The following is a 72089-nucleotide window of genomic DNA, read 5'->3' on the forward strand; positions in this document are numbered from 1 at the left end:
CACAACAAACACACAATAATAATAATAATAATAATAATAATAATAATAATAATAATTAAAAAATAATAATAATAAATAATAATTATAAAATATATTAAATATATATAAAAAACACACTGTACAAAAACACACTGTACATAGGGTGGTATTCACGTCTAGAGACGGGTTAATTTTTAATGCTACATTGCCAGCGCCCCTCGATCATCACGTTAGGGAAGATAAAAAAATCCCACATGCCAAATCGTTGCCTTCTGTTGCACCGCATGCGGTCCTGAACACTTTGTTGTTGTTGTGCGCCCCCCCCCCCCCCTTCTCTCTCTCTCTCTCCAAAGAAAACCAAAGTACCACTCAAGCACACACAAAACAAAACAATTATCACAAACACATTACCGGCTAATTCACCATCGCCACTTTTAAGACCTCCTCCGTCGCCGAGCGATGGAGAACCGAACTCATCTCAGGCGCCGCTGCCGATTGGCCGATAGCATCGCAGGGACGCGCAATCCCATCAACGTGTAACAGCCTCTAAAACACAGGCGTCAAACATAAGGCCCGGGGGCCGAATCCGGCCCGCCACATCATTTTATGTGGCCCCTGGAGAGAAAAAAATCCTATACTTTTATTTTGAAGGTTTCAAATTTAATGGGATTATGTTATAATATTAGAGAAATGTTCTCATGGACAATATTTCTACACTCAAATAAACAACAATCAAACGCAAAGACAGTTATTTAACTATATCTTCGGGAGTAGTTTATCCAGTTTTGGTTACGCTGGCCCTTTAAGAGGCGGCCATGATGCTGAAGTGGCCCACGGAGAAAATGAGTTTGACACCCCTGCTCAAAAAGATGAATGCTCTCTCACCTCGGGACGTCGAGTCGGCTTTCTGGAGGTCCGCCACAGACCGGCAGCCGGGGAGGAGGCCCGGCAGAGCATGCACCTCCTGCACCTCCTGCAGGGTTGAAGAATGACGTCATCCTGAAGTATTGTGTTTTAAGATGTCGGCTGTCATTGCTGTTGTTTTTTGACATTTGAGCATTTCGGTATTCTCTCACATGAAAAGCAAAGATGTAAAAAAAAACCTAAGTTTGATAAAAAGAATAAATGTTTATAGAAATGTTTATTCATTTAATCAAACTGCGTAAAATGAACATTTGAAGATAACACATTTCCTTCAGGACTTCCAAAACTTTTGGGATTTATATATTTTTAAGGACTTTTTCCCTGAAAAACATTAAATTAATGGAGAATGACATTAACAACAATACTGTGACACATTTAATATATTTCATCTGATGCTCCTCAACCCATTCGTGCACATTCCCCTGAAGACCAGGGCAGGTACCCCGTGGGACCACCTGGGCCCTCCAGAACCAGAGGAAGTCCAGGAAGGCCAGAAACCACTGAAAAGTGACCTAAAGGTAATCTTCGTGTCTACATGAGTAAATAACCTCAAATAACACAAATGAATGAGAGACAATAGTTTGATTAAAAGAATAAATATGTACAGAAATGTTTATTCTTTTAATCAAACTGCGTAAAATGAACATTTTAATATTAAAAATTTCCTCCATGACTTTTCCAAAACATTTGGGATTTACTTTTTTCAAGGACTTTTTCCAGGCCTGGAAATAGACCTTTTTTTATTCCATGACTTCTCCAGGTTTTCCATGAACCCTGTCGTCATTTATAATAGCAGATCATCAACTTCCATCCCTCTCCTCCTCTCCACAGCGGTTGTGTAGGTGCTGGGAGGCCATGTGGAGGTGGACTCTACCTCTTCAGGGTCAGGGGTACCTGCGCCTGCACGTGGCCCGCGTGGAGGCGGGTGATGTCGGTGGACACATTGCTGAGGTTGTAAAGGTCCACTTGGCTCAGCCGGTTGTTGTGAAGTATCCTCAGCTGGAGAGCCAAGTCGTTGTGACTGAGGAGAGAGAGAGGGAGCTCTAAAGAGGCTTTTCAGTGGCAAATACAGACAATACTTCATTTCCACGGCTAAAGAAATGCCTTAAAGAGACAGTACACAGGACGTACCCATCAATAAGAGGGAATCTGGACATCAGGTCGTGCACTCTGTCTCTCTCGGAGGATCCAGATGTGAGACAGGACCCATGACACTTTTCCTGGAAAAGATATTCTGAGAAATTTGGACGTGCCCAGACCTGGAAATAACCATTAAAAAAATTCCATGACTTTTCCAGGTTTTACATGACCGTAGGAACCCTGTCAAACATTCCAATTAAAGCAATTTTAAACCAACTGCATGTTCTCTTTCACACCATTATTCATATATGTGAGTATATAGTCTTTAATACTCTATACCAGGGGTGTCAAACTCATGTTTCAGCATCATGGCTGCCTCTTAAAGGGCCGGTGTACCTGAAGCACTGTTTACACTGAAGCTACAATCTGGTCCAGTGCGTCAAATGGTGACATTTATGTTTTAACTTCATATTCCCTTTCCAATAAAGATAATAATAATAACTACTCCCGAACATATTGTTAAATAAATTTCTTTGCATTTCATTATTGTTTATTCAAGTGTAGGAGTATCGTACGTAAGAACATTTCTCTAATTTCATCATATAAATTCATTTAATTCAAAACCTTCAAAATAAAATCAAAGCAATATATTATTAAATAACTCTATTTGCATTTGATTCTGGTTTATTCAAGTGTAGGAGTATAGTACGTAAGAACATTTCTCTAATTTTATCAAATAAATCAATTTAATTCGAAACTTTCAAAATAAAACGCAGAGCAATATATTATTAAATAACTCTATTTGCATTTGATTATGGTTTATTCGAGTGTAGGAGTATAGTACGTAAGAACATTGATCTAATTTCATCATATAAATCGATTTAATTTGAAACCTTCAAAATAAAAGTGCAGGATATTTTTCTGCCATTTCTTGAAGAAAAGGTGATCACGTGTCTTTCAAGCCGTCAGGGGCCACATAAAATGACCTGGCAGGGCCACATTCGGCCCACGGGCCTTGTGTTTGACACCTGTACAGTATTTTCTCCAACTCAACATCCTTCACCTTCATTGACTCAAAAGTTCAACTTAAAACTATAAGAGCACACGCACACGCACACACACACACGTTAAGTAAGTTTACAAAAATGCTTAAAACACCCAAAACACAAGTTGTAAACCCACTTTGTTGACCAACTGATTATATTTGAGCACGTGGTGTGTGTGTGGTGGGGGGGGTTACGATAAATACTTGTACACAACATAAACACAGTACCTTAGTGGCTCGGCAGTAATCCCCTATTGCAGAGAAGTGTAGAAGCACGTGGTGAGCGGAGGCTGCTGGGAGCCTCTGCGGCTGCCATGACGTCATTTCACCGACAGGTGGCGACCACAAATCCACCGGTCTCCGCGGTGCCTTCAGGCACCCCTCGTAAATCCTTCACACTCTCGCCTATTCCGAGATTGAAACCAACGTTAACTCCACTCACTGTATACAATATGTGGAACACGTGCAGTGACATATGCACACGCAGGAGGAGTAGAAATACATCTGGCATGAAATTACAAAAAAAGCTCAAGCCGTAAAAAAGAAACTTGACACTAGATTTGTGTTTCTTCCGCAATGACCTTGAACGCATCATTCGGTACAACAGCCTGTGGTCCAGGCTCGCGCTACTTTACTGAGGCTCAGAGCCGGAGAGCTCTCTGTTTATGCTCTGGTTCAACAAGGTGTGAAACAACAACAGGCAGGTAAGTAGCTCGTGGCTTTACAAACTCTTATTGGAACATGAGGATGCATTGTTTTTTACTTTAGGCATTTTGTATACAGTCTTTGATAGTTGATATTCTGCTTTGCTCACTGTGTGTTATGTAATAAGTTGTGTGGATGCAAACTTCACTATTTACAGTGTCGTGTTTTCTAAGTAGGACCTAAAATAAGCAGAAATAAGAAAAGCAGGGAGTTTAACTTTTACTTCAATAATTATTTAATACTTCCTAAATTAATGCAGGCGTGCCATGTGAAACATAAATATGCTAAGTATATTTAATCAAAGCATAATTGAGTAAACTTCAAATTTAAAAAGTAATTGAAAGTAATTATTTTGGAGCAATTAATTTTGTACTTCATATATTTTAGTTGTGATTAAATAGAAATTAAGCACAATTTGAAGTGTATTTTGTATAATAAATTGGAATAATTTTAAGTAGACTTAGTACACTGTGTGTGCTAATATGTATTATTATTTAGTTTTAAGTTTATTTGAAATATATTATAAGTATTTTACAAATATGTAAACATCACATTTTTTATATATTTACATTGTGTTCATAGTATATCAAAAGTATGTATCTGTGCATCATTCTAATACACATAAGCAATCATAATAATACAAATATGTAAAGAAATGTAGACATAATGTACTGAAATATAAGCATGAATACGATATACTAAAAAGGCAAGATATCAAAATATATTTTTTTTAAATGTGCTTTTTTAACACATTCCAACACAATACTATAATTAATATCTAAAAAATAATAGCATGAATAAGTTTACTTACTAATTACGAAAACAATTTGGTATATTTTAAATCAGTATTTATCAAATGTGCTTTAAATAGATTGTTTAGAGCTTATACCGTTTGAAAAAAATATGTTTGAAAACAAAGTTTAAAGAAGTACATTTCAGTAATTGCATAGAACAACACAAAGCATTTTTTTTCTTATTATATATTTCTTGAAAGTATACTGTATACTCCAGTAGAATTATTTTAAAGTTTATTCAAATTTAAATAGGTGAACGTGTGACTTTTGTATACTTTTGCAGAAAGTACATTTATTTGATATTATATTTGCAATGTACTATTGACATTTTAAATACATTAAAGTATATATATATATATTATATATATATGTACTTTTTTTATACTGTATATTTTTAGAAAGTACATTTCTTTGATAGTATATTGAAATATTGACATTTAAGAATTTTTTTTATACATTAAAGTATATATAATTTTCGCCCGGGTGTATATTGCAATAACTGTTCCCTTATATTCCCTCTTAATATCAGTATATTTTAACGAGAATAAAGTAAATATTTTTCCGCGCAGGTCATGCACTGAAGTGTTTGCCCTTCCTCAGAATATGCTTTCCAGGAAAAGTGTCACGGCTGCGTCGGCCGGATTCTGGATGAAGTCCTTTGGACCTCTGGTGGTTCTGTCCTCTCTGTTCTGTCTCACATCTGGATCCTCCGAGAGAGACAGAGTGCACGACCTGATGTCCAGATTCCCTCTTATTGACGGGTACGTCCTGTGTACTGTCTCTTTAAGGCATTTCTTTAGCCGTGGAAATGAAGTATTGTCTGTATTTGCCACTGAAAAGCCTCTTTAGAGCTCCCTCTCTCTCTCCTCAGTCACAACGACTTGGCTCTCCAGCTGAGGATACTTCACAACAACCGGCTGAGCCAAGTGGACCTTTACAACCTCAGCAAAGTGTCCACCGACATCACCCGCCTCCACGCGGGCCACGTGCAGGCGCAGGTACCCCTGACCCTGAAGAGGTAGAGTCCACCTCCACATGGCCTCCCAGCACCTACACAACTGCTGTGGAGAGGAGGAGAGGGATGGAAGTTGATGATCTGCTATTATAAATGACGACAGGGTTCATGGAAAACCTGGAGAAGTCATGGAATAACAAAAAAAAGGTTTATTTCCAGGGCTGGAAAAAGTCCTTCGAAAAAGTAAATCCCAAAAGTTTTGGAAAAGTCATGGAGGAAATTTTTAATATTAAAATGTTCATTTTACGCAGTTTGATTAAAAGAATAAACATTTCTGTACATATTTATTCTTTTAATCAAACTATTGTCTCTCATTCATTTGTGTTATTTTAGGTTATTTACTCATGTAGACACGAAGATTACCTTTGGGTCACTTTTCAGTGGTTTCTGGACTTCCTCTGGTTCTGGAGGGCCCAGGTGGTCCCACGGGGTACCAGCCCTGGTCTTCAGGGTTTGTCTAAAACCTGGAAAAGTAATGACATTTTTTTATTGTTTATTTCCAGGCATGGAAAAACGTCCTTGAAAAAGAAATCTAAATCCCAAAAGTTTTGGAAAAGTCATGGAGGAAATGTGTTAAATTCAAATGTTCATTTTACGCAGTTTAATTAAAAGAATAAACATTTCTGTAAACATGTATTCTTTTAATCAAGCTATTGTCCCAGTCGTCCCAGAGAGTCGTGGCGTGAATGAAATCGTCGGTAACGTGGACGCCTCTCTGTGCCCCCTCTGTCAGATGTTTGCGGTCTACGTGTTGTGTGGCGCCCAGCAGAAGGACGCCGTGAGGCTGACTCTGGAACAAATAGATGTGGTCCGGCGCATGTGCAGCGAGTACCAGGACTTTGAGCTGGTCACGTCTGCTCAGGGTACGGTACGACGTCTCAGAGGATCGTCACGATTCTCACTATCGTATGTCTGTGCATCCATTTGGAAAGCCTAAATATTGTGTAAACATTGCATGTATAATCTTATGTTTTTAGGTTGGTTTTATGATATCTGCCTCTTGGCTAATACATAATTTTTTTATAAATTTGCACTGACTGTCTCTTATCAAACTAGAATGGGCACTCGGTAGAGCGCATGCCTTCGCATATCATAAGATTGGGCATTGAATTATGAACATGTTGGCATTAGTTGCATGCCAATTGGATAGAAATTGACCGTGCTATGGTAAAAAGAAGATTTTGACCTATCCATGACCTTGACCTTTCACCCGATTGATCCCAAAATCTAATCAAATGGTCTCCGGGTAATAACCAATCATCCCACCAAATGTCATGCGATTCAAGAAGATGTTGACCTTTTCATGACCTTGACCTTTGACCCGATCGATCCCAAAATCTAATCAAATGGTCCCCGGATAATAACACATCATCCCACCAAATTTCATGCGATTTTATTTTATTTTTAATTGTTGCGCGAATAACACGCATACAAATAAATAAATAAACTAGAACGGGCACTCGTAGAGCGCATACCTTCGCATATCACAAGATTGGGCATTGAATTATGAACATGTTGGCATTAGTTGCCAATTGGATAAAAATTGACCGTGCAATGGTAAAAAGAAGATTTTGACCTTTTCATGACCTTGACCTTGACCTTTCACCCGATTGATCCCAAAATCTAAACAAATGGTCCCCGGATAATAACCAATCATCCCACCAAATTTCATGCGATTCGGTTTAAATTTTTTTAATTATGCGAGCAACACGCATACAAATAAATAAATAAACTAGAATGGGCACTCGGTAGAGCGCATACCTTCGCAGATCACAAGATTGGGCATTGAATTATGAACATTTTGGCATTAGTTGCATGCCAATTGGATAAGAATTGACCGCGCTATGGTAAAAAGAAGATGTTGACCTATCCATGACCTTGACCTTTGACCCAATTGATCCCAAGATCTAATCAAATGGTCCCCGGATAATAACCAATCATCCCACCAAATTGCATGCGATTCAAGAAGATGTTGACCTTTTCATGACCTTGACCTTTGACCCGATCGATCCCAAAATCTAATCAAATGGTCCCCGGGTAATAACCAATCATCCCACCAAATTTCATCCGATTCGGTTTAAAACTTTTTTTTTATGCGAATAACACGCATACAAATAAATAAATAAATACACGGCGATCAAAACATAACCTTCCGCATTTTCAAAATAAAAGAGAAAATAAAGAAGAAGAAAAACATGTCATCCCAGCAGATCACCTCCAAAACCACCGTGGAGATGAGAAGAGGGATTGCATGTAGTTAATTATAAATGATTGGGGTATTGGTTCATAATTCTACTATTTATGAATCCATACTTTTGCACACGTCACTCTTATTTGCAAAAGAGGGACATGAAAGTAATAATTATATGTGCGTCGTTACTTTGAAGTGTTTTTCCATTCAATTCAGTGTATTTTATACAGCCCAATATCACAAATTAAGAATTTGCCTCAGCGGGCTTTACAATCTGTACACATACGTCACATCCCTGACCTTTGACCTCTCACATCGGATCAGGAAAAACTCTCCGAAAATAGAATTTCAAAAAAATGTCACAGTGGGAAAAAGGGAAGAAACCTTCAGTGCTTTGTTCTTTTTTTCCCTCCTGAGCCGTGTGTGTGTGTGTGTGTGTGTGTGCAGGGCTCAGGGACTCTGCGATGAGGCGTAAGATCGCGTGTCTCATCAGCGTGGAGGGCGGCCACTCCATCGACAGCAGCCTGGCGGCCCTCAGGATGTTCTACCGGCTCGGGGTGCGCTCCATGTCGCTCACGCACACCTGCAACACGCCCTGGTCAGCAGGAGACTCCTCCTCCTCCTCTCCTTCTTCTCCTCTTCTCTTCTCTTTGCAGCATGCAGAACGTCTACGGTGGTCACATGACTCACTACTGAGGACACGTGGGATGGTTTGTTCAGCAACTCGGACCTGAACCAGAACTACGCCTGTAGCCTTTAGCCTTTATATATATACACTTTTATTAATCCCCAAGGGGAAATTAGTTCTCTGCATTTAACCCCTCCTTAGTTATTAAGGAGCAGTGGGCTGCGGTGAAGCGCCTGGGAAGCAACTGGGGGTTCAGTGCCTTGCTCAAGGACACTTCGACTTGCAGCTAATGGGGAGAGCGGGGATCGAACCCACGACCTTGCGGTTGAAGGACGGCCCTCTTACCCCACTGAGCTACAGCCGCCACGGTTTTACCCTTTAGCTTCAGCCTTTTCCTTTAGCCTGTAGCCTTTACGTTTACCTTTAGCCTTCAGCATTTGCCTTTTCCTTTAGCCTTTAGCTTAAAGTTTAAGCCTTTACCTTTAGCCTTTTACTTTAGTCTTTATCCTTTAGCCTTTTCCTTTATCCTTTACCTTCAGCCTTTACCTTTAGCCTTCCTTTGTTTACAGGTTGGATTCATTGGAAAGGTCGAATGTGTTTGCATTTTATTCCTTTTCCTTTTATGCAAATTAACCTATATTCAGACTTCTCTTTATAACTTTACAGTCACCACGTAGCCACAGGTCGGATTCTAATAAATGGAGCCGTGTTTGCATATATGTTATGATAGTTAAAAGATTCACAAGACAACACTGTCCTCATGTGTGATTTACATAAATATACATATATTTTTTTAATGCAGGGCAGAATCCTCCTCAAAACTTTACGATGTCTATCGAAGACAGAACGACAGCCTGACGGCCTTTGGGAAGGTAAGCTTCATGTTTCAGTAAAACGACTCTACAGAAACGTTTTATGTATTTAAATTAAATTCAACAAAGCACGTTAGCTGGCCTTTTTTAATATGAGGTATTAGAATATAATACTAAGATTTAATTTGATTAAAAATGAGAAAACTGACATTTTAATAGCTTTATCGGTTAATTATGATAAATTGGGACATATAATTAAAATGTTTATTTTTCAAATGAAGTAAATACCGACGAGTGCCTTTTTAAATAACATGTTAGCATTTTTGTATATTATAGAAATTATAGAAAGAGTATAATTTAAGAAAACTATTATTTATGTTACTCCTACAATGTTTTATTAGTCGCAGTTGTACGGTAGGAGAAGTTGTTCAAATAAAAGTCTAAAAGAAGAGGATATGATGGTCATGTGTCATCCTTGAGACACAAGGGGAGCTTGTTATTGTTATTGTTATTGTCTCCTCAGACTAAATGTCTTTTGAGGACTTCCTGTATTGCTATCCGAGTGTGTTTTGCCTGTATCCGAGTGTGTTTACGCGCGTGTGACCGTATCCTGTTGTCGGCCTTCATCCCCCACAACGCTTTCAAATGGCTCCTTAATGTGTGGTTGTGCAGGCTGTGGTGGAGGAGATGAACCGGGTGGGGATGATCGTGGACCTTTCCCACACTTCCTGGGACACCGCCTCGGCCGCGCTGCAGCACTCCAAGGCGCCGGTTATTTTTAGCCACTCGTCGTCCTTCTCCGTGTGCGGCCACGGACGCAACGTGCCGGACCGACTGCTGCTGGATCTGGTGAGAAAACACGAGGGAGAGGCTGGTTCAAGTCCATCCATCAGAACCAGAACCGTGTTTGGCCTTTCATGTTTACACATGAAAGGAATGTGTCATGGCGGGTGGAGCGACAATGATAGACAACGTTTACAACAATCAATGACAATCCACATAAATATTTAAAAATATATATGATGAAGTGCACAAATATACAATAAATTGTACAAATGTACGATAAAGTGCACAAATATACCATAAAGTGCACAAATATACCATAAAGTGCACAAAATATATGATAACGTGCACAAATATACAATAAAGTGCACACAATACAAAAAAGTGCACAAAATATACGATAATGTGCACAAATATACGATAAAATACACAGATATACGATAACATATACAAATGTACGATAAAGTGCACAAATATACAATAAAGTGTACAAATGTACGATAAAGTGCACAAATATACAATAAAGTGCACAAATATACCATAAAGTGCACAAATATACCATAAAGTGCACACATACTGTATACCATAAAGTGCACAAAATATATGATAAAGTGCACAAATATACAATAAAGTGCACAAAATACAATAAAGTGCACAAAATATATGATAACGTGCACAAATATACAATAAAGTGCACACAATACAAAAAAGTGCACAAAATATACGATAATGTGCACAAATATATGATAAAATACACAAATATACGATAACATATACAAATGTACGATAAAGTGCACAAATATACGATAAAATACACAAATATACGATAAAATATACAAATATACGATAAAGTGCACAAATATACGATAAAATACACAAATATACGATAAAATACACAAATATACGATAACATATACAAATGTACGATAAAGTGCACAAATATACGATAAAATACACAAATATACGATAAAATATACAAATATACGATAAAGTGCACAAATATACGATAAAATACACAAATATACGATAAAATACACAAATATACGATAACATATACAAATGTACGATAATGTGCACAAATATATGATAAAATACACAAATATACAATAAAATATACAAATATACGATAAAGTGCACAAATATACGATAAAGTGCACACAAGTGCAAGTCACTGATTAATCAGAAAACACGTCGTATTTTTAGACATTCCTTTAATGACAGACGTTTCGGACCTGGATACTTTTAAAAATCATTATTCATACAGGCATTAATTTAAATCCAGTGACCAATGAGACTTCAGTCTCTCTTTGTTTGGGGGAAAAAAGAAACACGACTATGAAGCAAATCATCTGATTTTAAAATCAGAGAAGTGATGAGGAGTTTTGATTCAAGCCATGTTGGTTTTGAAAAAGCAGACTTAAAGATTGAAGCAGATCACTTTTATATTTATACTATCACTACACCTCCGACGTGAAGTTAGATTTCCTTCCTGAAGCAGGATGAATACAATCTGGACGGATTTCCACAATGTGACAGTCGGTATGATTGATAAGTTCCCGTCTCATTGCTGTATTTTTATATTGAAGCCGTATCAGCACACGCCGGGTGAGCTTTGAGATGCCCTCCCTGCATATGTTAGAGCTGAGTTGACTGTGGGACCGTTTCTAACATACAGGGAGTGTTCCTCCTCCAGCATGACTGTAAACCGGGACAAGAAGACACTGCAATCATTTGACAAGCCTAAGCTTGTTCACCCAACTGCTCTTTCGTGGGTTTTCACTTTTATACACGCCAGACTCAAATCATCTCGTTTGTCGTGACTTTTAATGATCAGAGAATCAAACCTTTGGGCGGCTGTAGCTCAGTGGGGTAAGAGGGCCATCCTGCAACCGTGCGGTTGTGGGTTCGATCCCCGCTCTCCCCATTAGTTGCAAGTCGAAGTGTCCTTGAGCAAGGCACTGAACCCCCAGTTGCTTCCCGGGCGCATCACTGCAGCCCACTGCTCCTTAATAACTAAGGATGGGTTAAATGCAGAGAACTAATTTCCCCTTGGGGATTAATAAAAGTGTATATTTAAACCTGGATGTTGACTATATTTAGATGATAACTGTACGACTGAATTCTCTCTTTCACTCACTAACCTCTTCACTCCTCCCATTGGCTCCAGATTATTAGTTTATTAAATACTTAAATGTGCTTTGCTTACAATAGAAGCTCGAGCTCCTTCATGTTTCCAACGTTATGAGAAATGAGTTGACTTTTTATATTTCTCTCCGTTTCTGCTGAACACAACTACCAACTCAAATATATAAGTATGCCTTGTCTTACTTTGTTAATATTAATATGATATGTTGTCATGTGGAGATATACACTACCGTTCAAAAGTTTGGGGTCACCCAGACAATTTGGTGTTTTCCATGAAAACTCACACTTTTATTTATCAAATAAATGAATATGAAATATAGTCAAGACTTTGACAAGGTGAGAAATAATGAGTTTTATTGTAAATATTAATGTTGTTCTTCAAACTTGTCGATCACAGGAAGGCCAGTTTTATAGCTATAACTGTTTTCAGCTGCGCGCACATAAAAAGGGTTTAAAGGGTTTTCTACCCCTCCGCTAGTCTTCTAAGGCGATAACACAATGTAGCATTAGAACACTGGAGATGGGCCTCTACACACTATGTAGAGACTTCATTACACACCAGAGAATAGTCATGTACACATTAACTATGTAGAGAATGTGTTTATGATCATTTAATGTTAATTTCATTGAGGCCATGAGGAGAGAGGTGCTCAGTGTATCCTAAACGTCATAAGGGGAGAGGAGAGGAGAGAGGAGCTCAGTGTCTCCTAAACGTCCATAAGGAGAGAGGAGAGGAGAGAGGAGCTCAGTGTCTCCTAAACGTCCATAAGGGGAGAGGAGAGGAGAGAGGAGCTCAGTGTCTCCTAAACGTCCATAAGGAGAGAGGAGAGAGAGGAGCTCAGTGTATCCTAAACGTCCATAAGGAGAGAGGAGAGGAGAGGAGCTCAGTGTATCCTAAACATCCATAAGGAGAGAGGAGAGGAGAGGAGCTCAGTGTATCCTAAACATCCATAAGGAGAGAGGAGAGGAGAGAGGAGCTCAGTGTATCCTAAACGTCCATAAGGAGAGAGGAGAGGAGAGAGGAGCTCAGTGTCTCCTAAACGTCCATAAGGGGAGAGGAGAGGAGAGAGGAGCTCAGTGTCTCCTGAATGTCCATAAGGAGAGAGGAGAGGAGAGAGGAGCTCAGTGTCTCCTAAACATCCTTAAGGAGAGAGGAGAGGAGAGAGGAGCTCAGTGTATCCTAAACGTCCATAAGGAGAGAGGAGAGAGGAGCTCAGTGTATCCTAAACATCCTTAAGGAGAGAGGAGAGGAGAGAGGAGCTCAGTGTATCCTAAACGTCCATAAGGAGAGAGGAGAGGAGAGAGGAGCTCAGTGTATCCTAAACGTCCATAAGGAGAGAGGAGAGGAGAGAGGAGCTCAGTGTCTCCTAAACATCCATAAGGGGAGAGGAGAGGAGAGAGGAGAGAGGAGCTCAGTGTCTCCTGAATGTCCATAAGGAGAGAGGAGAGGAGAGAGGAGCTCAGTGTCTCCTAAACGTCCATAAGGAGAGAGGAGAGAGGAGCTCAGTGTCTCCTAAACATCCATAAGGGGAGAGGAGAGGAGAGAGGAGCTCAGTGTCTCCTGAATGTCCATAAGGAGAGAGGAGCTCAGTGTCTCCTAAACGTCCATAAGGAGAGAGGAGAGGAGAGAGGAGCTCAGTGTATCCTAAGCGTCCATAAGGAGAGAGGAGAGGAGAGAGGTGCTCAGTGTATCCTAAACGTCCATAAGGAGAGGAGAGGAGAGAGGAGCTCAGTGTATCCTAAACGTCCATAAGGAGAGAGGAGAGAGGAGCTCAGTGTCTCCTAAGCGTCCATAAGGAGAGAGGAGCTCAGTGTATCCTAAACATCCATAAGGAGAGAGGAGAGGAGAGAGGAGCTCAGTGTATCCTAAACATCCATAAGGAGAGAGGAGAGAGAGGAGCTCAGTGTATCCTAAACGTCCATAAGGAGAGAGGAGAGGAGAGAGGAGCTCAGTGTATCCTAAACGTCCATAAGGGGAGAGGAGAGGAGAGAGGAGCTCAGTGTATCCTAAGCGTCCTTAAGGAGAGAGGAGAGGAGAGAGGAGCTCAGTGTATCCTAAACGTCCATAAGGAGAGAGGAGAGGAGAGAGGAGCTCAGTGTCTCCTAAACATCCATAAGGGGAGAGGAGAGGAGAGAGGAGCTCAGTGTCTCCTGAATGTCCATAAGGAGAGAGGAGCTCAGTGTCTCCTAAACGTCCATAAGGAGAGAGGAGCTCAGTGTCTCCTGAATGTCCATAAGGAGAGAGGAGAGGAGAGAGAGGAGCTCACTGTATCCTAAACATCCTTAAGGAGAGAGGAGAGGAGAGAGGAGCTCAGTGTATCCTAAACGTCCATAAGGAGAGAGGAGAGGAGAGAGGAGCTCAGTGTCTCCTAAACATCCATAAGGGGAGAGGAGAGGAGAGAGGAGCTCAGTGTCTCCTGAATGTCCATAAGGAGAGAGGAGAGGAGAGAGGAGCTCAGTGTCTCCTAAACGTCCATAAGGAGAGAGGAGAGGAGAGAGGAGCTCAGTGTCTCCTAAACGTCCATAAGGGGAGAGGAGAGGAGAGAGGAGCTCAGTGTCTCCTGAATGTCCATAAGGAGAGAGGAGCTCAGTGTCTCCTAAACGTCCATAAGGAGAGAGGAGAGGAGAGAGGAGCTCAGTGTATCCTAAGCGTCCATAAGGAGAGAGGAGAGGAGAGGTGCTCAGTGTATCCTAAGCGTCCATAAGGAGAGAGGAGAGGAGAGAGGTGCTCAGTGTATCCTAAACGTCCATAAGGAGAGGAGAGGAGAGAGGAGCTCAGTGTATCCTAAACGTCCATAAGGAGAGAGGAGAGAGGAGCTCAGTGTCTCCTAAACGTCCATAAGGAGAGTGGAGAGGAGAGAGGAGCTCAGTGTATCCTAAACGTCCATAAGGAGAGAGGAGAGGAGAGAGGAGCTCAGTGTATCCTAAGCATCCATAAGGAGAGAGGAGAGAGGAGCTCAGTGTATCCTAAGCGTCCATAAGGAGAGAGGAGAGAGGAGCTCAGTGTCTCCTAAGCGTCCATAAGGAGAGAGGAGAGGAGAGAGGTGCTCAGTGTATCCTAAACGTCCATAAGGAGAGAGGAGAGGAGAGGAGCTCAGTGTATCCTAAGCGTCCATAAGGAGAGAGGAGAGGAGAGAGGAGCTCAGTGTCTCCTAAGCGTCCATAAGGAGAGAGGAGGAGAGAGGTGCTCAGTGTATCCTAAACGTCCATAAGGAGAGAGGAGAGGAGAGAGGAGCTCAGTGTCTCCTAAGCGTCCATAAGGAGAGAGGAGAGGAGAGAGGTGCTCAGTGTATCCTAAACGTCCATAAGGGGAGAGGAGAGGAGAGAGGAGCTCAGTGTATCCTAAGCGTCCATAAGGAGAGAGGAGAGGAGAGAGGAGCTCAGTGTCTCCTAAACATCCATAAGGGGAGAGGAGAGAGAGGAGCTCAGTGTCTCCTGAATGTCCATAAGGAGAGAGGAGAGAGAGGAGCTCAGTGTATCCTCAGCGTCCATAAGGAGAGAGGAGAGGAGAGAGGAGCTCAGTGTCTCCTAAACATCCATAAGGGGAGAGGAGAGGAGAGAGGAGCTCAGTGTCTCCTGAATGTCCATAAGGAGAGAGGAGAGGAGAGAGGAGCTCAGTGTATCCTCAGCGTCCATAAGGAGAGAGGAGAGGAGAGAGGAGCTCAGTGTCTCCTAAACATCCATAAGGGGAGAGGAGAGGAGAGAGGAGATCAGTGTCTCCTGAATGTCCATAAGGAGAGAGGAGAGGAGAGAGGAGCTCAGTGTCTCCTAAACATCCATAAGGGGAGAGGAGAGGAGAGAGGAGCTCAGTGTCTCCTGAATGTCCATAAGGAGAGAGGAGAGGAGAGAGGAGCTCAGTGTATCCTCAGCGTCCATAAGGAGAGAGGAGAGGAGAGAGGAGCTCAGTGTCTCCTAAACGTCCATAAGGAGAGAGGAGAGGAGAGAGGAGCTCAGTGTATCCTCAGCGTCCATAAGGAGAGAGGAGAGGAGAGAGGAGCTCAGTGTATCCTAAGCGTCCATAAGGAGAGAGGAGAGGAGAGAGGAGCTCAGTGTCTCCTAAACGTCCATAAGGAGAGAGGAGATGTGCGTTGTGTTTCAGAAGCAGCAGCGTGGGCTGATCATGGTGAACTTTCACAGCAACTTCGTGTCCTGCAGCGACGAGGCGAACATCTCCCACGTGGCCGGTGAGACGTGGCTTCTCTCTCTCGCTCTCTCTCTCTCTCTCTCCTCTCTCTCTCTCGCCCTCTCTCTCTCTCTCTCTCTCTCTCTCGCCCCCTCTCTCTCTCTCACCCTCTCTCTCTCCTCTCTCTCTCTCTCTCTGCGGTCAGACGTCTCACGAGCTTGACTGCTGCACCTGTTTTTTTTCTGCAGACCATTTCGACCACATCAAGCAGGTGGCCGGAGCCGAGTCCGTCGGAGTCGGCGGGGACTTCGATGGAGCCGTGAAGTGAGTCGCGTTCGCTGTTGCGCAACATGCCGTCAGCTGGGAGCTCAGTTACGGATCAGAGCTTTTGGCCTGTGGCTCCATTTCAATCTGTGTTTCCCAAAGTCTCTGGATGTCGTCTCCAGGTTCGGCCGTGGAGCTCAATTAGTGTGGAAAAAACACAAAATGAAATAGTTGAGTCTTAAGGGTTTTTACTGAACATGAAGAACATAAAGCAAGTACACATATTTATAATGGAAAATAAACGTTGTCTTAGTGATCAGACATCATGTTCATCCAACTCGTGGGTAGCTCGCCATCTTCATCTGATACTAAGTGGTATCAACTCAAAAACCTGACCTGTTGTTCTTGTTATTACCTTCGCATTGAAAATGCTGGAAGGTTATGTTTTGATCGCCGTGTATTTATTTATTTATTTATTTATTTATTTCTTTGTATGCGTGTTATTCGCAAAACTCAAAAAGTATTGAAACGAATCACATGAAATTTGGTGGGATGATTGTTTATTATCCGGGGACCAGTTGATTAGATTTTGGGATCGATTGGGTCAAAGGTCAAAGGTCAAAGGTCATGAACAGGTCAAAATCTTTCGCAGAACTCAAAAAGTATTGAACCGAATCGCATGAAATTTGGTGGGATGATTGTTTATTATCCGGGGACCAGTTGACTAGATTTTGGGATCGATCGGGTCAAAGGTCAAGGTCAAAGGTCATGAACAGGTCAAAATGTTCTTGAATCGCATGAAATTTGGTGGGATGATTGGTTATTATCCGGGGACCATTTGTTACGTACTCCCCCCCCCTTCTTGTTGTCCTCTTGTTTTCTCGGCTGGGCAGGTGCACTTGGCCCGCCTCTGGCTCCGCCTTCTCCAGGTGTTCCTAGTTGACACTCAGCCGAGCTTGGCGCGGGTGTTCACCGTTGCCAATCAGCCGAGTGTAAAGGAGGAGACTGAAGGAGAAGAGAGGCCTTGATTACTGGGGAGGGCTCCGCTGTGCCGGAGCGCTTTTGCCTTTTGTTGTGTTTCCTGGAGGACGTGTTATATAGGTTGTTTTCGTGTCTTTGTTGGGCCCGTTAGGTTCTGTGGTGTGTTGGGCAGCGGAGGAAGACTCTGGGTTCGACGGCCGCTGGAGTGGCTGGTCCAAGTCCCCTCCGTCGTTTTGCTTCCTCTACCCGTTCTCCAGTGACATTGTTTGATTACGCGAATAAAGCTTTTTGTTCGCTGTAAAGGGCTTCGCGTTTTCTTATTTTATTTCATGTTGCGTCTCCCTCAAGAGCCACTACCGCAGAGTAGGGAGGCGGGACGTAACATATGGGGGCTCGTCCGGGATCTGTCTCAGGCTGGTGAGTAGTGTGCTCGGAAAAGGCCCTTGACAGCGTATGTGTTTGTTTTATTGGTTGTATAAGCGGAGAATTGCAGTAATGGATGTTGACTTGGAAGGGTTTGTTGAGGATCCAACTAGGGAGAAGTTGGATGCGTGTACCAAACAGGAGCTTGGTCAAATCGCAGGCAAATTCGAGGTTGTAGTCAAGAAACAGAGCAAGAAACAAGTTATTAAAGGACAGCTGTTGGCTGCGCTTATAGACCAGGAGGTATTATCGGAGGAGGAGATTCACGGTGATACAAACGTTGAGACAGAGGACTCTCAGACGTTGAGCGACCGTAAACTAGAGCTACTTAAGCTGAGGCTGAGAGAAGGAGAACGAGCGTAATTTTAATTTGGAGATGAGGAAAATTGACGCGGAGGTACGTTTGAGGGAGCTGGAGGTGTCGTCTCGCCAGCCTCAGCAGATGGGGTCTGCGGAGACTGGCGATTTCGTAAGCAAATACATTCGGTTTGTCCCGGTATTTGACGAGATAGACGTTGATAGTTATTTTGTCCTGTTTGAGCGTGTTGCAACCACGTTTAAATGGCCTGTGAGCATGTGGCCGGTTATGCTGCAGTGTGTTCTGTCGGGTAAAGCGCGGGCGGTTTACGCTGCGTTATCTGAGGAGGTCAGTCGGAGTTATGAGCAGATGAAAGCTGCTATTCTGCGCGCGTATGAGCTGGTGCCTGAGGCTTACCGTCAAAAGTTTCGTGATTCAAAAAAACAAGGTTGCCAAGCGTATGTGGAATTCGCACGGGAAAAAGAGGTTCTGTTTGAATGGTGGTGCTCATCGGTGGGGATAAAAACTCTAGAAGATCTGAAAACCGTAGTGCTCATGGAGGAGTTCAAGAACTGTTTGCCTTACACAGTGGCCACATACCTCAATGACCAAAAACCGCTTAAATTGTTTGATGCTGCGGTTTTGGCGGATAACTATGTGCTTACTCATAAGGCTGTCGGCAGTGACAGGACTCGGGCACAAACCGGGTTTGTGGACAATACAATCAGAGAAACCCCAGTCTTTGCTAAGGTGCCATGGCAGTCCAGCAGGCCAAGACTTACTGAGGACAAATCAGGAGAGGTGAAGTGGGGATCTACGGATAGGCCGGTGTGTCATCACTGCAAGAAAAGAGGTCATGTTATGGCGAATTGCTATGTTTTGCAGGATAAAAAAAACAATGTGAAGACAGTAGCCTTTGTCAATACTTCTCGACCGGGACCACTCAATTCAGGATTGGAAGTGTTTGCTCCGTTTCTTATGCAGGGAGTGGTGTCGTCGCTTGGGAAGAACAACGGGGTTCCAGTGACAATTCTGAGGGATACAGCGGCATCACAATCTTTTATTGTGACTGGTGTGTTGCCCCTGTCGGAGGAGTCGGCTGTGAATTCCGGGGTTCTTGTGAGGGGCTTTGGAATGCAATATGTAGATTCACCGTTGCATCATATTTACCTCAAGTCAGATCTAGTTACAGGGCCGGTGATTGTCGGGGTTAGATCTTGTTTTCCTATTGAGGGGGTAGATTTGATCTTGGGGAATGACTTAGCCGGGGGCAGAGTACTCGTTAAGCCGGAGGTGACTGCAGTTCCTATGGGGAATTGTTCGGATAAAGTGGTCCGAGAGTTCCCTGATGTACATTTCGCCTGTGCCGTTACCCGCGCCAAGTCCAAGTGTGAGGTTGAGGTTAGTAATGAGGTGGATCTGGCTGATAGTTTTATGGCTATAGAACTGGATGTACCGTTTAATGACTCTCCCCTGCAGTGTGACGGTGTGAAGACGGATACGATAAGTCTCGGTACTGTGCCTGTGGCACGTCAGCAACTGGTGTGTGATCAAAAAGCGGATGCGGAGATATCATTGTTGTTGGACGATGCGGTATCAGAAGGTGTCGTTGGCTCTCGGGGGTACTTTGTCGAAAACGGGGTGCTTATGCGTAAATGGACACCGCTGGCTGCGTCACCAGATGATGATTGGAGGGTGAAAATACAAGTGGTGGTCCCGGCTAAGTACCGCCGTGACATCTTAAGTTTGGCTCATGATCATCAGCTTGCTGGCCACCTTGGTGTTAATAAAACGTATGACCGAGTGCTGCGCCACTTCTTCTGGCCTGGTCTAAAGAGGGATGTAGTGCAATACTGTAAAACCTGCCATGTGTGCCAGGTTGTAGGGAAGCCCAATCAGACGATTCCGCCTGCACCACTGTATCCCATCCCGGCTATAGGTGAACCTTTTGAGCGGGTGATCGTGGACTGTGTGGGCCCTTTTCCACGTAGTAAATCCGGGAATAAATTTCTTCTTACCATCATGTGTGCGGCAACACGGTTTCCCGAAGCCATACCGTTGCGTAACATCACTGCTCCGAGTGTGGGCAAAGCCCTGGTGAAATTTTTTTCCGTGTTTGGGTTGCCAAAGGTAATTCAAACGGACCAAGGATCTAATTTCATGTCGCGTGGCTTTGCTCAGACTCTCAAACAGCTCGCCATCAGTCATGTCCACTCGAGTCCATATCACCCTGAGTCACAGGGGGCGCTTGAGCGTTTTCATCAGACGCTTAAATCAATGTTACGTGCGTACTGTTTGGAGTCCGATAAGGAGTGGGATGAGGGAGTGCATTTGATGTTGTTCGCAGTAAGAGAGGTGGTGCAGGAGTCGCTGGGATTTAGCCCGTCTGAGCTGGTTTTTGCTCATAATGTACGTGGTCCCCTGAAGCTGTTGAAGGAAAAGTGGCTGGGTGTGGCCGAGCCACTTAATTTGCTGGATTATGTGAGTGGGTTTCGGTTCAGGATGCGCCGTGCGTGCGAGCTGGCACAGGAAAATCTGGTTGTTGCTCAGAGGGAAATGAAGAGTTGGTATGACAAACGGGCTAAGGACAGAGTGTTTGCTCCAGGCGACAAAGTGCTAGTCTTGTTGCCGATCCCTGGTTCCAGTTTGCAGGCCCGGTTCAGTGGTCCTTATGTTGTTACCAAGAAAGTCGGTGACCGTGACTATCTCATCGCTACCCCTGACCGGGGTCGTAGGAGCAGGCTTTGTCACGTTAATATGTTGAAGCCGTACAATGAGAGGGCAGATGCGACTGATTTGAGCAGTGGCTCAGCTACGGTTACTGCTGGGTCTGTTGATCTACCTGGGGAGCTGTCTAGTGCTGGTCTCTGTAAACCTGCCGCTGCCTGTATGGTGGCGCTGTCCAGTGCTGAAAGTGACACGTCTGTCACTTCTGAGGTCCCGGTCTTTTTGGGGCGGGATGAAGACGTGGTGGTCCAATCGAAGGCGGTGTTACAGGGGAGGCTGCGAAACTCAGAAATTCTTGGTAATATTGAGGCACATTTAGCACACTTGCCTGATGCGCAGCGTGCAGATGTAAGTGCATTGATTTTGTCCAACAAGCAACTATTTTCTGATGTACCTACCTGTACGACAGTTTTGGAACATGATATTGATGTGGGTGACTCACCGCCGATTAAACAACATGCATATCGTGTAAACCCTGACAAACGCCGTCGGTTTAAGAAGGAGGTTGATTATATGATTGTGAACGGGATTGCTGAGTCCAGCTTAAGCCCGTGGAGCTCGCCGTGCTTACTGGTTGATAAACCGGACAAATCGGATCGTTTTTGTACAGACTTCCGGAAAGTTAACAACGTGACAAAACCTGACAGTTATCCTTTGCCCAGGATGGAAGATTGTATTGACCAGGTGGGCAGTGCCTTGTTTGTCACCAAGATCGACTTGTTAAAAGGATATTGGCAAGTTCCGTTGACTAATCGCGCTAAAGAAATATCAGCGTTTGTGACACCAGATAATTTCCTACAGTACACTGTAATGGCGTTTGGGATGCGCAATGCGCCGGCGACTTTTCAACGGCTCGTTAATATTGTGCTGGCGGGTCTGTCAGGGTGTGCGGCATATTTGGATGACATTGTGGTTTTTTCAGAGTCATGGAAAAAACACATGGAGCAGTTGGCTGAGGTTTTCGGGCGTTTGCGCACAGCGAATTTAACTATTAATCTAGAAAAATGTGAATTTGCTCAGGCAACTGTGGTCTATCTGGGGAAGGTGGTTGGTAACGGGGAAGTGCGGCCGGTCCAAGCTAAGGTGGAAGCAATCCTGGCATTTTCTGCTCCGGCTTCCAGACGTGACCTGCGCTGCTTCCTTGGGATGACTGGGTACTACAGAGGGTTCTGTAGAAATTTCTCAGCTATTGCTGCCCCGTTAACTGATCTGTTAAGCCCGAAAGTTCCTTATGTGTGGTCTGAGCGATGTGAAGATGCTTTCCAGAAAATTAAATCATTAATGACTAATGCTCCGGTGCTTGTAGCGCCAAACTTCGGTCAGCCCTTTAAACTGGCAGTTGATGCGAGTGAATTTGGGGCTGGGGCTGTCTTGCTGCAGGATGTCGAGGGAGTGGAGCATCCGGTGTCATACTTCTCAAAGAAGTTCAATCGACACCAGCGGGTGTATTCCACCATCGAAAAGGAGGCACTCGCTATGGTTTTGGCTTTGAACCACTTTGAGGTATACGTGGGGTCATCAAACATTCCTGTCACGATTTACACTGATCACAACCCCCTTGTGTTTCTGCACAAAATGCGCAACACAAATCAAAGGTTGATGCGTTGGAGTATCTTCATGCAAGCCTTCAATGTTGAGGTCAAACACATTCGTGGCAAGGATAATGTGTTGGCGGATGCATTGTCGTGCTTATAATATAGCAGTTATTGGGTGGAATGAGTGGTGGTGAGCACGCCGGTCAACTAAGGTTGTTTGTTGTGATTGTTTTGTTTAAAAAAAAAAAAAAAAAAAATGTCACTAACTCATGGTGGGGGTGTTACGTACTCCCCCCCCCCTTCTTGTTGTCCTCTTGTTTTCTCGGCTGGGCAGGTGCACTTGGCCCGCCTCTGGCTCCGCCTTCTCCAGGTGTTCCTAGTTGACACTCAGCCGAGCTTGGCGCGGGTGTTCACCGTTGCCAATCAGCCGAGTGTAAAGGAGGAGACTGAAGGAGAAGAGAGGCCTTGATTACTGGGGAGGGCTCCGCTGTGCCGGAGCGCTTTTGCCTTTTGTTGTGTTTCCTGGAGGACGTGTTATATAGGTTGTTTTCGTGTCTTTGTTGGGCCCGTTAGGTTCTGTGGTGTGTTGGGCAGCGGAGGAAGACTCTGGGTTCGACGGCCGCTGGAGTGGCTGGTCCAAGTCCCCTCCGTCTTTTTGTTTCCTCTACCCGTTCTCCAGTGACATTGTTTGATTACGCAAATAAAGCTTTTTGTTCGCTGTAAAGGGCTTCGCGTTTTCTTATTTTATTTCATGTTGCGTCTCCCTCAAGAGCCACTACCGCAGAGTAGGGAGGCGGGACGTAACACCATTTGATTAGATTTTGGGATCAATCGGGTCAAAGGTCAAGGTCATGGAAAGGTCAAACTCTTTTTTTACCATAGCACGATACATTTTTGTCCAATTGGCATGAAACTAATGCCAAAATGTTCATAATTCAATGCCCAATCTTGTGATATGCGAAGGTATGCGCTCTACCGAGTGCCCATTCTAGTTCTTCTTATTTATTTGTCTTTTTGTTCTTCTTGTTGTTGTTGTTATTCTTCTCGATCTTGTTATTCTTGTTCTTATTTGTCTTGTTCTTCTTGTTATTCTTCTCGTTCATGTTCTTCTTCGTATCTTTCTGTTCTTGTTCTTCTTCTTCTTGTTCTCATTATTTGTTGTTGTTGTTGTTCTTCTTCATGTTCTCGTTCATGTTATTCTTATTCTTAATCCTCCTCCTCCTCCTCCTCCATAAGTAAAGTGTGTAGTCTCAGAGTGACTCCCTGTCCAAAGCGCCCCCTGTCCTCCCCGTCGACAGCTTCCCTCTGGGCCTGGAGGACGTGTCCAAGTACCCCGCCCTGATCCAGGAGCTGCTGCGCAGGAACTGGACCGAGAGCGAGTTGGCGGACGTCCTCCGACACAACTTCCTGCGCGTGTTCGAGGAGGTGGAGAGGGTGAGAAATGAGATGACTACACTGTGTGTGTCCAGAGTGTGTAATATTGTGTGTGTGTGTGCATCACCTTCATCTCTTCTCCTGCTGTATCCCCCCCCCCCCCCCCACACACACAGGTCCGGGATCAGTTGTCTTCGACCCGGCCCAGCGAGGTCCAGATCCCTTTGGAGGAGGTGCAGAACCCGTGCAGGCTGGTCCTCAGACCACCGAGCCCCAGAGGCTCCTCCCACCTGTCCCCCTCCTCCAGAGCCCAGCATGGACCCAGAGGCCTGCTCCTCCTGGCCGTCGTCCTGCGGCTTTCCAGCCGACTTGTGATTGAATGAATGTTCAGCTTCACCATAAATTATTATTTAAAAAACTATAAATAAGGAGGGCGTGATGAGTTTGCTGGGCAGCACCAAAGATAAGAGGAGAATCTCTTTATTACCATTTAAATGGACAGAATGCATCAATCCCATAGAGCACTTTACTATATATTTTGAAATATTGAGTTTTTATTGAATGTGTTATAACTTTGCCGACATAATCTGTGTGAAAAATGTACGACGTGAGGCAGATGCCGAAAACCGCCGAGGCGGCACATTAAAGTTGTGATTTTATTTTTTGTTTGCGAAGGTTTTTTAAATTATTATGTATTGCTGACCGGTGAGCATTCAGAAAAAAATGAACAGAGGCAGCAGTTTACAAACAGATGTTCTTTTTATTTGATTTTTCAGAATAATAAAAAATACCATTGAGGTTAAAAAAAAAAAAAAAGTTGTTTTAATTTTTTTATTGTGCAGAATAATAAATAATTTTGCAGAATAATAAAAAATTCCATTGAGGTTTTAAAATAAAGTTTTTTTACATTTTTTAATCGTGAACTATTCTCTATTCACTATTTTTAATTGTGAACTATTCTGCCCGAAAACTGATTTCCCTTGTTCAGGATGCCCCTTGGTGAGCTCCTTTTGATGTACGTCAACAACAGCCTCATTAAAATGAATAATCACGGCTCCACTGAAACACGTCCAACGCAAAGTTTGCATGTAGATACTGTACTGAGTCTAAATGTCCTCCAACCAATAATATTGCCTCAAGTGAAGGGAAGGCCACACTCTGGGATACAGATTGAACAACAGTTGTTCTCTCCACAGTAGAAAACCCGAAACTACTCAGATTCTTAGAAAAATTCTTGAAAAGACACACAAGAATGTCTTACGCTTGATTTGGCCTCAACGCCGAGTTTAATGCAGCAAACACTCGTTGAGCGGCTACGTGGTCATTGCATAATACCAGCTGACGTGTGTGTGTGTATGTGTGTGTGTGTGTGTTTACAGAACAATCCAAAGAACTCAAGTCGAGGAAAGTGAGCCAATTTAAATCCTGCAGACTCCTCCACTCGGGATGGAGAAATTCCATCTGGAATGGTATTTATGATCGGTGTGAAGATATCAAATGGTTATGAAATGCAGACCATAAGTAATCTCCAAAAAGGGAGCGAGGGGGGGGGGGGGGGTGGTTGACTTCATTGAAATCCTTAAAAAGGACTACACCTTTAAATTAAGCTTTTTTTTGTGTGTGTGAAGATACGCTTTTCGGGTACAAATGTAACGGTTCATATCAATTTTTCTCTATAAGCAAAATTATCTGTAAACAAGAAAAAAATCATAAATTATAACTCTTTTAAAAAAAACTTTCTTTGTGATCTCTGGCAATGTGTTCATGATCCACACGTCTTTACCAAAGCAGGGATAAATAAATAAATAGAGATGTGCTTCCAGAGTAATCAAAATATAAAATCTGTCATACTATCAAAACTCTTCAAAATACGTCTGTCAAATATAGGTGGATGATTATCACACGTGAGGAGGTTTTTATGACCTATAAGTTTGTGTTTGACACACAAGTCTTGATTTCTGAGCATTTCATCTGTAAAGAAAGAAGGTGGACATGTGCACTAACGTGTGCCAATATTCTACAAGAATAGAATACTCCTTTTGTACTGAAAAACACACTTCACAACTAAAGTGACGACTCCAATGCATCTAGCCAGCGGGGGATGCCTCCTGTCCGGAGGTGACATGTGTTCAGAGGAGGCCGATGTGATGATAATCGATCATGAGTAGATGGTGATGACCTCCCGACCTCCGCCTCGGACCAGCAGCACTCGCTCCAAACCTTCAGTCAGGACCTCCAGGAACTCCATATCTGGAATACGCGTTAAGTGGAATCAGTTTTTACACTCGGCGGGTGAACCGCAGCCCGAAAATCTCCCCAATACGATGATAAAAGAGCCTTTTGGTTGGATGACGTCGGTGAAGGATACAGTTCTCGTCCCCGTCGGCGTCGCGAGGCGGCCCCGGCATGTTGAGGAGCACCAGTCGAGCGTCGTGGGACCTGTTGACGATGACCTCGTTCAGCTTCACGGCCGTGTGCATCCGCCGCACGTTGGACTGATCCCTGGAACACGGAGAGAAAAATACACATGAGACGCTCCGGGGTTTTATTGGTGGTTAAAGAATAAATAAAGCCAGAGGCGTCGTTAGGCCTATTTTAGGGGGGCTTCAGCCCCTTAAAATGTTCTCCAGCCCCCAAATATATATTATAATAATAATAATAACTTTATTTATATAGCACCTTTAAAAACAAAGTTCAAGGCAAAACAAATAAAATAGTAAGAAACTAATATAATATTTAAAATATATATATATTAAAATTAAATTAAAAACAGACACACTAAATTAGGGGAACCAATGTTCTGCATAAAAGGATGAGATCACTTAAAAGCTGTTCTATAAAAATGGGTTTTAAGAAGTGGTTTAAAAGAAGTCACTGATATTATATATATATATATATATTTTATTTCATTAAATTAAACTATTGTTTCTCACGTGGACACATTATTTATAAATAGCATGCTAGATATGTGTGTGCATTCTGGTTTGTATGTGTTATCCCCCTTCAAATAACATTCCAATAGCCCACGGGTCGGGAACCTATGGCTCTTTTGGTGACAGCATATGGCTCCCAGACAATTCTGAGTAAAAAAAAAAAAAATCTCCGCCCGCCCCCCTGTAATTTTCTCTATCGCGCCAGATTACAGCAGAAGTAATTTAAGGTCCCTTTCTTAAAGACGTCTTTGTTCTTTTATTGAACTAAACGTCTGTTATTGATCGTATCTAATCAGCAGCATGTCACTCTGTCTCTACTTGTCGCGTTAACACTTCTCGGCTCGCCGTCTCGCGCCGCAGAGCGCCGATGCCGGCGTGTGCGCGCATCGGGGCGGAGCAAAGAAAAAGTCACCTGCACCCCCCCCCCTAGTATCATGCAGCACCAGAAGTCACATTAAAAGCAAGACATATTTAATTTATTATATGTTCAAAATACTATATGGCTCTCAATGAAAGATATTTAGAAATAATTGGCTTTTATGGCTCTCCCAGTCAAAAAGGTTCCTGAGCCCTGCAATAGCCTATCATCATACCTAACAATATATCCCACTGGCACTAGGACCTTGGGGAGGCTGCTGAAAAAAACTACAGCGCAAAATCAGTTTCTGATTGAACCACTCCATGAACTGTCTCTAATATTGCCGCATACATACCCCATTATACCACTGCCCTCGGGGCTCAGCCCCCCCCCCCCTTCTTTGAATCCTACAAACGCCCCTGGTGAGAACCCTGAATGCAACTCACGGTTTGAGGCTCATGAGCTCTCTGAAGTTCTCGGGCGCGTTCTTCTTGTTCCTCCTCTCGGCCTCGCATTTCTCTCTTGTCCAAGTCATCTGGACCTTCTCCGGAGGCGCCTCCAGCACCTCCTCCTCCTCGTCCGAGTACAGACTCCCCATACGCACCAAAGAGTGTCTGTCCTTCACCAGCTGGGCCTGCAAGTGTAAATACACTGGCTGGAACTATAGATTACAGATTCAAAATTGTAGCAGACCACACAGAAGATTCTATTGATTTATCATGAATAAATATGACACACACACAAAGAAAACATACCTCTCTTTCTCTCTCTGCACTGGACAGCCTCATCTGCCTCAACATCTGGGACCTCTGCTCCATCATCAACGTTCTCTCATAGGTGTACGCTGAGATGTCACTGTCGTGCTGCAGTAGCAGTACAAAGTAAATGTACATATGTGTGGTTAATCCAGTCTAAGTTCAATATGTTCTGGCTCTAAAACATTAAAAAGAACCCTATAGATCGGTGGTGGTGTGTAAGTTCTCCTCACCATCTCCACCACCTCCACCTCGGCCTCTATCCTCAGCTGGTACAGGAACATGGCCAGATCTTTCTTCATCTGGATGCTGTTGTCGTCCATCTGGGCTACAGTGAAGATACGCATCTGGCATTTCCTCCAAACCTATACACACATATATATACAGATATAACCACAGTGTAATACCATGTGCTATACCCAAAACAGGTCAATGTAACCACGTTCTATACCCAACACATAGGCCCAAATAACTATGTTCTATACCCAACACATAGGCACATATAACCATGTTCTATACCCAACACATAGGCCCAAATAACTATGTGCTATACCCAACACATAGGCACATATAACTATGTGCTATACCCAACACATAGGCACATATAACCATGTTCTATACCCAACACATAGGCCCAAATAACTATGTGCTATACCCAACACATAGGCACATATAACCATGTTCTATACCCAACACATAGGCACATATAACTATGTTCTATACCCAACACATAGGCCCATATAACCACGTTCTATACCCAACACATAGGCCCAAATAACTATGTGCTATACCCAACACATAGGCCCAAATAACTATGTGCTATACCCAACACATAGGCACATATAACCATGTTCTATACCCAACACATAGGCCCAAATAACTATGTGCTATACCCAACACATAGGCACATATAACCATGTTCTATACCCAACACATAGGCCCAAATAACTATGTGCTATACCCAACACGTAGGCACATATAACCATGTTCTATACCCAACACATAGGTCCAAATAACTATGTGCTATACCCAACACAGGCACATATAACCATGTTCTATACCCAACACATAGGCACATATAACTATGTGCTATACCCAACACATAGGTCCATATAACTATGTGCTATACCCAACACAGGCACATATAACCATGTTCTATACCCAACACATAGGCCCATATAACCACGTGCTATACCCAACACAGGCACATATAACCATGTTCTATACCCAACACATAGGCCCATATAACTACGTGCTATACCCAACACATAGGCCCATATAACTACGTGCTATACCCAACACAGGCACATATAACCATGTTCTATACCCAACACATAGGCCCATATAACCACGTGCTATACCCAACACATAGGTCCATATAACTATGTGCTATACCCAACACAGGCACATATAACCATGTTCTATACCCAACACATAGGCCCATATAACCACGTGCTATACCCAACACATAGGCCCATATAACTATGTGCTATACCCAACACATAGGCCCATATAACTATGTGCTATACCCAACACAGGCACATATAACCACGTGCTATACCCAACACATAGGTCCATATAACTATGTGCTATACCCAACACATAGGCACATATAACCATGTTCTATACCCAACACATAGGTCCATATAACTATGTGCTATACCCAACACATAGGCCCATATAACCATGTTCTATACCCAACACATAGGCCCATATAACCATGTTCTATACCCAACACATAGGCACATATAACCATGTGCTATACCAACACATAGGCACATATAACCATGTGCTATACCAACACATAGGCCCATATAACCACGTGCTATACCCAACACATAGGCCCATATAACCATGTGCTATACCCAACACATAGGCCCATATAACCACGTGCTATACCCAACACATAGGCCCATATAACTACGTGCTATACCCAACACATAGGCACATATAACCACGTGCTATACCCAACACATAGGCACATATAACCACGTGCTATACCCAACACATAGGCCCATATAACTACGTGCTATACCCAACACATAGGCCCATATAACTACGTGCTATACCCAACACATAGGCCCATATAACCACGTGCTATACCCAACACATAGGCACATATAACTATGTGCTGTACCCAACACATAGGCACATATAACCAGTGTAATATCCAACACATGTGACTGTAGTTGCTTTCAGAAAACAAACTTCAATTAACACAACTAAATACCCTCAAACTAAAACAAACAAAGACTATTCAAGGACAGAAAATAACAACATTGTGTTATTTGCAACATAACATCTAAAGTAGCATTGGAATGAAATTAAAAAGATATATAGATATACTTTGTGAAGTTTGAGCAGGAAAGGCAGCAGCATCAGCATCCCCCCATCGTGGACGATCCACCAGACGTCGATGTTGCCATCGGTGAAGCGCTCGTGGTTGCTCGGGTAGAAGGACACGTTTTTGGGCACCATCAGGGCCAGGTGGGCAGCGGTGGTGCAGCGAACTGTGTCTGAGTGGAGATGAAGGGAAACCAACACAGAATGTATCCCGCATAGCGTGTTCAAAAGGAGCTTTATCTTGAGGTTCATAAGAGCTGATTGCTAAGTCTCTTACTGATAAAAGTCTTCCAGGCGCGAGGGTCCTCGCTCTGCCTCCAGCCGTAAGGCCAGCCCATCATCACAGTGTTGTGCTTCATGCCCCCCAGACCGCAGGACTGGATCAGGTGGACGATGCCCTCCCGCACCTTCGACGCCACCACGATCTGGCAGAAACCTTTGACTCGCTCGATCTCCATCATATTCTTAATGGCCTGGCAGAAAAAAATGTGGAAAAACAAAAAGGAGTAAGCAGATAAACCATGTTTAACCTGGTATAACCCACACTATATATGCTTTAAAATGAAAAAGTGTGTATAGAAAAACCACTAAATAAGGTTGTACCTTCACTACCTTGATACATAATGCATGAGTATTGTCTTAGCACTGTGAATCTTGGATGAATGATTCATTTCTCCGGTTGTTTTTAACATCGAAAAACCTTTTTTTCTTCCACCAAACACATCACATTATGAAAAATGTTCCCTTATTTTATCCGAAATGGCTCATTGGCCCCATATTGCAGTGACAACAACAACAATCTGCTTCTAGCCGTGGCCATTGATTAAAGTGACAAATGCTTCAACACACACACGGTTGCTGGGGAAGAAACGTCCCGAAAACGTCACAAAAATCCACAATGAAGCCCTTTTTTTTGTGTGCTTCATTTTGCTTCCCACAGCACAAAAGGTGGTCGTTTGTAACAATTAGTTACGACGCAGTCAGCAACGGAGCACAATGGAGGACCGCGTAGCGCCTGTTCAGCACACCCCTTTCTAGCATGTACCTGCTCGGCCGCCTGCATTTCCCCATAGCTGTCCAGGAAGTTGCCCTGGACGACGGAGCCCACAATGGTCAGACCCTTTCCCGCCTTCAGCTGCGAGGCGAAGGTGAGAAGACGAGGGTATTTCACGTGGAGGTCCTCGTCGAGCTTCAACAGCACGAGCAGCTGAGGCCTGTGGAGTCAAAGAGAGTCAAGAGGATCCAAAAGGTCCGGATCGAAGGTCTAAGACCAAAGTATTGATGACATGCATATTAATAACAATCCATTTAATATATAGAGCGCTTTTTTAGGTACTCTAAGACACTGTAAATGTTAGATTCACACACCGTGGACACAGCTACAGGGAGCAATTCAGGGTTAAGTGTCTTGTCCAAGGAAACATCTAATCGAGCCGGGATTGAACCGCCAACCCCCTGATTGAAAGACAGACCTGCTAACCACTGACCCACAGTCGCCCAAATTGTTTAACTGTATATAAAGCACAGGCATAAGATGATGCAAGTGTTCATCTATCGAAACAACATTTTCTGAATTGGGGGTTGGTTGATCAAATTTGACTTTTCAAGTGCATTTACATTTATATCTATAGGTTAAACAGGGATGTTGAGCCATCGAAGGCACATAAAACTGTTAAATGACAGTATTTGACTGTGAATAGGGTACATGCTGTTGGAGAAAATCATCATATAGCACAGTTTGAACTCACTACACAAAGCCATCAGGAAAAAAAAGGTTTATATAACTTGTTATGTCGTAAACTTCTGGTTGCGCAACAGATGTTTCCTATAGAGATTGTGACATCTATTCATAGAAAGAGGAACGCCTGTGCCCTAAACTTCCCGTGACTAATGTGTTCTTCAACAAAAAGAGTCCTTTTGGTAAGCTTGCACACCCTAAAAGAACATGTTTGGGAAGCAGAAGGGGCTCTGGTTGCTGATTCCTAACGACTGATTTAATGGGGGGGAAAGTCTGAATTTACACAGTAAGTAGAAGCTGAATATCCTAAAACATTGGACTTGTTTGAACGTTGCCTTGTGCTCATTAAAGCTTCTTCAAATCAGGAGAGAGAACATTTCTATGTGTGACCGAGACTTTATATAAAATAACTCTCGTCTCTTCTCTACCACACGTATTCCAGCTTTAACTAGACATCTGGACATTGTTTGACCTCTCAACCCCCCAGGCAGGCGTACTGGACTGGTTTCTCATTGTATTGACACACCGCCTCCATCGCATTCTTTATTCCACTTTCAAGACCTTCACGACCTACAAAACCTCCAATACCTTCAAGATCTCCAAGACTTCCAAGAACTTCAAGACCTTCACTAATTTCAAAACCATCAAGACCTTCAAGACTGTCAAGACTTTCAAGACCTTAAAGACCATCAAGAGTTTCAAAACCTTCAACACTCTCAAGATCTGTAAAACCTACAAGAGCTTCAAAAACGTTGAGACATTCAAGTACTTCAATACTTTCAAGATCTTCAAGACCTTCAAAAACTACAAGACCGTCAATACTTTCAATACGTTCAATACTTTCAAGCCCTTCAATACCTTCAAAAATGTCAAGACGTGTTTAGCTGCCGTCATCACGTTTCAGAATGAGTGGGAAGAGAGGAAGTGCATCATCATATTGGTTATATATCATATCGAAAGACGTCACGCTAACTTTGTGGAAATGCCGAGCAAGCGTGAGAGAAATTAACCACAAAGGAAACTTCCTTCCTCAGGCCACGACTTCCCAAAGTACACCGTTCACTCATTGTGTGTCCTTGTTGGGTAAATCTATCATATGTGGATACATTAGTTCGGCATCATCATCATTCTCCGGGGCCATTTTCACCTATTGTGCATTACATCTGTGCCAACACTGGCAGGATTTTGATCAAACCTGCAGCTTCTCCGAGCCAACACGTTTAAAATAAATACATTGACTGCATAAACAATGTGAAATATGTCTTGGTCCTCAGAGGGTGGCAGTGTGGGATGTTTTATAGTCCACATGCAACCCCGAAGAGTTGCTGTGGATACATTCAGAGAGTCTCTCGCAGTACCTCCAGTTCTTGGTGTGCGGGGGTCCGACCTCGAGTCTCAACAGGGCGTAACGCGCAGCGCTGAGGGACAGGCCTCTTATTCCATCTCCCCACTCCTTCTCCGCTCTGTTGTTTGTGAGAGGAAGACACACAACCAGCATCCATTACAGACATGACAGAAGCACAGAGACACGACCCAAAAACAAATATGCTAATTGGCCTCAAGACATACCCTTGGTACGCACCTTAATAACCGGCCTGACAGCCGCAACAAAAATGCTAGCAATGTGCTGGAGTCCGCCGCACACTCTTACGAAACCCCCGTGGTTAGCTAGCTCCCTTGATGGAGTGAATATGGAAATTTCAATAACTAGAATACATGTTGCTAAAGAAAGAACTATCTTATCCTGGTCCACGGCTTTAAGCAAAATTCAACAATATATATAATTGTAACGTAATATAATACATTCCCTTATATAATATCTGGAGATTTATGAGGGGGGTGGGCGTCGCCAACAGTGGGAGGGGGGTAAATTAACAGTATTTATGTGTGTGTATGTCTTAGGGTATGCAGGTATGTGCATGTATATATTAATATGTGTGCAGGTTTTTGCATGTCTACCCGTATTTATATATATCTATTTTTTATTTTTTATTTTTTCATTTTCATTTGTTATTTTCATGTTTTTTGTCTGAGTACCTTTGTATACGTACACTGTGTTCATATTTTCCTTTGCATGTGCATATCATGGGGGGGGAAAGCCATACCCTTGGTACTCTATGTATTTGTAGATCATCCCAGCGATCACCATGGCCACCAGAGCGTAGTACCAGGAGGAGATGAACATCAGGGCCAGACACATGCTCATGCCGAGGAAGGACAGAGCCCTGTGGGGGGGGGGCGCATGAACCAACAACAGCATTATTATATAAGTATGACGGCCAGGACGACCTGGGTGGTAAAGAAGAGAAACTGTGCTCCCCAACCCCCCATCGTAAGAAATATACTAACCAGTGGTAATATTTAAACCTCGGCCTCCAGTTGGGCGTGCGTAAAAGAGTCTGAACGGCACAGGCGAGGTTCACGAAAAGATAGCACATCAAGAAGAACCTGTTGAATACAACAGAAGCAGGATGTGCAACACGTTTGAAGTCAACATGCATGTGGCGTAGTGGGCCTGGAACTGAACTGCGTCTTCACGATGTTCGAGTGAAATAAGAGTACACTACAGCATTGGTTTTTTTCAATGAATATAACATTAAATAAATCATAAATACACTCTCTACATAGTGAATGTGTAAATGACTATTCTCTGGTGTGTAATGAAGTCTCTACAGAGGTGTGTAGAGGCCCATCTCCAGTGTTCTAATGGTACGTTGTGTTATCGCCTTAGAAGACTAGCGGAGGGGTAGAAAACACTATAATCCCGTTTTATGTGAGCGCAGCTGAAAACAGTTATGCTGCTGAGAGAAGCTATAAAACTGGCCTTCCTTCGAGCTAGAAGCTTGAAGAACTAAGTTAATATCTGCGTGTTCATAATGTTCGAGTGAAATAAGAGTAAAAAATTGTTTTTTCCAATGAAGGTCACATTAAATAAATCATAAATACTCTCTGTACATAGTGAATGTGGTACATGACTATTCTCTGGTGTGTAATGAAGTCTCTACATAGTGTGTAGAGGCCCATCTCCAGTGTTCTAATGGTACGTTGTGTTATCGCCTTAGAAGACTAGCGGAGGGGTAGAAAACCCTTTAACCCCTTTTTATGTGAGCGCAGCTCAAAATAGTTATATTGGTAAGAGAAGCTATAAAACTGGCCTTCCTTTGAGCCACAAGTTTGAAGAACTAAATTAATATTTCAAATAAAAAAATCATAATTTCTATCCTTGTCAATATCGCGACTATATTTTCTATTAATTTGTTTAATAATTTTAGAGATAAAAGTGTAAGTTTTCATGGAAACACCAACTTGTGTGGGTGAGCCCCAACCTTGTGTACATGTTATCCTGTGAGCATGTGTGTGTGGCCTCACATGGAGAGGATGGGGGCCACCATGTCCAGAGAGGCGATGAGGATGCCCAGCTCCGCGATGAGCCCGGTGAGCAGCAGGGCCCAGGTGGGCTCTCCGTTCATCTTCCCGTGACCAAACACCTGAGACAAAAACACAATACAAATAAATAATCCTTTGTGAGGAAGCAAATGCAAATCACTTCATGTTTAGTGTCTGCATCATATTCAAATAAGCCTGCTAGTCAAATACGAGAAAGCTGGTCACAATGTACTCATTGAGCAACATTATTATAGCTCATAATACTTACTTACTTCTAATAGTATGTATTTATTACTTTAATAATATGTATATACTTACTTTAATAGTATGTATTACATACGTTTAATAGTATGTATTACTCACTTCTAATAGTTTGTATTACTTAATTGTAATGGTTTTTATTTCTTATTTGAATGTTTTTTATAACTTACTTCTAATAGTATGTATTACTCACTTCTAATATGTATTACTCACTTCTTCTAATAGTATGTATTACTTATTTTGAATGTTTTTTATTACTTACTTTTAATGGTTTTTATTACTTACTTCCAATAGTATGTATTACTAAATTCTAATAGTATGTATTACTTACTTTTAATGTTTTTTCTTATTTACTTTTAATTGTTTTTATTACTTTTAATGTTTTTTATTACTTACTTTTAATGTTTTTTATTACTTCTAATAGTATCTATTGCTAACTTTTAATATGCTGTAGCTTTGCATTGTGTGTATTGTGTGTTATTCTTATACTGTTGTATTGTGTCATATCCTGTACTGCTTGTTAATGTTTTATATTGATTATTGTTTTATTGTTTTATGTTTATTATGGTCTGTCAAGGGACGACAGATGCTAATTATCTGTATCGCTCAAATCTGGTCCAGAGCATCAAATGGTGACATTAATGTTCTAACTGTGGTGCTTTTTAAATAAAGATAATAATAATAATTTCCAGCTCAACATTGAACGCGACTCACAGCTCATCCTAAATATTCAACGTCCATCGCGTGTTTAGGACGTAATAAGAAGCAGATGGTGGAGCAACTTCGGTGAGTCGAGTGTGTGGGAGACATTTCTGCCGTCTCACCCTGAGGAACGGGATGATGTTGTCCTTGGCGATGGCCTGGAGGAGTCGGGGAGCGCCAGTGAGGGACTGAAGCCCCGCCCCCACGGTAGAGAAGAAGGAGCCAATGACGATGACCCACGGAGACGGCCAGGAGAGCGTCCCCACCACCAGGTTCCTCTGAACGGCGTCCCCAAACCTACGAGTGTACACGAATACTGAGCGTCACCGAGACGTCTATCACGACGCTATCTTCCTTTTCTATCGTTTATTTTTCAACTTACTTGTCCCTGAGGACGACTCCTTCGATGCACGACCCAAACAAGATCACGGAGCTGAAATCTGAGCACAAAGAGGTCAAGGTGCACACGGCGACACCACGATGGAGATCAGATGTGCAAACGGTTATTCTGTTATCACCGGGATAAGGATACAAACAAGGGAAGTAGTGGTGATGGCTAAGATGGTTCCCACGGGGATGGACTTCTGAGCATCCCGGAGGTCACCAGAGCGGTTGGAGCCCGCCATGATACCTTCAAAGTAGAAAAGAAGACATGTAAAAAGCTGTTTAACTACGCCCCCTACTGGCTGGAATAGGGAAATGTACAAAATATAACAGAACAGGCAACATAATTCAATTTAACAATTGGTGGATGGATATTGCATTTTTTTAAAATCATGTTGATATTATATATTTTGCGAATTGTTCACCCGTTGCAGACGGGAAGAAGATGCCCACGAGGAGCGTGAAGGACGTGGCGATGTCGGCCGACACGTACAAGCCGAAGTTCTCCACGGCGCCGCGGCCGTCCGCCGACTGGAGGCCGGCTTTCTCCAGGATGTCCCCTTTGTGTTGGTAGTCGCTCCACATGTTCTCTGAGAAGAGAGGACATTAAACACACACTCCTGGGATGTATTGCAATATATATATATATATTATTCTTTAAAAAAAAATGTTATTCATACATACACACTATTTCCTCTTTATTGCAATATATATATACACACACACACACTGTTTCCTACCCCTTTATTTCAATGTATACACATATATAATTTGTATATATATATATTGCAATGTATACCTGTATATATATATATATTATATGTATATATATATATACATACTGTTTACTACCCCTTTATTAATATATATATAAATATCTAATAAATATACATACACACATCCCAATAAAAGGGTCAGAAACAGTGTAAGTAAATATATATATATATACACAACTTTTTTCAATGCTAATTTAGAGCATACATTTTAAAATATTCAAAACAATATGTTTGAAAACAAAAGAAGTACATTTAAGTAATTGCACAGAACTTACACTTAAAGTGTACTTTTCTTATAATTTATTTCTTGAAAAGTATATACTACAGTACAATTATTTTTAAAGTGTGTTAACATTTGAGTTTTAATAGGGATTTTCAAATGGGTGAAAGCTTAACTTTAAAATACTTTTAAAAAAATATTTCCAGAAAGTACATTTCTTTTACATTTATTTACAATGTAATATTGACATGTTCCGTATATTTTAAATACATTTTTGTATTTGGAACACAAGTCGGATAGAGTTACCTCTGAGGATGCCGCTGCCCAGGCCGGGGATGCTCTGGATCTCCGTCAGGTTGTTGTGAGTGAAGTAGTCGTCACACGGGGCGTCGCTCCCGTTGCCCGACGGGCAGAAGCTCTCCGCCAGCCGGCTGGGCGCCGACACGTTGCCCCGCGTTACCGTCTTGGAGCAGACGTCGAAGCCGTCCCTCACCAGCGTCCGGTTCCCCAGCATGCAGATCCTGCACCGCCACCACACGGAACCATGTAGAGCAATGCTGAGACTCAATATAGAGCAACACTGAGACGCCATGTAGAGCAACACTGAGACTCGATATAGAGCAACACAGACTCAATATAGAGCAACACTGAGACGCCATGTAGAGCAACACTGAGACTCAATATAGAGCAACACTGAGTCGCCATGTAGAGCAACACTGAGACGCCATGTAGAGCAACACTGAGACGCCATGTAGAGCAACACTGAGACTCGATAAAGAGCAACACTGAGACTCAATATAGAGCAACACTGAGACGATGTGTAGAGCAACACTGATACTCAATATAGAGCAACACTGAGACGCCATGTAGAGCAACACTGAGACTCAATATAGAGCAACACTGAGACGCTGTGTAGAGCAACACTGATACTCAATATAGAGCAACACTGAGACGCCACGTAGAGCAACACTGAGACGCCATGTAGAGCAACACAGACTCGATATAGAACAACACTGAGATACGATATTAAGCGACGCTGAGACTCGATATAGAGCGACACTGAGACTCGATATAGAGCGACACTGAGACACGATATAGAGCAACGCTGAGACCCCATGTAGAGCAACACTGAGACTCACTATAGAGCAACACTGAGACACCATGTAGAGCAACACTGCGACTCGATATAGAGCAACGCTGAGACGCCATGTAGAGCTACACTGAGACCCCATGTAGAGCAACACTGAGACTCGATATAGAGCAACACTGAGACGCCATGTAGAGCAACACTGAGACTCGATATAGAGCAACACCGAGACGCCATGTAGAGCTACACTGAGACCCCATGTAGAGCAACACTGAGACTCGATATAGAGCAACACTGAGACGCCATGTAGAGCAACACTGAGACACTATAAAGATATAGATAGGAAATATATGTATATATACATATATATACATGTATATACAGTATATATGTATATATATAAATGTACATATGTATACATATATATGTATATTTACATTGTTCTCATGCTAATTTAGAGTATACATTTTGAATAATTAAAAAAATATGTTAGAAAACAAAACTTAAAGAAGTACATTTAAATAATTGCACAGAACTTACTGTCCACTTAAAGTATATTTTTCTGAGTATATACAACAGTACAATTATTTTAAAGTGTCACAATTAAAATCAAGCCTGCGTTAGCCCAAAATACCAAACAGAGAATCATGACTCATCGCTCTTTGAGGACTGAATCGGTGGCCCCTAGTTCACTTCCTGTCACATGCTCCTCCAGACTCACGGGAACTCGGGGGGGTGCGTCAGGGACTTGAGGGCCCCGGCGTAGATGGAGACGATGGAGATGATGACGCAGGCCAGGAACAGGGACGCCAGCTTGTTGACGTACTTGACCCCCACGAACACGACCACGGCCATCAGGCCCAGGCACACGGAGCCGTACACGCGCATGTTGTTCAGCATGGCGCCGTCGCTCCCCGGGGGGTCCGTGGCGTGGAAGATGGCCGCCTGGGGGACCAGATATTTCTGAAGGGGGAACGACGGGAACCGTTATTGCAATATACACCCGGGCAAATATATATATACTATAATGTAATTAAAATATACTTAAAATGTCAACATTTAAATATAATATCAAAGAAATGTATTTTCTGATAATATAAGGTATAATAAAAGTTATATATATATTAAATACTTTAAATTATATACATTTTCTCCTAGATAGATATACAGTGCATTCGGAAAGTATTCACAGCGCTTCACTTTTTCCACATGTTGTTATGTTACAGCCTTATTCCAAAATGGATTAAATTAATTATTTTCCTCAACATTCTACACACAACAACCCATAATGACAAAGTGAAAACTGTTTTTTGCAAATTTTTGCAAATCTGTTAAAAATAATGAACGAAAACATAACATGTACATAAGTATTCACAGCCTTTGCCATGACACTCAACATTGAGCTCAGGTGCATCCTGTTTCCACTGATCATCCTTGAGATGTTTGATTGGAGTCCACCTGTGCTAAATTCAGTTGATTGGACATGATTGAGAAAGGCACACACCTGTCGATATAAGGTATCACAGTTGACTGCATATCAGAGCATAAACCAAGCCATGAAGTTCAAGGAATTATCTATAGACCTCCGAGACAGAATTGTATCGAGGCACAGATCTGGTGAAGGGTACAGAAAGATTTCTGCAGCATTGAAAGTCCCAATGAGCACAGTGGCCTCCATCATCCGGACATGGAAGAAGTTTGGAACCAGCAGGACTCTTCCTAGAGTCGCCCAGCCAGACTGAGCGATCGGGGGAGAAGGGCCTTAGTCAGGGAGGTGACCAGGAACCCGATGGTCACTCTGACAGAGCTCCAGCGTTGTTCTATGAAGAGAGGAGAACCTTCCAGAAGGACAACCATCTCTGCAGCACTCCACAAATCAGGCCTGTTTGGTAGAGTGGCCAGACGGAAGCCACTCCTCAGTAAAAAGCACGACAGCCCGCCTAGAGTTTGCAAAAAAGCACCTGAAGGACTCTCAGACCATGAGAAACCAAATGCTCTGGTCTGATGAAACAAAGATTGAACTCTTTGGCCTGAATGCCAAGCGTCATGTCTGGAGGAAACCAGGCACTGCTCCTCACCTGGCCAACGCCATCCCTACAGTGAAGCATGGTGGGGGCAGCATCATGCTGTGGGGATGTGTTTCAGCGGGAGGAACTGGGAGACGAGTCAGGATTGAGGGAAAGATGAATGCAGCAATGTACAGAGACATCCTGGATGAAAACATGCTCCAAAGCGCTCTGGACCTCAGACTGGGGCGACGGTTCATCTTCCAACAGGACAACGACCCGAAGCACACAGCCCAGTAACAAAGGAGTGGCTTCGGGACGACTGTGAAGGTCCTGGAGTGGCCCAGCCAGAGCCCTGACTTGAACCCCATTGAACATCTCTGGAGAGATCTGAAAATGGCTGTGCACCGACGCTCCCCATCCAACCTGATGGAACTTGAGGGGTTCTGCAAAGAAGAATGGGAGGAACTGCCCAGAAATAGGTGTGCCACGCTTGTGGAATCATACCCAAGAAGACTGGAGGCTGTAATTGCTGCCAAAGGTGCTTCAACAAAGTATTGAGCAAAGGCTGTGAATACTTATGTACATGTTATGTTTTCGTTCTTTATTTTTAATAAATGTGCAAAAATTTGCAAAAAACAATTTTCACTTTGTCATTATGGGTTGTTGTGTATAGAATGTTGAGGAAAATAATTAACTTAATCCATTTTGTAATAAGGCTGTAACATAACAAAATGTGGAAAAAGTGAAGTGCTGTGAATACTTTCCGGATGCACTGTGTATATATATATATATCCAGAAGAGAAATATATACTTTAATGTATTAAAAATATAATTAAAATGTCAACATACTATAAAAGAAATGTACTTTCTGCAAATATACAGTATAATAAAGTATATATATATATATATATATTTATTATATATTTTTTCTCCTGGATATATTTATGTATATATATATATATCTCTCCAGAAGAAAAATATATACTTTAATGTATTTAAAATATAATAAATACTCCTGGATATATATATATAATTTAATGTATTTAAAATATCCTTCAAATGTCAAAATTTCAATATACTATCGAAGAAATGTAGTTTCAGCAAATATACAGTTTTTAAAAAGTATATACAGGACTGTCTCAGAAAATTAGAATATTGTGATAAAGATCTTTATTTTCTGTAATGCAATTAAAAAAACAAAAATGTCATGCATTCTGGATTCATTACAAATCAACTGAAATATTGCAAGCCTTTTATTCTTTTAATATTTAATAATTTTTAAATTGTATTACAGAAAATAAAGAACTTTATCACAATATTCTAATTTTCTGAGACAGTCCTGTATATATATATATATAAATATATATATACACCCAGGCGAAACAATATATATTCTTTAATGTATTTAATATGTCAATAGTACATTTTAATATACTATCAAAGAAACTTTCTCCAAATATATAAAAAGTATACACGATACATTAAACTGACCAGGAAGATCTCGATGGCGCCCAGGATGTACATGGCCGAGGCGAAGGTGGTGCCCAGGTAGAAGCACAGACCCACGGCGCCTCCGAACTCAGGGCCCAGAGAGCGGGAGATCATGAAGTACGCGCCTCCGGCTGCACGAGAACACAGAGTTACACACGGAGCGCCTGGGACCATCACCTGGGTCACTTAGGACCATCACCTGGGTCACCTGAGTCCATCACCTGGGACCATCACCTGGGTCACCTGGGACCATCACCTGGGACCATCACCTGGATCACCTAGGACCATCACCTGGGTCACCTGGGTCCATCACCTGGGTCACCTGGGACCATCACCTGGGACACATAGGACCATCACCTGGGTCACCTGGGACCATCACCTGGATCACCTGGGACCATCACCTGGGTCACCTGGGTCCATCACCTGGGTCACCTGGGACCATCACCTGGATCACCTGGGACCATCACCTGGGTCACCTGGGACCATCACCTGGGTAACCTGGGACCATCACCTGGATCACCTAGGACCATCACCTGGGTCACCTGGGACCATCACCTGGGTCAGCTGGGACTATCACCTGGATCACCTAGGACCATCACATGGGACCATCACCTGGGTCACCTGGGACCATCACCTGGATCACCTAGGACCATCACCTGGGTCACCTGAGTCCATCACCTGGGACCATCACCTGGGTCACCTGGGACTATCACCTGGATCACCTGGGACCATCACCTGGGTCACCTGGGACCATCACCTGGGACTATCACCTGGATCACCTGGGACCATCACCTGGGTCACCTAGGACCATCACCTGGGTCACCTGGGACTATCACCTGGATCACCTGGGACCATCACCTGGGTCACCTGGGACTATCACCTGGGTCACCTGGGACCATCACCTGGGTCAGCTGGGACTATCACCTGGATCACCTAGGACCATCACATGGGACCATCACCTGGGACCATCACCTGGGTCACCTGGGACTATCACCTGGATCACCTGGGACCATCACCTGGGACCATCACCTGGGGAACCTGGGACTATCACCTGGATCACCTAGGACCATCACATGGGACCATCACCTGGGTCACCTGGGACTATCAGCTGGGACCATCACCTGGGTCACCTGGGGAACCTGGGACTATCAGCTGGGAACATCACCTGGGACCATCACCTGGGTCCATCACCTGGGGAACCTGGGACCATCACCTGGGTCACCTGGGACTATCAGCTGGGAACATCACCTGGGACCATCACCTGGGTCCATCACCTGGGGAACCTGGGACCATCACCTGGGTCACCTGGGACCATCACCTGGGTCACATAGGACCATCACCTGTGTCCATCACCTGGGTCACCTGGGTCACCTGGGACTATCACCTGTGTCCATCACCTGGGTCACCTGGGACCATCACCTGGGACACATAGGACCATCACCTGGGACCATCACCTGGGTCACCTGGATCACCTTGGACCATCACCTGGGACACATAGGACCATCACCTGGGACCATCACCTGGGACCATCACCTGGGTCCATCACCTGGGTCCATCACCTGGGACTATCACCTGGTCCATCACCTGGGACACATAGGACCATCACCTGGGACCATCACCTGGGACCATCACCTGGGTCCATCACCTGGGTCCATCACCTGGGACTATCACCTGGTCCATCACCTGGGACCCAGACACCTGGTCCATCACCTCTGGTCTTCGCCAGGACTCGGTTGTAAAGAACATTTTAATCTCAAAGAAGTTTTTCCTGGTTAAATAAATGTAAATAAAATAAAAAATAAACAATTTCGCAAAATCTGTTAAAAGGTGACAGAAGCTTCTACCTGACGGTCGGCAGACGGACTCAAAGGGTTCTAAAGAATCACCTGGAACGACTCCGTTGGTGGCGATGGCGCTCATGGAGATGGCGGTGAGCATCGTCTGGAGAGGAAAGGACAGCATGAGGATGAACATGGGAAAGCACACGCACACGCATGTGTTAGTCAACACGGGTTCATCTTCAGTCACGTGACCTCTGGAGAGACATCGTCGTCGACCTTTTAAAATATATTGTCGTGGTGCTTTGAGCTCAGGTCGGAGGAAACATGTGTATTATTTAATACTAATTATATTATGTTATATTTAATAATATTTATATTGTGTATTATTTTATAAAAAGTATATTGTATTATTTAATAATTATTATATTATGTATTATTTAATAATAATTATATTATGTTTTATTTAATAATAATAATTATATTGTGTATTACTTAATAATATTTATATTGTGTATTATTTAATAATAATTATAGTGTATTATTTAATGATAATTATATGATGTATTATTTAATAATAATTATATTGTATTATTTCATAATAATTATATTATGTATTTTATTTAGATTCTCTGAGGACCGGCTCCTTTAAATAATGACTTCTACTAATGCAACCACGTGGATCAGATTGGTATAGCATCACAGAGAAGTAGTGTGTGTGTGTGTGTGTGTGTGTGTGTGTGTGTGTGCTCAGACTAACACAGGAGCAGCACATGAGGACGATGAGCAGCGACTGCATGACGCCGGCCGTCCCGACGATCCACGTCAGCCGGAGAAAAAGAATCACGCCGAAGATATTCTGAAGACACGGCAGGTACACGCCCATCAGGGTGCCCATGTTGGGAGACTGGGAGAGAGGGGGGGGGGGAGAGAGAGGGGAGAGAGGGGGGGAGGGAGAGAGAGGGGGAGAGAGAGAGGAGGAAGGGGGCGAGAGAGAGGGAGAGAGGGGGCAAGAGAGCGATGGGCGAGAGAGAAAGAGAGAGAGGGAGAGAGGGGGCGAGAGAGCGATGGGCGAGAGAGAGCGGGGTGGAGAGAGAGGGGGGAGGGGGAGAGAGAGAGGGGGCGAGAGAGAGGGGGCAAGAGAGCGATGGGCGAGAGAGAGGGAGAGAGGGGGCGAGAAAGCGATGGGCGAGAGAGAGCGGGGTGGAGAGAGAGAAAGAGGGGGAAGAGATGGGAGAGAGAGAATAAGAGGGAGAAAGAGAGATAATATTGATGATAGGAAACACGTGTATTGACCTGTCGTATTGATCTGTTCTTGTTTTTAAGGTCATGTGACATCATCTGAGCTCACGAGCATCACTCAACAACTCTTAATGCAGGACGAGAGAGAGAGAGAGAGAGAGAGAGAGAGACGGAGAGAGACGGAGAGAGAGAGGGAGAGAGAGGGTCATGTTTCTAAACCTCTAGTGATTAAAACCCAGCGGTGCAGAGAGCTCCTGTGGGTGACCCCTGACCTTGGGGGTCTTCCTCCGCGAGGCGCTCTCCTCCTCCTCGTGCTCCCTCGCTCCCTGGGTGATGTTGGTGTAGCTGACCAGGCGGCTGAGCAGGGAGGAGACCTTCGGCCGGATGTCCAGCTCTTCCTGTGAGGAAGAAGGGAAGCTGAGTGAATGAGTTCTACGCGGCGACATCATTCGGTGGAACGTGTTTGGGTGAATCTGAATCACCTCGAACAGCGCCAGGTTCCTGTCGTAGAAGTCGTTCCTCTTGGGAACGCCATCGAGGAACGGACTGTCTTCTTTATGAGGCCCGAGTCCTGTGGGAGAGAGACACTCACGGTCAACGTTAGGACAACGCTGCTTTAGAGCAGCAGTGTGAGCTACAGGGTTGATCAAATATATATATATATATATATATATGATTTATTGGCAGGTGAATATATATATATATAATTATTATAATAATTTATTATGTATGTATGTAGGAGAAAAAAAATATATATATACACACATATATACACTGTATGTATTTATATATATATATACATATATATAAATATATACATAATGTATTGACAGGAGAATATATAAATATATATATTTATATAAAAATATATATAAATATATTTATATTTAAATGTATATATATATAAATATATATATATATACACATATATTCATATATATATACATTTATATATATACACATAGATAGATATATCTATATCTAGATCTAGAATATATAAATATAGATAAAAATATATGTAAATATATTTATATATATACACATATATTTATATATACATATATTTATATAAATACACATATATATAAATATATTTATATTTATAAATATATTTATATATATATCCTTATATATATATTCTCCTGCACAAGATATATTGGAGGAATCCTTGTAAAATAAAGTGCAATGTGCTCGCGACTTGATTTGTATGAACGTTTGTAAAACCTGCTGCAGTCCCGTCTCCCGACGATACTTATTTACTGTAAAAGACATGTGTTGATTCAGAAGCCTCTCTAATGTAACAAGAAAAACAAATAGGTCAATCATCGCTTATTTAAATATATATTCAAGATCAGAAATACATGTCGTATTATTAAATGCATTAAGCTTTTCAGCTTTTTAGTATACATAAAATATTAATTAAATTAATTAAAACAACTATTATTGGCTAAACGAGTCACAGTTACATCCACAATGTGGTAATTGATTTTTTAAAAAGAAATAAAAAATAGCTGGAAAATAAATATGTTTTTTTACGAGGTGTCAATAGAGATTAAAAGTCATTGATGGATAAATAATAAAACAGGTTTGTAATAAAAAATATAGATAGCAGCACAGTGCCATTGTCTGTGCAGTAATTAACAAAATAAAGTAGACGATAAAATACGACACTAATTTTTCCATGGCAATTTGGTTCTCAATATTCAGCCTTTAACTGCTATTATTAATTATAATGTGAACATCGTAATAATCCCCAAGAAGAAGCAGTAAACTTCAGGAACACAAATCATGCAGTGAAGTCCAGGTGATAATTAGATTTTACTCTCATTAACTTTTGAAGAAAAGAATCAAGCAGAGATGAGCACAGTTCTTGGGGCACACACACACACACTCACCTCATTATATAGACATTACCTAACCGTGGGTTATTAGATCTCGTCAACTTTACTAAACGGCATTTCAAAGCAAAAATGAATCCTGCAACAAAAAAAACAAAAAAAAGTCTGGCAATTTACCAAGTGGGCAAAAATAAATACATTCTAAACAGCGTTGAAAAAAGGTCCGAGCTGGTCTTCACTCACCTGAGTTCTGTGGCCCACTGCCTCCGGTCTGGGTCAGCATCGTTATGAGCTGCGTCCAGACGGCAGCACAGAACTACAGAACTCTGAGCTCCGGCTCTGGGGAACGGTCGATTACCATCCAGGACACTGAGCTCTGCCCGGGGGGGGGGGGGGGGGGGACTCATTCAGGGGGCCTGATCTAACACATGGGGCACCGTTAACTAACAACACACACATGCCAGATGAGAGACAAGACACGATGTCCGCGTTCTCAAATATGAGATCATTTGAGACATGAAAGAAGCCAAATCCCCAAATGGTTTCCCTCTTTACGGATCCCGAAACCAGCCGTGATTATAAATAATATTTTAAATACACAAAATCGATAGCCATGATTATAAGTCATATTTAAAAATGCACAATATCGATAGCCGTGATTATAAGTAATATTTTAAGTACACAGATATTTATATCTGTGATTATTAATAATATTTAGAAATACACACTCTCGATAGCCGTGATTATAAATAATATTTTTAATTCACACTATCGATAGCATGATTATAAATAATATTTAAAAATACACAATATCGACAGCCGCGATTATAAGTAATATTTTAAGTACACAAATATCGATAGCTGTGATTAATAATATTTAAAATTCACACTATCGATAGCCATGATTATAAATAATATTTTAAAATACACACTATCGATAGCTATTTCATTTCATTTAATTTATTTATTTATTTGTACAGGGACCGTACACATTTATGATTATAAATTATATTTTAAAATACACACCATCGATAGCCATGATTATAAGTCATATTTTCAATCAATATTCATGATTATAAGTAATATTTTAAAATACACACTATCGATAGCTATGATTATAAGTCATATTTTCAATCAATATTCATGATTAGAAGTAATATTTTAAGTACAAAAATATTTATAGCAGTGACTAAGTAATATCTTTTTAAATACACACTATCGATAGCCGTGATTATAAATAATATTTTAAATTCACACTATCGATAGCATGATTCTAAATAATATTTTAAAATACACGCTATTGATAGCCGTGATTATAAATAATATTTTAAAATGCACAACATCGATAGCCGCGATTATAAGTAATATTTTAAGTACACAAATATCGATAGCTGTGATTAATAATATTTCAAATTCACACTATCGATTGCCATGATTATAAATAATATTTTAAAATACACACCATCGATAGCCATGATTATAAGTCATATTTTCAATCAATATTCATGATTATAAGTAATATTTTAAAATACACACTATCGATAGCCATGATTATAAGTAATATTTGCAATCAATATTCATGATTAGAAGTAATATTTTAAGTACAACAATAATTATAGCAGTGACTCTAGGTAATATCTTTTTAAATACACACTATCGATATCCATGATAAGTCATATTTGAGTTTTTATTATTCCACGCTTTGGACTCGCTGGTATCATTTGCTGCGTGTGATCTTTACCAGATCAATTCCCTGAGGAGATGCTGCTGCGTTGTCGAGTGCAAAGTTCACGAGGTAAACAGAACAACAATGCATCAGTCACATTTACACACAACAATCAATATGAGTCGTTAATGGTCCCAAAAAAAACAGCAAACTTCCAGAAACTTCGTCAAGAATTTTCAGCCAGCCGCGGCTTTTGTTTACTTTGTCCAGACTGCTCAGTGTAGCTAAATATTCAAGAGGTTCCACTTTTACACGTCAACGTCACAGGCAGAAAGGAACTTTTTATTAACGCCGATTAGTCGTGGAAAACAATATCCCGTTAGCTCCGTTAGCTTCCGTTAGCTCCGTTAGCTTCTCAGGGTTTGAAAAAGCTTTTTTTGCTAAACCACCAAGAGGCAGAGACGTTGTTTAGCTTAGCCAACTCAGAAATGTTCGACTGATTATGTGTTTGGAGTGTGTGTTTGTGCGTGTGTGTGTGTTTGTTTGTTTGTGTAAACTAGAGAAACAAAAGAAGGAGACAAGTGCATATTCTCTCCTCTTTTCTTCATTTAATTTGCTTCCTCTGCTTGTGTGAGCTGCATGCGTAGCGTAGCGTAGCATAGCGTAGCGGAGCGTGGCGTAGCGTAGCGTAGCTCAATGTGATCCAGCTGTTGTGAGGCCGCAGGTCAAAAGTTAAAGTTAAACGTATTCCCTATTGCAGTCCTGCTCATTGTTTATGTTTCCTATGTCTTCCTCAAATCATTCCAGCGGACAGATTAACAGCTGCCTCACCTTCCCACAATGCATTGCACAATCCAAATAACATGAAGTAAGTCATCCATGAATGTAGTTATGTAGTAGCCCTACACCATTTCACTTGTATGTCTCCTCCATATATATTTCAACATATACGGTTGGCTATGTCGGGCAAAAAGTTAAAAAAATAAATAAATACAACTTATTTTTCTTGTTTTTAAATTGCTTCTAGCTCATTATGACTTTTTTCAGATTGTTCTTTGTTCCCCTAGAGAGCCTGTAGCAATGCTAACCTGCTGAGCCACACACACACACACACATCAGCTTTAATGTGCACTAACGAAGAAGAAAGCACGGCAGCTCAACCCGAGGACCTCAAAAGGTTAAAAGGTCAGGAGGGAAGAAATGAAGCGGACTTTCAAAAAGACACACATTAACTAAATGGGCTGCACACACACACACACACACACAGGTCTTTGGATAAAAAAGCATCAGCTAAATGACAGGTTATGTAATAGCTACAATGTAGTAGCTACTGTATTATAATGTAATAGCTACTTCATTACAATGTAGCAGCTACTGTATTATAATGTAGTAGATACTGTATTATAATGTAATAGCTACTTCATTACAATGTAGCAGCTACTGTATTATAATGTAGTAGATACTGTATTATAATGAAGTAGCTAATCTATTATAATGTAGTAGCTACAGATTTATCATGTAGTAGCTACTGTATTATAATGTAGTAGCTACTGTATTATAATGTAACAGCTACTGTATTATAATGTAGTAGCTACTGTATTATCATGTAGTAGCTACTGTATTATAATGTAGTAGCTACTGTATTATAATGTAACAGCTACTGTATTATAATGTAGTAGATACTGTATTATAATGTAACAGCTACTGAATTATAATGTAGTAGCTACTGAATTATAATGTAACAGCTACTTTATTATAATGTAGCAGCTACTGTATTATAATGTAGTAGCTACTGTATTATAATGTAGTAGCTACTCTATTATAATGTAGTAGCTACAGTATTATAATGTAGTAGATACTGTATTATAATGTAGTAGCTACTGCTGAAATGTCCCAAAAAACCTTGTATACTCTCACATTTACACCTACAAATAATTCCAGAGACGACAGAACATCCCTGTATTTAAGGTCCAGGCGAGTGGAAAGCCAAAGCAGTAGAACCCCGTTGCTGCTGGTTCTGACTGCCTGATCGGTGTCGCTAACAAACCGGTTAATGCCTGAGGAGTTTGGCAACGAGCGTGAGAAAGTAGAACTACACACAGAACAATAATGGTTCTTTAAAAGGCTTTGTGGTTCTAGGAAGAACCATCACCTGGGAAAAAACGTTTTTTCTTCTTTTGAGGCATCTTTATAGATTCTTTGAAGAACTCTTTAAGAAAATGGTTCTTTAAAGAACCCTGGTTTAAAAGGTTCTTTGTGGAACCAGAAATGGTGCCTTCTAGAATCATTATTTTTAGGTTCTTTGAGACACCTTTGAATAACTCTTTTTAACAACATGGTTCTTTACAGAACCTTGGTTTGAAATGTTCTTTGTGGAACCAGAAATGGTGCCTTAAAGAATAATTTGTTGAAGGTTCTTTGAGACACCTTTATAGGTTATTTGAAGAAGTATTTAAGGACATGGTTCTTTAAAGAACCATTTGAAAGGTTCTTTGTGGAACCAGAAATGGTTCTTCCATGGCATCACTCTGAAGAACTATTTTCGGTTCCAGATGTCTCCTCCATGTTTCCTCTGTAGAACCCTTGTCAGTCATGAAAGGCGATGTTGACTCTTATGGTGTGTTCACACCGGACGCGTCAAAATTTTGACGCGCGTCGAGATTACATGTTAAGTCAATGCAAAGCTGCGTCGAAGCTGCGTAGCTGCGTATTTTCCAGCGAGCAGCGCGTCAGACGCGTTTGAAGCAGCACGAACAGAGGGTTTGTCGCGGGGCGAACTCAGCGAACAGCGCGAACAGACGCAGCTCGTTGACGCGCGAGTTCAAATTTCCCAACTCTGGCAGCAAAGACGCGTGAGTCATAGTTGCGTCAGCCAATCAGCGTTGAGCAGCTCCGCTCGTTATCGTCCTGCCGGTCGAAAAAAATGGAGGAAAAGATTATTGTCGCTGTCTGTGGGCACCCCGAACTTTACGATACAACTCTTTATGCTTACCGAAACCGGAGCTATAAAGATAAAGCGTGGAACAAGGTCGGAGAAGCCGTGGGACTACCTGGTACGTTTTGAATGTATGTATTTGCTTTTATTCTCGCTATTTGTTGTACTTTACTATCAACCAACCGCCGGCATATGTGTTTCATGGCAGAGGAGATCTGCCGCTGTAGGTGGAAAAGTCTCAGAGACACGTATCAAAGAGAGAAGAGAGAGAGAGCAGCGAGAAGCGCAGTGGGAGTGCAGCTCAGTCCACTAAAAAGTGGAAGTACGCTGCGGTCCTGTCGTTCCTCGACTCATTTATGACTCCGCCCCCGACGCGTCCGACGCGTCTGGTGTGAACACACTTTTTTCGACGCGCGTCAAGACTGCTGCGTCAGACGCGTAGAGAATTTTTTCGACGCGTCCGGTGTGAACGCACCATTAAGCCTGAAAAATCAGTTCTGTCCAAACACTCGTGTTGCGCAACAATCAGAGCTGCAGAAGCGATGACATCATCACACACCCGTTACAACCAGGCACAGACGGTAAACAGTTTGTTTATCTGAGGCCCGTGAAGGAGCGCTAGGTAAACTCCTGGAGGTTCAACAGGCGCTGCTCTCTGCTCGTGAACGAGAAGGTGGAGCAAACGGAGGCAGCCGATTGGCTGGCAGGACAGTTGCATCATAGGGATGATAATTTCATTTGAAGAGTGACCTCCTTGCTCATTTATGAGGGTATCGCTGGACCACAAGGCTCACTGAGTCGTTACGGGTTGTTAAGTGTGTGAGTGTGTGTGTGTGTGTGTGTGTGTGTGTCACACACACACACCAGAAGAGTCTTCCGCCTTGAACTTGTGATCCTAAACTGATGCTTTTTTTTCCAGTTGAAGGGAATAAGCCTGACGTGAAGGTGACTAGGAGTCAGTGTGTAGCCTGTCAGAGTGTGTGTGTCTGTGAGTGTGTGTGTGTGTGTGTGTGTCGACAAGTGACATTTTTTCCAATACGAGCAAAAAACTTTGTTTTTGGCACGAGGTTATAATATTTACCTTGAAACACGAATAAAAAGTCTTTACAATAGATATTTATGGTGAAAAAGTAATAACAGTAGTTTCATTAAAATTAATCTAATTGACGGGTAATTTATGACGTGAACGGTTAATCTTTCCTGCACCTTGAATTCATTCAGTTCGTGGAATATTATGGTATGTTTCACATCTTCTGATGAACGAGGGAGCGCCACATGGAGCTGAAGTGGTGAAGAAGAAAGAAAAGAATAATAAGAAAGAATAGAAAGAGTCTCACGATCGATTGCCGTGCCTCAAAAATCCAATTTAACAACAGGAATGTAGGAAAATGAACGAGAAAAAAACACTCTGAGGCGTTTTGACTTGAGCTATCGGTCGATTAGCAGGACGCCATCTTTCTTTGGGGCAGAAATGATGTTCCAAACAAACAACAAGACAACAAACAGAGGAGAGCGACGCGTCAGCAAAACAACGTTCCTCCCTGAAGCGTGGAGCCCCCCCCCCCCCCACCCCCGCACAATGACCACAGTGTCCTGAGCACAGAGCTCGGGCTGAAACAGGGCGAGCTCTGTGTCACTTCCTCCTGAGACGTCCGACATGAACACACACACACACACACACACAGACGCCCACCACTCCCATGATGAAGTACACACACTCACTTTTAGACTTCGCTTTTACCACAGAGAAAACTTCCCTCCCACATTTTCACTGGTTGAATGTGTCATCACACACACACACACACACACTGGAGGCTCCTCCTTGAACTTGTGATCCTATACTGATGCTTTTTTTCCAGTTGAAGGGAATAAGCCTGACGTGAAGGTGACTAGGAGTCAGTGTGTGTGTGTGTGTGTGTGTGTGTGTGTGTCCAGACTGCTGGGCACTCGGTGAAGCGTGGGTGCTTCATTTCAAAGCCGCGCCTGTGTGTGTGTGTGTGTGTGCCCAGGTTGGTTCACACTGCTCTCTGCTCTCTCCTCTCTCCTCTCTCCCGTCTCCTCTCTCCTCTCTCCTCTCTCCCATCTCCTAATCCTACCCAGCAGCGGCTACACACTCCTCACTGCTCTCCTTGTCTTCCATATGTCCTCCCCCCCCCCTCCCCCCCTCTTTTATGGAGAAACAAGTGAGTGACAGTGAGAGCCACGCTGTGACAGAGCGTCGTGGAGCAGCCCCCCCCCCCCCCGGGGAAAAGTGAACTCCCGTCGGCACAAAGCGAGCTCCATCTTGTGTGCGAGAAGCTCTTGAGGTATTTTTCTTGTGGTGCCCCCCCCCCCCCCAGCCCACTTTGTGTTTTCCACCACAGTTCTCGCCCCTGTCATTGTTTCCACTGTGTTTCTCATTTGTCCCAGAATTTATATATTTTTTAAACTTCTTCCACAAGCAAAAAAAAATATTAATAAATAAATAAATACTCTGACGTGATAAAAGTATTGTTTTGAGAGAAAAAAAAAAGGTGAAAAAAACAGACCTGACCTATATATGTAGGAAACACAACAACAACCGCTCTCTGGCCCTGGAGGATCGCCATGGTAACCATACAACCAGCTGTTCACACTGAGGACAAAGCTCCCCTCCGCAAGAAGAACTTCCAGGACACTCTTTTTTTTTTTAAGTTAAAAAAACCTGTCGTGTCCCAGCTGAGAGGTGAAGAGTAAAACATTATTTTAAAAAGGTGAAAAGTGGAGGTGAAGACGTACCATCGGAGCTCACGGTGTCCTGCCCCCCAGGCCGGTCCCTGTAGTCCACCCAGTTGATCCCCTCCAGGCTGTCGTAGCGGGCCTGGGCCTGATCCTCCACCGGCACCACGGTGAAGTGAGGCATGCTGGCATCCCCGGCGCTCTGCGGCGTCTGCAGCTCAGTAGCATGAGCGGCGGCGGCTCGCTGGTCGCCACGGCCTCCACAACTCCCACGAACGGCAACTACATTCCTCCACACTGCGCTCACTTCCTCTGGAGGCTGTGAGCATAGGCCACGCCCACAGGACGGCCCCTCCTGGGTGGGTGCTGCTTTTCTTCTCTTTTGTGTGTGTGCGTGTGCGTGTGTGTGTGTGTGTGTGTGTTTGTGTGTAAACAGAAGGGTATGGAGGTCTCACGGATGCATTTTGGGGGGGGACACACCCCTCAGAAACACACCCCTCACTCCACTTCAAGTGGGAGTGATTTGTTTTTCATCCCTGAGAAAGAGAGAGAGAGTGAGAGAGTGACCCCCCCCCCCCCCCCTCTCTCTCTCTCTCTCTCTTTAATGCTTGGTTGTGAAACTTGTCTGTTCAAGGTTTGGACAGACGATCCTCTGTGTGTACGCGAGTCGTTCCCCAAAACACACACACACACACACACAGCTACGTGAAGGCCGCTCCAGATCCAGAGCTGCTTCTGGGATTCCACAAGCTTGTTTATAAACTGTAAACATCTCTGGGGTGTTTTAAACAAGTATCTTCCATTCGCCCCCCTAAAAGAAAATACCTTAAGAAATACTCGGAAATAGTCAGAGGGCAACGAGGGGTCGATCTCATTGTAATGTCGTTTTATCGGATTTATGGAACTACAAAAAGTTACTGTAAACGTAATAATCTACTGAAATACACGTTGCATCATCCGTTAGATGACGGGAGCTCAAAGAGATCTCATGTTTGATATGTAATGTTGTCAAAGACCAATAAAATCTCCCTCCCTGACACCGGGGGTCAGCAGAGGGGAGACCTGAGGACCTGGTGGAGGTTCTGAAGGTGAGAACAACAAAAGGTAGCTGCCATTAATTAGCATCATTTAAACTCCATCTCAAAACATTGATTTTTAATATTTTATGGCCTGATTTTTTTCTTATTATTTTATTGCATCATCTTTTTACAGTGTATTGTACTTTTGCTCTTTTAACTGTTGAAATGTTTTGGCTTCTGTTATTGCAGTAGTACTTTTATTATTAGTTTTTCAAAGTGTATTAGTAGTACTTATAAAAACTAATAAATAAAAAAGTTTATTATTAGTATACATTACAAAGTTTATTAATAGTACTTTTAAAAACTAATAAATAAAAAAGTTTATTATTAGTACTTTTAAAAACTTTATAAATAACTTTATTATTAGTACATTAAAAAGTTTATTATTAGTACTTTTAAAAACGTTATACATAACTTTATTATTATTACTTTTAAAAACTAATAAATAACTTCATTATTAGCAGAGTTCATAAAGTGCTCTACAGAGAATCAAGGCAATACAAATGGAATTAAAAAATACAAAATAAAGAACAGACTAAACTAAATGAGGGGAACTAAAGAACTGCACAAAGGTAAGACGTCACTTAAAAGCAGTTCTATACAAATGTGTTTTAAGAAGTGATTTAAAAGAAGAATAAGAGGATTATGTTCTAAACTGCAATGATGGCGTTCGACCACTAGATGGCAGCATCGCGTCACCACAAACACTCTCGATTAAACGCTTCTAGATAGAAACAATACATGATCTCCCTCTAGATGTCAGGCTTTTAACGCCTTGTAAATACAGCAGAAACATTATGTTTCTACTCAACCTCCAAATAAATAATGTATGCAAACATAAAATGTTCAATCTCAAGTCCTTTAACACCTTTTTCTCTGAAAAGCACCATTTTAATTTTAAAATAATCACAAAACAAAAAAGTCTTCACACAAGCATGCTTTACTGCAGTGTTCAGGAACATGAAACATAACATAAAATACCATTTATAAACGTTATGTGGATTCAACCACTTCCTGGTGTTACATGTATATCTACAGACAAGTCTTAAGTCTTATTGTAGTCCTACTATCACGCTGAAAGGCACGACCCTATGTTTACAATACAAAAGTTAAAATCTGTACCGTAGAGAAAGATTCATGTAATCTAATCGTCTAACTGAATTGCAAAACCATGTCTTTTTTTAATGTGAAATGCAGTTATTTCATTGTTTTCTGAAACGTCATAAAGAGCAGCGTTAAAAGAGTTCATCTGTGTTTTCAATGAATGCTATTTAGGTGCACGGCTTAATCCAATTGGTTGGGAAAGCTAAGCACTCCTTGTCTTTCCACATCGAAGAGGATTTTCTAATACCGCGCCCGAGGGGACTTAAGTCGATCCAATTACCTTCGGCTGCCGTCGTTAGCTTGACGTGGCCACGGGGGTCCGGCCACTGCGTCTGCTGCGCTGGAGATCTGCATCTGTGGACAATGAGGGCCTTTCAGCCCGGCAGCACCGGACTGAAAGGTCGGCGCCGGAACCAGAAGCGGCTTTACGGATGTCTGGACGGCTCCGGAGAAACTTGTGGTACTTTCGGTCTTTGGGTCCAACATCAGCCTCGTGACGCGAAGAGATACCGAGCTGGCCGTGGGGGGATAGCGGCCTTCAGACGCGATGCATCGTTACGAAGCATCGCCCTTTATGTCTATGTTGACGTTGTCTCCCATTCGTTGGCCGTACATCGTCGTGGTAACTTCAACGTGTTCGCCGAGGTCACCGATGAGGCCAATTTCAGAGAAAGAGTTTCCAATAATAAACCTTTAGTTTATAGCTGTGTGCGTCTCCTCAAGACTCTTCCTCAAAACAGATGATTACACGTGACTGCCTTCATTGCACACACATAAACACGGAGGTGGCATCTGGAACCGAAAACGGTTCCTCAGAGTGATGCCATAGAAGAACCATTTTTGGTTCCACAAAGAACCTTTCAAACCAGGGTTCTTTAAAGAACCATTTTCTTAAGGAGTTCTTCAAATAACCTATAAAGGTGTCCCAAAGAACCTTCCAAAAATGGTTCTTTAAGGCACCATATTTGGTTCCACCAATAACATTTTAAACCAGGGTTCTTTAAAGAACCATTTCCTTAAATAGTTCTTCAAAGAGCCTTCAAAACATGGTTCTTTAAGGCACCATTTCTGGTTCCAAAGAACCTTTCAAAGCAGGGTTCTTTAAAGAACCATTTCCTTAAGGAGATATTCAAAGAACCCATAATGGTGTCTCAAAGATGGAACCTTCAAAAAATGGTTCTTTAAGGCTCCATTTTTGGTGCCTCAGAACCTTTCAAACCAGGGTTCTCTAAAGAACAATTTCCTTAAAGAGTTCTTCAAATAACCTATAAAGGTGTCTCAAAGAACCTTACTTTTTTTTAAGGCAACATTTTTGGGGCCTCAAAGAACCTTTCAAACCAGGGTTCTCTAAAGAACCATTTCCTTAAAGAGTTCTTCAAAGAACTTTAAAGGTACCGCATTGAACCGTCAAAAAAATGGTTCTCCAGTAGGTGAAGGTTCTTCGTAGAACCACACATCCTTTTAAAGCCCCATTTAAGAACCGTTAATGTTCTGCGTGTAGAACATACATGCATCACATCAACAGCTTTACCTGGAGGCAGGCGAGGTTCTCCCATAGATCATCGGGTCCTTCGGGCCGGTTGTTCTACGGGACTAACGAGGGACAGGTGGAACCAATCAGGGCGGAGCCAACTATCAAAGGTTCTGCGTGATGCGTTTTTAATAAATGGCGTGATACTATGAAGGCGTCTTTCTCTATCTGTGTGTTAACAGGCTCGTATATCATATAATAAACTCCACATAATCAAGCCAATGGGCTTCACTTGCCAAACTAACTGAGTGTTCACACACACACACACACACACACACACACACACACACACACACACACACACACACACACACACACACACACACACACACACACACACACACACACACACACACACACACACACACACACACACACACACACACACACACACACACACACACACACGGTGATGTCATAGCGTGGCGTGAACAGGACTGAGCCCGTTTATCCACCTGTAAATATTATTTTCGACCCCCAAAAGTTTCCTTTGTTTCCTGTCGTAACTCGTGACCCTTCTGTCCTCTCGAGATCACTTCCTGCCTTTGTGTGTTTTCCCGCCTGTTTTGATTGTCGGCTCCGCCCTGATTACTTCCACCTGTCCCTCGTTAGTCCTGCGGTGAGCTGCTGCTCACCTGGTCTCACTTCCCTAATCAGGTGACCTCGCTGCGTTCGGGTCTCGTCTCCTTTGAGTGTTCCCTGAACCGCGACCGCCAGAAGGATCTCTGAATTTCCTGGACTGTTAAAAAAATGGTTGACAGATAATCAGCTGATTGGAGGTTAAACTTGTCGAGGCCTGGCGGTGGAACACAGTAAAGACAGGTGACGTGTATTAAAGTAAATATCTATGGAAGAACCCAAAGAGTTCTTCAAAGAACCCTCACAAATGGTTCTTTAAGGCACCATTTATGGTTCTTTAAAGAACCTTTCACACCAAGGTTCTTTAAAGAACCATTTCCTTAAAGAGTTCTTCAAAGAACCTATAAATGTGTCTCAAAGAACCTTAAAAAATGGTTCTTTAAGGCACTATTTCTGGTTCCAGAGAGAACCTTTCACACCAGAGTTCTCTAAAGAACCATTTCCTTAAAGGGTTCTTAAAAGAACCGATAAAGGTGCCTCAAAGAACCTTCAAAAAAAGCAGTAGCAGTGTCTTTAACCTTTTAAGCACCAAGCTTTTTTTAGGCCTCTGCTCCGAAAAGTGCATACCCAAACTAAAAAGGCTGCACTCTGCAACCACTAGGGGGCTATTTTAATCATTTGTACCCTTTTTAAATCTTTTTTTTTTTATCAGAGGTGTACATTTCAGTCGATATGTTACTGGGTGAGAGTAAATAAAGATGGCACACAGAAAAAATATAAAAATTTCAGGTTTGAATTAGAAAAAAATCACTTGCAGGATGATTATATGTTTGGAATGAGGCGGTTTAAAAGTGTATAACTCTCTCAAATCATATTAAAATATGTTATTATTCCAAACTCCTCACTAGTTATGTTTCATTTGTTTCCCTGGTTATTAAAACTGTATTTTTATTGTAAAAAATAATATTGTAATATGAAAGAAAGAGTCTGGTTTGTGTGTGAAATGTTTTAAGTTAAACACAATCTATGTGTATATATTGAATATAGAAATGCAACTGTGTGAGAACTTCATTCACCCTGAATATTAATGATTATTAAGGCAGGCCACATGAGTTTGAGCACTTTTATGTTTAAAAATCTAGTTTACGCATTAATAAAACCTGTTTTTTTTGGTTCAGTCGTCTCTGAGTATCGTGCCGGGTCACAGTTATACTGTCGAGGAGTGTCAGTGAATCCCAAATAACACTTTTGAATATCATTAGTTCCAGATAAGCAAAGAAATCTGTCAAACAAATGCATCGGGTGACGTTTTTGACTCAACATTGGGGGCTGAGGGGTGGGGGGGGCACCTAGAAGTGGGTGTCATCTCTTAAGAAATGAGCAACAAACTCTTTTTTTCTGCATTTTTTGGGGGGTTTAATGCACCTATTTATGGTGGAAATGTCTTTTTCGGAGTCATATTTTGGAGAAGTCTCTGTGAGCTGCTCGCCATCGGAGGAGGAAGATGGAAACTCAACGGCACACTTTTATTTTCATCGTGCAAACATCTCGTCATCGACAAACTCCACCGCCTGAAGACATCTGTTAGCTGATGGCTGGATCTGGCTTCAACGTAACAATGAAATGTCTTTGTTCACACGATGCAGCAAAGGAACCGCTTCCCGGATGACTTCAGACTAAACGTTCCGCCCGATGTGAAGACGATGCGGTCCGTCTGCTAACGCTTATTGGACCTGACCACGGCAGCAGTTTGGGATTTTTAGCGATGGTGCTCATTATACGTCTCCACGTAACTAAGAGATTCTGACTTGATACCACTTATCTGCCATATGTATTTTTCCCCTCCATACAATCCTTGTTATGTTTCTATTTTGTGACGCTTTATGAGGCATAATGTGTCCAGATTGAACCATCCATCCATGAACAAAGTCTAATAATCACATGTTAGATGTCTGACATTCAAAACAGTGGTGGGAATAAATATATATGTGTGTATGTATATATTTATTTTGAGATATATATATTTTTTTTAATTACACATTTTTTATATGTATTTATATATTTTTTATATTTATTTAGAGACATGTATTATTTATTTTTTAAATACTTATATTTATTTCTACATACACATTCATACATTTTCAATACTTATTTTTATATATATATATATTTATTTATTAAAACAATTATTTACCCACCAGAGTTGTTACAGAAATATAATAAATAAATACATTTCCTCAAAAAAATGAATGTTCTAATGTATATCTGATACTGTCACGTTCATCCGGTGGATTTCAGTACAAATGTGATCACGATTGATAGATGAGACGCGGTCCAGATGAGAGAAGAGGGGGCAGCTAGTGCTCTGCCAGTGGGAAGAGGACCGTGGATATTAACCAGAACCTTAAACTTCATTATGAACCATCTCGCCTAAAAAACGGCTTTATATCCTCCAGGTGTTGCCTGCCACTCAGGTCCTCCTACAACAGATGTCCTGGCTCAGACATGAATTAGACTGACAGAATAACTGCTCACATAACTTCCCCTCATGTTTTTTCTCTTAAATGCATCTCAGACATGTGGTGGCAGGATAACATCCTTTGATGTGGAACGTCATTTCAAATCTGTTCTGAAACAGTCACAATAATGGTTAATGTCCTGCAAAAAAGTGTATTATTCTACTTATTGTATTGCAGTTGTACAGTGTATTTGTGTGTGTGTGTGTGTGTGGGGGGGGGGGGGGGGGTCACATGATGGATGACAGTAGGGCCATTAAAAAATCTGCACAAAATATATCTCTATATTTCTTTTTTTGTGCGTCACACAAAAGCTTCAAACACGCATGCGATCAAAAACTCCGTCTGCAGGCGAGGAAACCGGCTCAAACGAGAGCGTGAAAGAGAAATGGAGAGGAGGAGGAGGAAGGTAAAAACGAAGAGAGGTGAAGAAAGCCGAGAGGAAACCGAGTCACCGACATCAGACGGGGGGGGGGGGGGAGATATTAATCCGGGGTTAGAAAACAACCGTTCCCCCCTTCACTCGCCACAGGAGATGTTTGTCTTCCCCATCCTGCTTTATCTTTGCTGATGGCCGTCACACATCATCTAAACTCTTTAACGCCGTGGAGCTGTAAACAAAGACGTCGGCCAACAACGTGGAGTTAGAAACACAACGAATCTTCTGAAGTTAGAGCAACTCACTGGCTGCCAAGGGACCGCGGCTGGCTCAATTCAATGAAAATATGAGCATAATTATTCATGATGTGATGGAGAAACTAGTTGCATACAAACTATACAACGTATTTGGGTTTTAATGCACGTGTAGATTCCCCAATCGGGGATGCTTTTGTGGAAACTCGCGTGTAGAATTTAATTTAAGTCTTTTTATGGATGAATTCATGATTTAAAGTTCTTTTCTGAAGTGGACACCTGCGGTCCTCAACTCTATCTGCAGATTCTTCATCACAGAAACACAATCCTGACGTCTGATTAGTTGGATATCCTTTCCTCGGAGCTTCTTGATTTATTGAAATAGCAACTTCTTGGATCGCCGCCCGTGGGAATGGAGGGAAAGCGTGAAGCCGCGAGCTCGCGGCGGCTCGGGACTTCCGTCATCTGCTTATCTCTGTCACTCACTTCCCTTTTGTTCCCACCACATCCCTTTTCCATGAAGGAACACACTGTGATGTTGTTCTTGAACGAGTTGAACACTCCGTGAGAGGGTCAAGTTTTCCATGAAGATTAATTAAACATTGTTCGGGCACCAAAAAGTGAATTGCTTTAACTTTTTTTTTTTAATCTACAAATACATATTTTTATATTAAACTGTCTTTATGCTCTGGTCTTTAGGTTGCTACACGTTACACATTATTTGGGTTTAACATTTATTTTTTATTAAACTATTGTTTCTCACGTGTTCACGTTATTTATAACTCTAGCATGCTACATATGTGTTAGTGTTCTGGTTTGTATGTTTTCTCCCCCTTTAAATTACAATCCGATAGCCGATCATCATATTTAACATATAATCCACTGGCACTAGGACCTGGGGGAGGCTGCTGCGCTGGCTTTCTCACTCTGCCAAATAACGTCTCTCAACGACAGCCAATGAGGTGAGCTCAAAGTAAAGGATGCACGGAGTGAACCTGTAAGTCAACGTAGTTACAGAATGTGTCTATATATAATATACATATATATATATAATATATATACAGGACTGTCTCAGAAAATTAGAATATTGTGATAAAGTTCTTTATTTTCTGTAATGCAATTTAAAAAACAAAAATGTCATGCATTCTGGATTCATTACAAATCAACTGAAATATTGCAAGCCTTTTATTCTTTTAATATTGCTGATTATGGCTTACAGCTTAAGAAAACTCTAAAATCCTATCTCATAAAATTTTAATATTTCCTCAGACAAAGTTAAAAAAAAGATTTATAACAGCTGAGTGTTTGTCAAGGCTCAGGAAACCCTTGCAGGTGTTTCGAGTTAATTAGACAATTCAAGTGATTTGTTTAATACCCTACTAGTATACTTTTTCATGATATTCTAATATTTAGAGATAGGATATTTGAGTTTTCTTAAGCTGTAAGCCATAATCAGCAATAAATCAGAATAAAAGGCTTGCAATATTTCAGTTGATTTGTAATGAATCCAGAATGCATGACATTTTTGTTTTTTTAATTGCATTACAGAAAATAAAGAACTTCATCACAATATTCTAATTTTCTGAGACAGTCCTGTATAGTAATATGTATATATATAAATACATATAATATAGGGCTGTCAGCGCTAACGCGTTAATCTATGCGATTAATTTGGCCGCGTTAACGCACTAAAATATTTTAACGCAATTAACGCAACTTTGTTTACTTCCGGTGTCGTTGGAGTTGTTGCACTCCTGTGAGTGTCAAGCCGCGGCAGTCCGCCTCCTTCCTCCCGTCTGCTCCTCGATATTCACAGAGAAGCAGAGGGCGACGTGTCGGTGACGCGGGGCGGAAGGTAAAGGGGACTTTTTTTTTCTTTTCTCCGCCCCGATGCGCGCGCAGACACGCCGGCATGGAGCTCTGCGGCGCGCGAGACGGAGAGCCGAGAAGAGTGACCGACACGTGGAGACAGAATGGCTGTGTCTACTACCGCGCACTTAACGAAGTACACTGCAATGCAGTGCACTGCAATTCAGTGCACTGCATTGCAGTGCACTGCGTGGCTGATAAGTGCTGTCTCAAATGGAACACTTACGTCAACCACTTGGCCGAAGTGACGGACGCAAATCTGTTCACGGCACCCGCGAAATTAAGCCGGGAGTGACGTATGCAAATCTGCTTGCGATACCCTAACCCTTAAACTGACAAAATGAATGCACTTCTTGCCCTCTTGTTGTCCCTTGTTTACCCCTTTCTCCACCCCATGTGGAAACTGCGATACTGGCTGAAGTCGAGATGGTATATGTAAATTTAATTGTGATTTTGCCTTACCTTCACAGCATAGCTTCATGTAGTAGTTGCAATTAAATTCTCCTCGCTAGGTATGCTAAATTCTCAATTATCTTTGTCAGAAGTAGCCTTCTTCTTTGCAATCCACATACACACCATATGGAAATAAAACATGACAAATCTGTACATGTTTGTCCCTAGATTCCAATTAGTTTTAAGAATTATCCACTGAAATGATAGGCATCATCTGCTTGAATTCACAGTAATAGGCCTACTTTGACTGACTGTACTTTTATACACATCTCTGTTGTAGTGAAGTTCACCCTGATACAGGAATCAATTAGCAATTGAACACACAGGCATATTAATTATTGTTACAAACATGCATCAATTCTAATATAAATCAGAAAATGCAATAAAAGACTACAAAACCTCAATGACAACATTTTATTGATAGAATGACGCATATTAATATAATCTTCCCTTCCCCTCCCCCCACACTCTACAGCAGCCACCCAGTCCCAGGCGGCGCTGCCGTATCCATGTTGCAATGCCACTGCTGGCGTTGTATTGTGATGGCCACAGTGACATGAGGGTGGACTTCAGGCTCACCGAGTCATTCAACGCCCTCATGGCTGTGCTGGGCACTGACTGACCACGGTTGGGGCCCCGAGATCTCCTGTCTAGTTTTTATTTTTTGGCTTGCCAGCGCCACCTCCTATCGGGTGGTGGCCAGGGCCTTCGACAGGCCCCGGGCTCAGTGCATCATGCCAGGGTCCTGAATAACAGCCCCATCTTCTATGAGCAGTCATACCCTCCACCAGGATACTGTATCCTTGGGGATGGTGGCTACCCCTGCCTGTCCAAACCCATCTGCCTCATGACCCCTTCAGGCAGCCTGTCCACCTCCAAGCTACTGTGGAGAGGTCCTTCGGGATACTGAAGACGCGATGGCGGTCCATCTTCTTAAAGGCCCTGGAGGTGGATGTGAGGTGATTGGAGGTCATTGGAGCCAGATGCAGATGTCGGGAGGGCAGCAGAGGACCAGCACCAGCACCTCCAGGAAACGTCTCTGGGCAGGAAACAGAAATAGGATAGCCATTCAGTGCTATGTCCCAAACCACGATTACATTTAAATTAATACATACACGACATTAAAAAAACAACACACGATGATTGAAAGCTACAATTATTTCAAGAAGGACAAGCTTAGATAGCTATCGTAACGGTATTAATTATCGGGCGGCGTGTGGGCAAACGTTCGCGGTGTCATGTTAACCCGTTATTACACTGAGCATATCCATTGTTAATCCATTATTAAAATTGCTATTTCGATTGGTTAACAGAACAGCCGTTGTTTAACACTGACCGATGACTGACATAGCTATCTGTCGTCGGACTTGCCGCAGGAGCAAGCGCCTGGAGCCACCTGCCCCCGCTCGTCAAGCCAAAAGTGTCCGATAAAAGTGCACCTTCGTCGGACTGGCCGGGTGGTGGATTACCCAGCTATCTTATCATAACTGCCATGCAGATCCAATGGCATCTAATGCTACCTAGGTATGCTCACTAATCTGAGAATGGCATGTTAGTAGTACATTGTAATACCAGTACAATGTGTAACTACCGCTGATACTTACATTTACGGTCTGTAGCTTCGTGGTCTACCGCTTGTGCTGTCCGCCATTGTTTTAGAAATAAAATGAAAAGCTGGCGAAATGGCTCCTCCTCTTCCGCTACGGCGCCAAGATGGCGGCCGCTTAGGGCGAGTAGTGTCCATCGTTTTACACTACATTTTTTGCCCGTTTGCAGTGCACCATCCGGGTACTTTCAGTGCACTGAATTCTGCTGGTTTTTTCAGTGGCGCACTTCGAACACTGAAAGTCAGCTCAAGTGCTCAAGTGCGCGGTAGTAGACACAGCCAATGACATGCTGCTGTAGAGACGACCAGCAACACACGTTTAGTTTAATAAAGAACAAAGACGTCTTGAAGGAAAGAACCGTACATTACTTCTGCTGTAATCTGGCGCTTAGAGAACATGACAGGGGGGCGGGGCCTCACCCTGATAGAATGGTGGGGGAAACACTGGGATGTGTCACATGCTAAAGACTTTAAAAGGTGAATTTACATTGTTTTGTAAAATCGAGAAAATGAGCCCAGACTCCAGAGGGTTAACATTACATATTTGTCAGTTTACCAAGGCCACTGCTGTTCAGTGTTAAAGATGACAGGACCAATGGGGTCTCTAATACACCTTTTCTTACTAATCTGAATGTTTCACTGAAGAAACAATTTATCATCCACAATATTAAATACCTCACTGACACTTTATAGGTAGGAGCCTCTTTGAAAACACAGCTCTGTGTGAAGTTTTGTCTTTAAAAAAGAATACAATTAAACAAGTGTCTAAAATACACGCTGTCTGGAGGGATTACTCGTTCATTTAGAAGATTTAGTCTTTCGAAGAAAAAAACCCTTTTAATCGCAATTTCAAAATGTGCGATTAATTAGTAAAAAAGATTTAATCGATTGACAGCCCTAATATAATATAATGTATATATAATATGTATATCATATATATATAATATATATAATATATATATATATAATATGCACGGAGTGAACCTGTAAATCCAGGTTACATAATGTATCTATATATAATATATATATATATAATATATATATACATAATATGCATGGAGGAGTGAACCTGTATGTCCAGGTAGTTACAGAATGTGGCTATATAAATATATATATATATTATAATATATAGGTAATTATTAACGAGTGTTACCTCCTTACATTTAGCTTTACTTAAGGTAAATTAAAGGGATTAACAGCTATCTGTTAGCTTTTTGTTAGAAACTGTCTCCATTGAGCGAGAGTGTGAACGGGCGAATTCGAAATACACTAAATAACTATCAACATCTTTCTATTCTTTGCATTAATATATATTATTATTAAAATGTTCTCCATTGAATGGTACATTGAATCTCAATGATGGAGTCCAAATGAGCATACCACATCACTATGACCCTGAGATTCTGTCTCTTGTGTCATCATGGACTCTATGAACTACCGTAAACAATGGATATCCGGGGCCCCAAAAAGGGGCCCAAACATCCCTGTATGACGCTCCCCTTGGGGCTCAGCCCCCTCTTCCTTTGAATCCTAGAGCGCCCCTGTGTATTGGACTGTTTATAAGGGTCGTGAGACTCGGCCGTCCACTCTGAGAGGGCAAGACAACCAAAACAAGTTATATTTACATCCAGTGAACCCTGTGTGTGTGTGTGTGTGTGTGTGTGTGTGCACTCTTAAAAAAAAAAAGTTGAGTCAACTTAAAAAAGTGAGGCAACCAGCTGCAAAGCCTTTTTGAGTTCACTCAACTAAGGGCTAATGTGTTGTGTCAACTTATGATAAGAAGTTCACTCAAAGTGATATCTTAAGTTTGTCAAACGTAACATTACTATTCAGACGTACTTATGTATTTAAGTTAACACTACTTAAAATATTGCATTTGATCTACTCATGTACTTAAGCTCAGAACACTTAAAATATTAAATTGGAGAAACTTTAAATTGTGTGTTCTTGTAGATTAAAAACATACATAAACAGCACTTAACATTTTTTGTTGAGAAATGTTTTGTTGAGAGAATTTACTTTTAACTTAAAATGTTTTGTTGAGAGAACTTACTTTTAACTTAAAATGTTTTGTTACTAAATTTCACTGCCCATTATTTGAGGACACTCAACATTCTTTGCAACGTTGCCTTCATTTAAATTAATTAAAAATGTACACCGTTTTTTTGGAAAAGTCAACAGTTAAAGAAAACAAACTTCTTCAAACACAAAATGTTTATTAACAATAACTAAACATTTGTTTGCATAACTATATGAATTCCAGGTGTCAACACTTGAACATAGACAGCAGAGGGTCAACATCCTTAAAAATCAAAATGGCTGCATAAAGAAACAAAAAGAAAAAATTATGTTTTGTGAATCCAAAATCAAGGCCTTGAAACAAGCTTTGGAACATGGTTGTGACACGTGTGTAGCCCTCACGAGTAGGTTCCCCCCCCCCTAAAGCACCAATAAGCAACAAGTAGCCAGAGGGATATTCGGTAATAAGGTTTATTCCGACAGCAGACTGTGTCTCTGCTCTCCACGCTCCTCTCATCTCCTGTCTGTCCAGCTCCTTTATGGAGACAGACTCAGATAACCAACACAGATCGTCATCAGCTGGACTGATTACCAATCAGTCCAGCTGATGACAATCAGACACCGTTCCCTGAACCACACCCCCGCTCCACCCACTCTGCAGTATTCCCAGTTCAACTCCTTTTACATAAGATTCCTGCGAGTCTGTATTCTACACAAAAATAAGCATACAGAGACTATAATAAATATTCACCGCCTCTTTTAAATTTTCATTTTTTTTCTTCCCATTCTGTAACAATACAATTTAAAAGTCAAAAGACATTTTAATGCAGATTTTAAAAACTAAAATATACCACTTTCATACAAGAGTCACCTCCTACACATTAGTATTATGGTATTTCAATCTTCATAGTCTGTTAAATTAAATAAATAAATTGAGCAAAATACAGGGAAACATTTGCTCTCACGGTACAGGCTCCCTTTAATTCAATAAGTGACAAAAACCTGAACTGGAGCAAATCTGCCATTAAACAATGGACAATATCCTTCCAAATCTAATCCATATCTAAATATAATAAACAAACAATGGTATCAAAAACCAATGTATTTTAAACAGGGGCTAAAGAAAATATTTTTATATTATTTAAAATATAAGATTAAAGTAGTATATATATGTATTTACATATATATATATATATATATATATATGTGGCCTTAGTTACCTCAGCAGATGCCCAAGCCACTATATTAAGTTTTCTCAACTTAACATTTTAAGTGGATTCCACTCTTTATGAATGAAATTGACATTTTGAGTTAGTTCAACTTTTTTCAAAGGCATTTGTTGACTCAACTTAAAAAAATGTGTTAAGACAACAAATTTGAAGTTGGGCTTTTTAGAGTGTGTGTGTGTCCTCGAGTAGAATTTCTTCTGAAAAAAACTGAATTGTTTATATCTGCGATTCTTTTATTCTTCTTTTCTGCTCCTGCCAGTCCACAGGAAAACTAAATGTTCATCCTAAATTAAAAAAAAACTGTATTTAAAACCTTTGCATGTTATCCTTTCTCAGTTTTATAATAATCAACTCTCGTGAAAAGATCAAAAGCATGAATTTATCTTATTCTGGCTTCTATTCTTTCTCTCCATGTTCTACGAGTCCCAAAAAAAAGACTTGAAGCGTGAGAGGTTGTTGTTATTCACGTAAACTGAGTTGAAGGGAAAACAGCTGCATTGTGTGTGTGTGTGTGTGTGTGTGTGAGGTATGCATATGCACACATGCATGTCAGAGTCTGTGTTCCTTTCCATACAGAAATACCCGGAGTGAGACTTTAATATGGAGTGACAGGCTTATTATGGTCTGGCTATAGAAGAGCCACATCTTTAAATAAAATAAACCTCTCTAAAATAATATGGTTTATAGCTGCGGCCACACGTAACCATGACAACCATTTAAATTCTCACGTAGTGAAGAGTATTTTAAAGTCTTTGTGGTATTCACAGACAAAGGGGGAGCAATAAACAGGAAGTGCATCATCCAGAGGGGGAGGAGCTTCCTGTAAAGAGTCCCACGAGGCCTCAGCCGGTGTCTCCATGGTGACTCATTGATACACCCTTCATCTTTACCTGTGGGGCACAATACAGGTGTGATGTGGAACAGGTACGTAAGGAGGAGCAGCCAGCTCAGAGGTCACCTGCAGGTCAACCAGGCGTTTATTACACCACGACCTCCATCACAGTCCTTGTGTACCAGGGGCAGCGGAGATGAACCCCGCTCTTCTTCTTCTTTTTCTCCTTTTTCTTCTTCTTCTTCTCCTCCTACTTCTTCTTGTTGTTCTTCTCATCCTTCTGCATCTTCTTCTTCTTTTTCTTTTTGTTCTCCTCCTCCTTTTTCTTAGTCTTCTCTTATTCTTGTTCTCCTCCTCCTCCTTCTTCTTCTATTCTTTTTTCTTCTTGTTCTTTTTCAACAACAAGAAAATAAGGTGGTGGGGACAAGGTACGAACACAATATAATACAATACAAATTCTCACAACAATATTTGCCCTTAAAATGTCCAGGGTGCCACACCTACACACAAAAATAGTTTATAAAATCAATTTATAACAATAATTAGAGTAGAGATTATCCAAACTCATCTTGCCTTTGTCTTATCATCGAGACGTAAAAATAAATCACCAACTCTTTCTTTGTGTCTCGTTCCTTAAAGCTGCGTTCACGACATTGGGGAATGTTTCTGGTAACTCTGGGACTTTCTTCACCTTCACATCGGAATTCAATCTATTTGTTTTTTATCAAACATTTTTCTAAATTTTGAAAATGTTGCAACATTTCGGTCACAAGTCTAATAAATTCGCGTGTTTAGCTCCAGATTACTTAGAAACATAAGAATAGACACCAAGATCATTCAAATCGGGGAAATACAAACAGTTTAATGAAGAAAACTAATTTTGGGAGACCCAATTGGTGGCCATCTTGAAAAATAGCCACCATCTTGGATTTTTGAATGGCCAATCGGGCAGATTTGACCAAATACCTCTGGAGAACAACTCCACCAGATGTCATGCTTTTATCATAATTTGCACGATTATTCTACTATCTGCCCGCAATTTAGGCAAAACATTCATCAAATCAGACGTGTTGCCTAAGTACCGGCAAATATTTATTAAAGCTCAAAATATGGTCCCAGATGGACATCATTGTGGAAATGCTCATTGCTCACCGAGGAGCTTCACTTTCCCCAGAGAACATCTCAAGAGGCACTGATGTCTGACCTTCTGTGTTCGAGCGGCTCGTCCATCGTGATGTCGTCAGTCGCCTGAGCTCACGGGGCTCCGTCTGTAAAGGTTACAGGTACTGGAACCCAAAAGCACGACAAACACAGGAATGCAGGAGCAGGCAGTTTACTGTATGTTTCAGGCAGGGTCAAAACCGGGTGGTCCGTCAAACAGGGCAACAAATCCAAAAAGGGGCAGGCAAAAATTTCAAGTCGGGTTAACAGGCAAACAGGGTCGCAACAGGCAGATCAGAACTAGTACTAGGAATTCGCTGGATAGTTTGGCAGTGACACACAAGACAATCTGGGAGAGGACAAGTGGAAGTGAGGGAGCTAAATAGTGAGGGACTAATGAGGGGATGGGCTGCAGGTGAGAAGGGAATGAGGGACAATCAGGTGAATATGACAGGATCTGGAATGACAGGAGGATGAATTTAGCGAGGAAGGAGGATGAATTTAGCGAGGAAGGTGGGGAATTCGTGACACCGTCAGATAATTGGCATAAACAACCGATCCTTGTGAGATCTGTACTCTGACACCGCTGCTCCACAACTGAAGCACAACTTAATCTTTCATCTTTGTGTAACTAACCTTTCCACTGCAGAGGTTTTTTTTTTTTACATCTCAGTCACATGGCTTATTCTCTGTAAATTGGATTATGAGTATAGAGCAAGTCCTCAGTCTAAAGAGGCACATTAAAAAAAAGGCTCTCCTTCGCCCCCGATCACATTAGTGCTGCACAGAGCCGCCAATTAACAACCAGTTTGCGGTGGCCATGGCTTCGATTTTTATTGGCTAAACAAATTTGATGAAAATGTGTTGTTTTGACCTTTTTTTAACTGCGTTGAAGTAGAACTGGAGGCTTTGAGGAGCAGCGAGATGGAAACGAGCGGACGAATAAAGCTCAAAACATCAGATTGATGATCAGCTCGTGTGGAAGTGTTCATTGTTGAACGAGGTGCGTTCAAGGGAGAACACGTAAGGCGTTATTTATTCGTCCTAATAAT

General features: G+C 41.9%; 2 protein-coding genes across 7 annotated transcripts; one reads left to right on the forward strand and one right to left on the reverse strand.

Annotated features, from left to right (window-relative positions):
* Positions 1-3642: 3642 nt before the first annotated feature.
* Positions 3643-24485, forward strand: dpep2 (dipeptidase 2). Of its 4 annotated transcripts, none has more exons than XM_056412001.1 (11): positions 3643-3732; positions 5128-5288; positions 5399-5525; positions 6276-6405; positions 8181-8331; positions 9164-9233; positions 9846-10022; positions 16201-16285; positions 16473-16548; positions 23726-23886; positions 24003-24485. In XM_056412001.1, exons 2-11 carry the CDS (start codon positions 5131-5133, stop codon positions 24203-24205), a joined length of 1338 nt encoding a protein of 445 aa, XP_056267976.1. In that variant the 5' UTR covers positions 3643-3732; positions 5128-5130; the 3' UTR covers positions 24206-24485. The 4 variants fall into 4 exon arrangements, with proteins under 4 accessions (XP_056267976.1, XP_056267978.1, XP_056267979.1 ...); XM_056412003.1 differs by having other exon boundaries at positions 23751-23886; XM_056412004.1 differs by lacking the exon at positions 24003-24485 and having other exon boundaries at positions 23689-23879.
* Positions 24486-25088: 603 nt separating this feature from the next.
* slc12a4 (solute carrier family 12 member 4) lies at positions 25089-54707 on the reverse strand. 3 transcript variants are annotated; one of them, XM_056411999.1, is made up of 24 exons: positions 54487-54707; positions 45773-45861; positions 45563-45688; positions 44809-44907; positions 44157-44211; positions 42271-42401; positions 39492-39733; positions 37990-38204; positions 37113-37277; positions 36836-36934; positions 36686-36743; positions 36426-36600; positions 35323-35441; positions 34303-34401; positions 34059-34178; positions 33312-33416; positions 31261-31429; positions 30493-30688; positions 30219-30388; positions 28106-28237; positions 27873-27980; positions 27564-27778; positions 26195-26328; positions 25089-26076 (listed from the first exon to the last, which is right to left on the reverse strand). In XM_056411999.1, exons 1-24 carry the CDS (start codon positions 54608-54610, stop codon positions 25985-25987), a joined length of 3237 nt encoding a protein of 1078 aa, XP_056267974.1. In that variant the 5' UTR covers positions 54611-54707; the 3' UTR covers positions 25089-25984. The 3 variants fall into 3 exon arrangements, with proteins under 3 accessions (XP_056267974.1, XP_056267972.1, XP_056267973.1); XM_056411997.1 differs by having other exon boundaries at positions 44809-44955; XM_056411998.1 differs by having other exon boundaries at positions 27564-27751; positions 44809-44955; positions 54487-54706.
* Between the last annotated feature and the right edge of the window lie 17382 nt (positions 54708-72089).

This window comes from Pseudoliparis swirei, chromosome 4 (genome assembly GCF_029220125.1).
Source record: "Pseudoliparis swirei isolate HS2019 ecotype Mariana Trench chromosome 4, NWPU_hadal_v1, whole genome shotgun sequence".
Classification (NCBI taxonomy): domain Eukaryota; kingdom Metazoa; phylum Chordata; class Actinopteri; order Perciformes; family Liparidae; genus Pseudoliparis; species Pseudoliparis swirei.

Excerpts from the sequence above, each read along its gene's own strand:
- dpep2 (XM_056412001.1), top strand. The coding sequence starts at position 5,131 with ATGCTTTCCAGGAAAAGTGTCACGGCTGCGTCGGCCGGATTCTGGATG. Across the intron at positions 16,549-23,725 it reads GACTTCGATGGAGCCGTGAA|CGCCCCCTGTCCTCCCCGTC; the intron begins GTGAGTCGCGTT and ends CCCTGTCCAAAG. Across the intron at positions 23,887-24,002 it reads TGTTCGAGGAGGTGGAGAGG|GTCCGGGATCAGTTGTCTTC; the intron begins GTGAGAAATGAG and ends CCACACACACAG.
- slc12a4 (XM_056411997.1), bottom strand. The coding sequence starts at position 54,610 with ATGCCTCACTTCACCGTGGTGCCGGTGGAGGATCAGGCCCAGGCCCGC. Across the intron at positions 36,744-36,835 it reads CACCACTACTTCCCTTGTTT|ATTTCAGCTCCGTGATCTTG; the intron begins GTATCCTTATCC and ends CTTTGTGCTCAG. Across the intron at positions 36,601-36,685 it reads GGAGTCGTCCTCAGGGACAA|GTTTGGGGACGCCGTTCAGA; the intron begins GTAAGTTGAAAA and ends GTACACTCGTAG.